The sequence below is a fragment of the Hermetia illucens genome, chromosome 3, assembly GCF_905115235.1.
Source record: "Hermetia illucens chromosome 3, iHerIll2.2.curated.20191125, whole genome shotgun sequence".
NCBI classification, from domain to species: Eukaryota; Metazoa; Arthropoda; class Insecta; order Diptera; family Stratiomyidae; genus Hermetia; species Hermetia illucens.
This window is the reverse complement of record NC_051851.1, coordinates 108,906,921-108,973,595: the sequence shown is the minus strand read 5'-3', so window position 1 is coordinate 108,973,595 and position 66,675 is coordinate 108,906,921. Positions and strand designations below refer to the sequence as shown.

Below are 66,675 nucleotides of genomic sequence, written 5' to 3'. Positions count from 1 at the left end.
TTTCGCGACGTTCCATACACAGAAAGATCACTGGGGTGGCGCCCACCGAGAGTTTGTGTCCACCAGTGACACCAGTGATTCCGACGCGAAGGTTACGTCTGGAATGCTTCCTTCGCAGCCCGGGCGCCGGAACGTTGGGGTGGATCCGGTGTTTAGAACTACTAGTCCTGTTCTCGCCGCCATTTCCAGAATTCGTTTCCCTCTGGAATCTGTGTGAGGCATGCCCCATTCAAGTGCCCTAGCATTGAAGTCACCCCCGACCAGGATCCGCCCATCCGTGCTTAAGATAGCGTCCTCCAAAGCATCAAGCCTCCGACGAAAGTCCGGCATCGTCTCATTCGGCGTAAGATAGACACTAAAAAACGTTATCCCTGAACACCGAATCCATACAAAGCCGTCCCCTCGGCCTTGGGCAAGAACCCCCAAGAGGGTGTCGTCCCGAACCCAGATGGCAGCAGTACCTGATATGTCTGAGTGCCATGAAACTGGGCCCTTGTTTCGGTACTGCTCACTGATGAGTACTAAATCAGCTTTGGTCTCCGCAGCGAACTGCGTTAACAGCTCGTGAGCGGCTGCACTCCGGTGCATATTGATTTGTAGGATGCGAATCATGTTGACCGTATCCTAGTTCTGCTCTGAAAACTGGACACCGCCCCGATCCCGCAGTGTGCGCAATGCTCTCATCAGTCGCGCCACGGTCCCTGCATAGGACGCAGCTTTCCTTTTCATTGCAGCCATTCGCTTTATGGCCTGCCTGACCGCATTTACGGCATGTTGCCCTTCTGTTAGGGCCCCGACAGTTTGCAGATGTGTGTCTCGGATTTCTAAAGCACACGTGGGTTCCAGACTAGAAACCAAAGCTTTTTCTCCTAGAAGCCCCTTGACTGCTTCACAGAACGTGACTTTATTTGTAGTCTTCGGGCCTAGTTCGACTAAGACTCCACCACCCTTCGTTTTACGTATGGAAGACACCTCCGCTCCGTTGTCTTCGGGTTTGATTTTGTAACGGATTTCGCTGAGGACTTCCGCAAAAGTCTTGCCTTCCGTCGGCTTAATAAGCAAAGCTGGCGGTCTAGTCTTCCTTCGTCTCCCCACCTTTCCTTTTGGCACTTCGTCCTTCGTGTCCGCCTTAGTTTTAGGCAGAGGTTTTTCTGATGGCGCGACGTGTTGTTGTCTTTTGAACCTCTTCGGCTTCTTCTTTTCAGCCCTGGAGAATACCTGAGTGAAGTCTCCTTCAGATGTCCCTTCCTCCTTTCGTTTTTTACCAAGCTCGCTCTGCAATGGGCTATCAGGAATCCGTTTAGTACTCGTGGTGTTCTCCTCGGGGAGCGCGGTTGTTTCTGCTTCCTGCGGATTTTGTCTTACTTTCCATGTTCGCCTATAGTATGAAATCCTGTCCAGGAGCTCTTCCAGTTCCATTAGCCCGTTTTTCACCCCCTTACCGACGTTTTTCTGGAGGAACGTCGAAGATCGCATGTGCTTCACAACTGCCGTGCATTTTTTAATAAGCCTTTCCTCTTCAGCTTGCGCCAGAGTAATCGACAGCCCTCCCACTCGGCTTATATTCGAAACCACTTTTTTAGTTTCGGCAGTTTCCACTGTGCCTCTTTCCCCAATTACAGCACTGTGCGGTATGGTCTGGGCTCCTATCTGTGTTGCAGGTGCCGCATCATTTTCCCAGTCTTTCTCTCCGTCTGCGCGTCCCGATGTCTCGTCGGGTATTTCAGCCCTTGTTGCGTCCTTCGCTGGGCGCTGGGGCGAACGGTGCATTTTTGTGCTGCGAATAAACGCAGCCAGCTCACTCTCCATTTCCACTATCTCCTCGTTTCGTTCGTTTTTATTCTCCATTTGAGTTGTTTACCAGCGCATCGTGTGCAAGAGAGCGGAACGCAATAGTCAGAAATGGGTATACCCTCGGGGACGCAGCCCCTACCCCAGTTCCCTGAGGCTTGACCTACGCTTAGCTGATCCCGGAATTCACGGACGGATCAGCGCTCGCTCGGGGCAACGCGATCTACTAACACCGGTTCAATGCACACTTCCCGACCATGCCCCCGAAGGGGCTGGCTCCTGATACACGTCGCAACTACCACCTTGGCAGAGCTAGGCTCACATCACCCCATCGACGTCGACAGGGAGTTGTCGACGGCTTCGGGGACTCCCAGTGTGTCCCGGCGTGTATCGGTCATTAGCAGTTCGCTCTTTACCGAGAAACTTTCTCGAGGCTACTACCTAGGACGCAAGTATTATGCCAGCTAGGGGGTCAGAACTACTTACTCGGGCACCTCGGGGACGCCACTCCCCCTATCGTAAACGACCCATGAAGGATCGTTGACGATCCCTGAGGGAAGCGGTATTCAATATACGTACTTTATATGTACATATGCATACTTTTATGCGCGAAGTTAATCGAAAATAGGTGTACGATCAATTTATATACATGCATATAGAATACAGTATTCGATAATAGGATGTTTGTTTGTTTAAGGTGAGCCTAATATCTATGTCTGCAATATGTACGAATATCTTGTAGTTTGCAAAAAATATGAAGGAATATTTTGGGATTTTAGTCATATACGAATATGTACGAAAGTTTCTCACATAAGATAAACCCAAAACCTTTATATCCGAAATGCCAGCTTCCGGTATTCCGATTTTCTCTATCTTGTAGGTGAGCTTCTTTACATTTGCTAACAATGTTGAACTCTTAGCGTATGTAGTTAACTATTATCAATATAGTGCTTTCTAGGTCAAAGTATTTATGCACATGGCACTTTAAAACAAGCCGGGAAACCGGAAGCTAGACGCTTCAGGTATGAAAGGTTTTGTGTATTTCTTTTATAAAGAGATTTGGGTGTGCATTTGTCCCATTAGCATGTAGCACGTAAAATATGCATATATTATGTGAAAATAGCCACTTTCAAGTGATATTGATATTCATAGTCTTGAATTTGCAGAGGACCGCAGATTTGACCTAGTATAACTTTGTTGATAATAGTGCGATTTTCACCAAATTTGGCAGGATCATGATCTATACTATATCCTACATTGTTGCAAAATAATTCCTGTCAATTACTGAAAATTATAGTAATATACTATTATTAACTTTATTTGAACAGGTATCGATATGGAGGGTATTTCGGAGCCTAGGCACCATATAGTAGCAGCCCTCTGATTTTTTCCAGATTTTTCGGTTGAGTAGTTCCTGAGAATGGGTTCGTTAAAAAAATGACCACTTTCAACCCCCCGCACTCCCCACCCTTTCAGCAAAAGTCAAAACTAACACCGGCTTCGGAAAGTACTAACCGATACCTTTAATTTGATACCCCACATGACTATATTTGATGAAAAGAAAATTTACACCCCCCTTTTGCATGTATGGGGACCCCCCTTAAATTCGTCGTAAGAGGATGTAACTCACTATATGCGTGAGCGTTCACAGTTCCCACCTTTTCACCAAATTTGGTGTCACTCGCTGCAACCGTCGCCGAGAAAAATGCGTGTGACGGACAGAAAGACAGACAGACAGACGGACAGACGGACGGACAGACGGACAGACGGACAGACGGACAGACGGACCTGTGAGGAGTGGCCAGATCTCCCATCAGGCGCGACCCCAGCTGGCGGATAGGGGCATACCTATTGATGTGTAAATATGTGTTCATGCACTTTTCTTTTTTGACTGTGCATGGGCTAGTGTTTGCTCATCTCTGGTGCGCGGACCAAAATGGCTATGGGAAGGATACCCAGAACATAAAACCACCATGGAAGACGAGAGAAGGAGGAAACTTACGGTGCAGGGGCTCGGAACCCCAGTACCGGCGGCTTTTGGGAGTGAGCAAGCGGGCTCCCGGTCGTCGATATCCCTCGACCGCAGTGCCTCGGTGGTGGACAACTTGGCCACCTTGGCATATAATGCTACAAGTGATTTGGATCTGGAGAAGGAAGTATTCAAGCGAAGTACGACTTTACCGAGAACACCAATAACAAGACCAAACAAAGATGAACTAAAAGCAGCTTTTTGGACAACAAAAACCGTGACAACACCCACCGCACATGTTCAAGATGCTCGACAGCAGGAGGTGCTCCAGGAACAAGGAAGAGATCCATTCAAAAGAAGCTCATCAACTTTGAGATCTCCACCAATGCCAAAGACGATGAAGGATAAAGTACAGGCCAAAAGTGAAGGACCATGTAAAAGGAGTAACCCTGCCGGGACTTATAGGGAGCAGAGTCCCGATCCGGAGGAATTACCCTTCACCCAGCTTGGGGCAAAAATAGTTGAGTTGTCCGAGTTTATCAAGGACAAGCACAACGTGCACCAAGCCATAAAGAATATGGTGAGGGCTATTAGAGTCCTCTATAATAGATCACAGATGGAGAAGAAGAATAATAACAACACGCCGAACCCCGCTGTGCCAACAGTATCACAAGCGACCCAAGTGACGCCTAACCGTTCTACCATCGAATCCCAGCGAAATAAGCGAGTACGTGAAAAAGAGGGGGATCCTTTAAGTAATCAGCAGGCGCCTAAGAGAAAAAAAGGCAGACAGGACATCCGGAAAACCAACACCAACAGGTCAGAAGGAGGAAACCCTACAGCGAATCTAGGAAACTCGACCAGCGTTGCGAAGCCTAAGACCAGCGAAAACGATGGATGGACTAAAGTTACCAATAAAAAAGCGGAACGAAAGGCAAAAGTGCGAACTCGTCCAGATGTAATTGTTATCTCCAGTAAGGGCAATCTGTCCTACGCGGAGATACTCAAAAAGGTCAAAGCGGATCCCGACCTAAAAGATCTGAGCGGAAATGTAAACCGAATCCGAAGAACCCAGAAAGGGGATCTCATGTTCGAGCTGAAAAGATCCAGCGTGGGCAAAACTGATGACTTTCGCACTCAAGTGAAAAACTCACTTGGGGAGAATGCCGCAGTGCGTGCCCAAAAACATGAGATCTACCTTCAATGTAAGGATCTCGATGAAGTAACATCGAAAGAAGAAATTTGTATTGCTCTGAAGGAGCAATTCAAGTTGAATGAACTCACCGAGGAGTCTATTGTGGGCTTACGAAAAGCCTATGGTGGTACTCAAACAGCCACAATACGAGTACCAGCGGAGGCAGCGCAGATGTTATTGGCTGCCGGAAGGGTTCGGATTGGATGGGTTGTCTGCCGTTTAAGGGAACAAATTTCACTGAAGAGGTGCTTTAAATGCCTCATGTTTGGACACTTCGCGAAGGCATGCACCAGCAGCATTGATCGATCCGATCGATGCAGAAGGTATGGGGAGAAAGGCCATATTGCCAGAGAGTGCAATAGGGACCCCAAGTGCCTATTGTGCGAAGTAAAAGAGGGACAGGATAACCGGCATATTGCCGGGAGTGGTAAATGTCCAGAATTTAGGAAGGCGCTCACTGCAATGAGAAAATGAGGTTTATTCAAATAAACCTGAATCATTGCAGGGTCGCTCAGGATTTACTTGAGCAGGCCACGTTCGAATCTGAGATGGAAATCGCCATCATAAGCGAACCGTATAGACACCGTCATGGTGGCATATGGGTCAAAGATTCGACTGGTGGAGCGGCGATATGGGCTTGCGGTCGACAGGCCATACAATGTACTGCAAGTCAGGCAGGCAGTGGCTTCGTGTGGGCGAAAATAAGTGGTGTATATGTATACAGCTGCTACGCCCCGCCAAGTTTGACACTGTCTGAATTCGAGCAAATGCTTGATAATCTTGTTCTCGACGCGAAGGGACGAAGTCCAAAGGTGATTGCTGGTGATTTCAATGCTTGAGCCCTAGAGTGGGGTAGTAGGGAATCAAATGCTAGGGGGCGCAGTTTATTAGAAGCTTTTGCGCAGATGGACATAGTTTTGGCTAACGAAGGTGCTGTAAACACCTTCCAGAAAGGGAGATCAGGCTCGGTTGTAGACCTGACCTTTGTCAGCCCTTCGCTGGCGCGTGGTATGTCCTGGTGCGTCAGCGAACGCTACACCCACAGCGATCACCAGGCAGTTTTCTTTGAGACATGTGTCGAACCTCAGGGCAAAGAGCTATCATGCCCGAAACCGAAAAAGATTTCAGGCTGGTCTGCAAAATCTTTGGATGAGCAGAGCTTCTTAGAGGTGTGGTTGGATCAACCTGATATAGCAGGCGCCTCTACGGAAAGAGCTGTCCATCTGGCTCAATGCATCGCCAAAGCATGTGACGCGTCCATGCCTAGGAGGTGCGCATTCCCCCGTAGAAGACCAAACTACTGGTGGAATGATGAACTGACCGACCTTCGATCAGCCTGCCACCGAGCGAGAAGAGCGGCTCAGAGGGCGGTAGGTAGAGTCGATCAAGGGCAGAAAGAGTGCGCCTACAAGGCAGCCCGCAAAACCCTCAAGCTGGCCATCCAGCGAAGCAAGAGGAAATGCTTTAGGGAGCTCTGCTCAGAAGCGGACGTAAATCCGTGGGGGAGAGCTTATGGAATCGTGATGGGACGATTTAGAGGCCGTTCGTCTCCGCAGATCACGTGCCCCGCCCTCTTGTTGAAAATCATCCAGGGGTTATTCCCCCAGCAAGAGGGGAACACGGACACATTCCTACCACCTCTGAATGTGACAGCAATCCCGCCAGTCACCAGAGACGAGCTCCTGGAAATCTGCGGCAGAATAGGAGACAATAAAGCACCGGGTCTGGACGGAGTACCGAATAAGGCCCTTAAGCTTGCCGTGAAATCCAGGCCGGACATGTTCGCTGAGTTGTTCGAAGCGTGCATGTCCGAGGGAATATTTCCAGCGGTATGGAAGCGGCAGAAGTTGGTGCTTCTGCCTAAGCCTGGTAAACCACCAGGTGAACTATCCTCATACCGACCCATATGTCTTTTGGACACGGTGGGGAAAATGCTAGAGCGGGTACTCTATAATAGATTACTCCCAGTAGTTGAGAGCCAAGGCGGCCTTTCAGATCGGCAGTATGGATTCCGTAAAGCCAGATCAACGATTGATGCCATCAAATTGGTTACTGGCTTGGCCGAAGATGCAATCCACGGAAAGGGTAGTACCAGCAAATATTGCGTGGTAGTAACCCTGGACGTGAAAAATGCATTCAATTCGGCCAATTGGAATCTAATCCGGAAATCCCTAGCGAAGGTTGGTATTCCCGCCTACCTCGCCGCAATTGTCGATAGTTATTTAACTGAAATGAGGCTCTGGTACGACACTGATGACGGACCGCAGGAGTACGTCGTTTCCGCGGGTGTCCCGCAGGGCTGCGTATTGGGCCCACTACTGTGGAACATCATGTACAACGATGTTCTTAATCTTCCCCTTCCGGAGGAAGCCACAGTGGTGGGTTACGCTGACGACATTGCACTGGTTGTTGTCGCAAAGCATCTCGAAGATGCTGAGTTATACTCAAGCGAGGCAATCAGTGCTGTCAAATGCTGGTTGGAGAGCTCTGGTCTGACGCTTGCGGAGGAAAAAACGGAAGCGGTCCTCATCACGAAGCGCCGGAAGAGAAATTACGCCTGTGTTAGAGTCGGGAATCATATCATCACTTCTAAGCCGGCCATCAAATACTTGGGGGTGGTGATAGACAGGAAGCTCAGCTATAAGCAACACGTACAGTATGTTTGTGATAAATCATCCACTGCCAGTATGGCCCTGGCCAGGATGATGCCGAACGTGGGAGGGCCACGGCATACCTCTAGGTTGCTTATAGCCAGGGTGGTGACCTCAATCATGCTCTATGCGACCCCAGTTTGGAGCGAGGCGTTGCGGATGTCAGTTAACACTAGCAAACTGAATGCAGTCTACAGGAGGACAGCTCTGAGGGTATGCTCTGCCTTCAGGACTGTCTCAGATGATGCAGCATTCGTCATCTCTGGAATGATGCCCATTGACGTCTTGGCAGATGAGATGGCGAATATATACCATGCGAAGCCAACCTCTCCCTTATTGCAGACGAAGAAGGCTGAGAGGGAGAGATCCATAAATAGATGGCAAGAGCGGTGGGAACGCTCGGGAAAGGGTCGGTGGACTCACAGGCTCATTCCTGCCATCAAGGAGTGGTTGGAGAGACGACACGGTGAGGTTAATTATAATCTCACCCAGTTTCTCACGGGACATGGAGGATATCTCCAATACCTTCACAGGTTTAAATTGGAGACCTCACCCGACTGTCCAAATTGCGATGGAGTCCCAGAGGACCCAGAGCATGTATTCTTCCACTGTCCGAGATTTGTGGAAGAAAGGAGGAACCTAGAGGAGACTCTAGGAGAGGTGCTGGTGCCAGAAAATCTGGTGCCGAAAATGCTAGCACATCAAGAGAATTGGGATGCGGTCAACTCCATGATCGCATCAATTCAAGATAAATTGCGAAAGGCAGAGGAAAGGAGAAAAACGCGGTCGCGTGCGCCGCGTGTAGAAGAAAGGGGATTAAGCTAGAGTGAGGTGACTCCGCCCCGTGATGTAATACTTTATGGTGGTTCCGCGGGGCAGGGAGGGAGTCGGGGGTGGTTTTAGTGGGTGAAAATCCCACACGCTGGTGTGTCCAGACCAGTGTCTTTTGAAGATTTCCACCTCCTCAAAAAAAAAAAAAAAAAAAAAAAAAAGACGGACAGACAGACAGACAGTAAACCGATTTTAATAAGGTTTTGTTTTACAAACAAAACCTTAAAAAGAGGGCAATTGAATTCTTAACTATGTACACACGGAGTTGTCATACACTCATCGTTCCTCACATAGGGAAACACAAAACCTTTTATAACTGAAGTGTCCAGCTTCTTGTTTATTTTCTTCGCCCCGCTCACTTGCTGATTTTTCAACTAGATTCGGTTCGACTTCTAATTAAACAAATCTTATGCGAAAAACAATCCTTAATTATTGGGCACCATGGTCGGTTCCGCCAGTTAAAAGCAACGGGTCGCTGCCGTGTTTTGTTTAGGTAAGAGAAGAAACCGCTTTGAATTGTTTAACTTTGTTATGAAAATCGACTTTTTCAGCTTTTCATTTTTTTTTACATGGATACATATTTTCTTGCACTATTGCCATCTTTTATTACACTGAAATTTTGCCCAAAATAATACATGTCTGGCTTAACCCTTTTATTAACATATATTATGACATACAGACAACCCATACGCTTGTGGAAGGAATTTCTGAGTAATTCTATTTTGCCTGGTATCTATGCTTAGCAGAGTTGCATAAAATATATTAGGAGTGACAAAGGTCAGAAAGGTCATTAACCATGTTTACATTTAGTTTTAATGTTTACTGTTGCCAAAGTCAATTAAATCTAGTATTTCATGCTCATCCGCTTTGCTGTATTTTGGAGGTTGTTAATACACGGAATTGGGAAGCTACTGTCAAATGGCTTTTTTATACAGGAGCCCCAGTGAGGTGATTTTATTCCGAGCTAATCTTCATTTTAGTGAACAAGAGGTTGCAGAAAAATATATTAGTTTCTCTTTAACATACATATATTGCACCACTGTAAATTAACATCGGTTAATTTGATACATAGAAATGGAAAATATTTAATTATACTGTTTAATTGTATTTGGGTGAGTTGTTTTAGATGTGCAGATTTGTTATGTCAACAACAGTTATTATAATCGCTGCTGCAACATAGGTTAATTGAATCTTCCTGCTGTTTCAACTATATTATTTGTATTCTATATAACATGATACACTGACTGGGTACTGCCGATAATCTAGGGGTGATTCTCATTATTCGCCGCATCCTCTTCATGTAGTTCTTCTTTTTCTTCAGCCTTTGTCCCGTTCACAAGCGGGGTCGGCTCGATCCTCTTCATTTAGTATATAATAGTATCTAGATTGCGGTACTTATAGCAGTTCTAGACTGCAAAGTAACATATTTCTCCTAAAGTAACTTCTTTGTTTACAAGGTTCTGGAGAGATACATACGTATAGTAGATAATTTTACGTGGAACGAGTCACGTGAGTACTTTACGAAAGTGAAAATTGGATCGCTCTACTATACGGGTATGGACTCAAAAGTGTGAAATGGGATGAAGCACAATGAGACTGATGAAACAATTCAAAAATCATTAACCAAAATAATGATAATCAACCCATTTTGGTGAAGAATACTAATTTGACTTCTCTCCATCGAAAACCTGCCTGATTATGAAGGTATTTACATCTTCAGAGAGCGTTAGTCTGTCCGTTATCTGTTTTGGTTTCTAATCCTAAACCCAGACTTATATGCAATTTGCTCATACATCGAATCTTGCCGCGATCCTTGTCCTAAAAATTGCCATTAATATCCTTGTTTAAGTATGCATAACCGCTACCGTATATGCAATATTTAGCAGCTTTCATTGATAATACAAGGAGTAATCATCTGTAACGTCATGTGCAATGTTACCATTTCGATTTTCGCCTTCGCGACGCTAACCTTCATCTTGTAATGTGTCAATGCTATAATTCCGCCTCATTTGCATGAAATAAATGTATATGGGCATGTAGCCACTTGCAAAAACTTAACTTGTCTCTGATGTCACATTAAACGAACCATAAGAAATAAACTCGTATCATTTTTGCAGAGTCAAACTCATGTCGGAAATAACGTGGACATGTAAGTCATTTGGGAGATGTCCTATGATAAAATTTCAGATGTAACCGAACCAAATCTCCAAAGGTGGGCTCAAGAGGCGGTAGAAATTTGGTATTTCACAATGATGTACATATAAATTGTTTCAGTACAAGAAATTGCCATGGTTTCCACGCCTTCCTGAAAGAATTCTATTAAAATATTCATTGAATTGGTGTCGTTTTCCAATTCGTGGTTTATTCTTAACTCAAAATCGCATAATCGAAACCCCATCCCTGCAATTTTAACGATAATTGGAGTAGCTTCACGACAATCCTCTGGTTCTTTTACATATTCTCAACTTTGTATGTCACTCTCTCCCATCTTTATCCACTTAAGACAAAGATTTAATATCCGATTCAAATGTAGCGGCAACTTGTTTGCCACATTTCTGCAAAAAATCACTAACATGTGTGATTGGAGTAGACCATTGCGGCTGAAGTACCTTTTGGTCGTTTACCATCGACTTCGATGTTCAGACCAATCTTGGCAAGTGAATTCTCGTTTGCACGAATTACGTGACCATACCATCGAACACGCCTCTCCCGCAACTTTTCCACGATCGGTGCAACCACATAACGATCGCGGATATCCTCATTTCGGATGTGGTCTAAACGTGTCACGCCACTAGTCCAACGTAACATCTTCGTCTCCATTACCGCAAGACGCCGTTCATTATCTTTTATGGTCGGCCAACACTCAAGACCATAGAGAGCGACTGGACGGACGACATTGCGGTAAATTTTAGATTTGAGACGTTCGTTGATACGTCGATCACAAAGAACACCAGTTGTGGAACGCCATTTCATCCAGGTGGCGTTAATGCGTGAAGCAATTTCTTAACGCAGTTCTCCATTCGCTGATAGCGTTGACCCGAGGTATTTAAATCGCTCAGTTCTGGGCAGATCACTGCCGCTGACAGTGATTGTGTCTGTTTCATGGGGATCGGTCGTCAAAAATTCAGTTTTGTTTGAATTCAATCTGAGGCCATTTTGCATAACGCGATCATTCCATTTTTGAACAAGTTGCTCGAGATCATTTTTGTTATCAGATGCCAGAAAAACATCATCTGCATAAAGCATTGTAGAAAGCACTGGACGTTGGATGTCCCGTGTCACGGTGGCTATAACAAGAACAAAGGGAAGTGGAGAGAGGGCGCTTTGTTGATTAACGCCAACAGACACGAAGCGGATTTGATACACCCGCCATACTTAGAAATTTACTTTTCGGATCGTGGTATTTTGAACCTAGCGCACGAGTTCTTCTGGCACGAAGTGTTGTGGTAAGGCATACCAGATGAGTTCGTGTGGTACACGGTCAAACGCTTTCTCTAGATCCAGAAAGGCAATTTAAAGAGGGCGATGCTTCTCACGGGGTTTCTCCATGAGTAACCGCGCAGAGTGTATTGCGTCAGCAGTTCCGCAGTTCTTGACAAATCCAGTTTGATTCACGGTTATTTCAACGATTTCGCGAATACGGTTGTCAAGAATGCGTTCAAAAATCTTCATGGTATGGGAAAGTAACCGGATCGGACGGTAATTTGAACATTCTGCTGGACTACCTTTCTTTTTCCATATTGGAACAGTGGTACTTTCTTGCCAGTCAGATGGTGTTCTTCCTTCCTGAATAACCCGGTTAAAGAATTCACTGAGCCACAGTGTTTGGTCCGAGCTCTTCGCTTTCCAGAGCTCAGATGCGATGTCATCAGGTCCTGTTCCTTTCCCCGATTTCATTTGTTTTATTGCCTCCTCGACTTCAGATGCGCTGACTGGTGGAACTGGTCCAAATGTCGGCAATGATTGTGGAAGTGGAGGATGAGCAAATTCTTCAGTTGAAATCTGCTCGAAGTATTCTCGCCATCTATCCGTTGCGGCTCGACGGTTGGTAATCAAAGTACCGTTTTTGTCCTTAACGCAGCGGAAGTGTTCGATATCCTGTGTGCGTTCATTACGGCTTTTATCAAGTCGTTACAGATCTCTCTCGCCATCCCGAGTGTCCAGTTTATCGTAAAGGTTTTTTAAATGGTTCGCTTGGGTGATAACGACCGCTTTCTTTGCTTCCCGGTTGACATTCTTATAAATTTGCCAATTAGCAGGCGTTTTATCGTCGAGAAATTTGTGGAAGAGGCGTTTCTTTTCACGGAGCTTCATTTCAACATCATTATTCCAAAGTCAAGTATGTCGGTTGATGTACCGCTTACCCGGCCTGGAGACCCCGAGGGTTGCAGAGGCCGCTTTGTGGATCGTGTCTTTCATTTGGTTCCATGATTCTTCCACATTCGTAATGGTCGGCAATCGTATGAGTGAGACCGTTTCTTCTTTCTTCTCACCAAATCGCCACCATTTAATGCGCAACGGGCCAGTGCGTTCCTCACGCTGTTTTATCGGTGGCTTAATTCGCAGCACGGAAATCAACGCAGATGTTGAGGTACGATGGTCTCATTGGGAACGACTTTGCAATCAGTGATAGTGGTAAAATGTTGGCGTCTTATGAGAATATAGTCGATTTGCGTTTTACTGTTGCCACTATAAAATGTGGGAAGATGGGACAATCGTTTGATGAACCATGTATTCATAAGTACAAGGTTATGGGTGTCCGCAAAATCGATTACGCGCTCGCCACCCCTTTCCTCCATGGCGCCTGTTACTGTCTGCGTTTTCACCCACATGACCATTAAGGTCGCCGGCAGTGATTATATAATCGTCAGCAGGCACGCGATAAGTCATTTTATCGAGAAATTGCCAGAAGGCATCTTTCTCGGCATTAGGTCGACCTATCTGTAGTGCATACACGGTGAAGAAGTGAATAGTGCGATCAGCTGATATAATGGTGAGCTTCATCAGCCGATCATCAAATCGTTCGACTTCTTTAATGGCATCACGGAAACCCTCTGAGATGGCAATGCCAACACCATATTGAGTGTGTCGGTTACCAAAATAGAGAAGTTTGTAGCCATTTTTACCGCGGTCGTGTTCAATGTCGCAGCTTTTGGCACCAAGCCATCGGGTTTCTTGCAGAGCGCAGATATCAATGCGCCTTTTCTGAAGGGCTCTTGCGAGTTCATCGTTCTTTCCAGTTAGGGTACCAACATTCAGCGTGCAGACACGTATTTGTTTTGTTCGTTGTGTTCGGACTAACTTGCTTACGTCCTGACGCCGTCCATGCGTCAAGAACCCTTGCCCATTTCTCGACCGGAACGGGGGGCCGCCCTGCCGCGTCGCCTGAGGTGGACGCCCTAGAATTTCTCCGAGGCTTGTGACTCAATCCAATCATCATGTTTGTAACGACATTGTATGCATTTTCTTGCTCGACCTGTCACGGAGCCTGTCACCAAGAGAGATCAGGTAGGATTTAGCATAGTAGAATAACTCCAACTATACTCTACTTATCTCTTTCCCTGAGCTCAGCATTTTATTTTTGTTTTACTGAGGATAGTACAGAGTACGTTGCCTCAAACCCTCCTCCTTTACCTGGGCTTGGGACCAGCATACTATGTTAATAGCATGGCGGAGTTTGATCTGGATGCAATCACGAAGGATATCTAGATGTATAATTATTATCAAACCATTATCAATGATAATATATGTATATATACGTACAAAGCCATATTTTCATCATGTCATCGCATTTTTATAAAGCTAAAAAATATATCTAATATTTTTAGTTTCTGGTAGTCACTTTAACAGTCAAAATGCTTCATAACTGACTCATAATTTGTGATGTGTGATGAATGTTAATGAATGTTCATTTTTAATAATGAATGTTGTGGAAACCTACTTACTCCATTCCGTTTAAATATGACAAATATTAGATAAGTATCTCTAACAAAAGCATAATAAAGTTGTTAGTAAATAACTGACTTTTGCGTGAATATATTCAAAAACAATACGATATGTCTTCTCCCCATTACGTAGAATTCAGTCAGCTTCGGGAGCAATTATTCGAATGTTCTAGCAGTATGCCCATACGCTACAAATACGGAAAGTTGTAAACAAGCACTAACAGCGTCTTCCTACGCGACTGAAAACACTCATAATCGACCCGATCTCGCCGGAAGGAAGCAGAATCGCTGCTTCCAATCCAAATGCTTTAACGTCTTCCCTTGACGTCGTGGGTAAGATCCCGTTGCTCGCTGCCACGGACTTCTCGTCCATTCTCATCACACAATTCCTGGATGCAAGGGTAATGCACAATCGAACGAGTTTTAGTGCGTGAATTGTGCAAATTTTATGGATCTCATTTGAGGAGTTGTTTGGCAACAAACACATTACACAAATTACTTGAAAATTACACCGCCATTGACATGGAAAACACACCACAGTTCCTCTTTGGTTTCTTCCCCAAAACAGAAAAGGGCAGCCACAACGACAAATTCTCCTTCTAGGACCGAAACTTGACGACTAAAATTTTAAATTTCAAATTTGTTTAAACCTCGAAAGCGGTCAAGGAAATTATATCAATGTAACAGATTGTTCACCATTCATTGTCCAATTTGTTTGAATCATTCTCGTTTTATTTTTCAGATCTGTCTTCAAAAGTCTACATTTAAACTTAACAAGTTTTTACATTCCGAAACATCGGTCAGAAACATTTTCACGAGAACACATTTTTCAAAACTTCTGATTTTTGTCAGGAATTGCTAGATAGATTTTAACAATTTTTGTTAACAAAGCGATCGCAACACTTATCATTATGACCCCAACTAGAATTTCCAAGATTCGTTCACATTAAGTCTTTTTCTGATATTTAAGTTTAAAAAAAGAATTAATTCCGTTATTTATAGTTGGGACCATAATCACATGTGTTCTAAACAAAATTACGCTTATACTTTCTTTTTCGGATTCACGATTTGGTAAAAAAAAGGATAATTTTGAAATTTAATTTTTTGGAAGCTTCCAAAGTTCAACTTTTTAATTAATTCCGTTAGTTCTAGTTGGGACCATAATCACATATGTTCTAAACAAAACTACGCTTAAACTTTCTTCTTCGGATTTACGATTTGATGAAAAGTACAGGAGAAGTTGCAGCAGGTCTCAAAACAGGCCAATTTCAACATCAAATACAACCCTGTGTATAACAACCACAACAATCGCATGATCGGTGCTATGATTTCGTCTCTCCCCTAACTACATAGTAGCGAACTTTTAATTAAATATTTATTTTCACTGACAAGAGAAGGGTTAGATTCAGACTTCGACCACGAAAAAATGATATTATGGCTGCCTCGCAAAGCTCACGGCGAGGAGCGCGGTGAATATGGCTTCATTCGCTTTAAGCATTTGACTGTCAAGATACTTTAGGTAATTGTAGGTAATACGATTTAATGGAAAACTTCCTTTGCCAGCTGATTTGACATTTCATTTTAATATTTTGAAGCAACACCGTTCGAAAACCGACCTGACGAACAATAATCGCGGTTAGACGCAAACGTGAACGGACACTTCGCGAGCCTGGTGAACTCCAAACAACACGCAACTCATGACGACCGCGGCCAAATGCGTGCATATCAAAGAATGCTCGGGAATGCCAAACGCCACTCAGGTAAGGACGTCATGAATCATGACCGCCGTTTGATAACATAATATCTTTCATTGTTGAAATTAGGCTGCATTGATCATTTATATATTTCGTATTTATTCGCCGAGTTTCAAAATCCACCCTTGTAGTCTCTGGTTCAAATCTTTACCTTTGTATTTCTTATATGGCCACCCTATTGGTTTTTGATCAGTATATAAATCTGGCTCTTCCATATAAATATAGTCGTAATAATTGTAAAATACTGTAAAACTTACCCACATTATCATTGCTTACTACTTACTTATTGTCATTTCCAATTGCATATTTTCTCCCATACACTGTACATTCACATGTACCTAGAAGTACAGGCCTATTAAGCGTATGTAAATTTTGTATAAATTAGGAAATATGAATTGAGAAATATGTAGTTCGTGAGAATTATTAAAGCTAAACAGGACGTGTTTGAATTTTATGGAGTTTAGGCAATTGCTGCTCCCAAAATTGGTTGGCCTGGAGTTCGGCACTTTAGCTGCTCAGACTTTCCGTAAACCCGTATAGAGAGAAGGCAAGATAAAGAGGCTACGATAGGAGGAGGCACGACCGTTGGGAACTATTATTCGACTGGTAACATCACATGGCGACCGTGACAGCGTAGAGACCTATTACACTGCTGCCTACTGCCGGATTTTAAGATCGAGGTCGTGCCTCCATAGCTGCTAAAACAGACTGCTAATGAACGATATTGGCAGAAATTTCGACCAGCTTCAAAAAAGCTTGGCGACTGCTCAAAAACCAGAGCAAAACACCGGAAGCGTAACGCTATATCGATTTGGAGCGCAACCACCGCACTAGAAGCCGTCAGAGTCAACCCCGGCAACCGCGGTTGATGACAAACTTGCGGGACCTCGACGCCTAATACTAGAGGAGTAAAGGAAACGGACCAAACGACAAGAAGGCCAACAATCAATAAACATACCTGTCAGCGCTAAAGGAGGACAAAGAAGAGAACTCCAGCGACAGTTTGTAAACTACAAACGTCTACAGCAAATTGCAGCCACACCAGAGAAGAAGACTAAATACAAACATCTGATGACCATTGTTAAAAAACAGATTAATTACTTAAAAAAAATGTACATAAAGAAAATATAATATAATAACGTAAATAAGTAAAATTATGTAAAAAAAAAAAAAAAATATTTTTTTCCCAATTAGTATTAGTATAATAAATAAACGCAGTTAGTAGTGTGTATTGGTACCACACAATCAAAGAACGTAGAAAATACTGGTCAAGTAGCCAACAATATAAAAATCATCAGTAGGGCAACCAACTTAAATGTCTGAAAATGTTATTCTTTGCTTTTTCTAAATGGACAAATTTGAATCTCTAAAAGAGAAACTACAAATTGCACTAGTTAATCTACGGAAAAGTGTAAATCGTCCTTATAGTGAAAAAACTTTACGTGAAAAACGCGAATTAATTGAACAACCACTAATAGACGCAAATTCGACTGAACAAAATATACAAACAGACGTTAAAACAGCAACTCTAATAAAGAGAGTTTACAAGGAAATATAGCAACTATCTGCTGAAATACTATCACTATTAGACAAACAACAATTAAGGAACATGGCTTTCGACATTAAAACAGCCACAGCCTTAGTCAAATACTTTGATGGAAACCCGGAAGAAACTGAATCCTTCATTGAGTCAGTTTCACTACTCAACGAACTCACACCAACAGAACACAGAGATATTCTACTTAAATTTGTGAAAACCCGGGTAACCGGCAGAGCCAAATACGCGGTATCCGAGGAATTAAATACAATAACCAAACTAACCGACAAACTTAGAGTAAAATTCTCTATAAAAATATCATCTGATGCCGTTCTGGCACAACTTAAAAGTTGTAAACATGGAAATACCAAATTAACTGATTTTGGAAATAAAATAGAGGACTTGTCAAGACAATTGACAAGAGCCTTTATATCAGAAAAAGTCGCAGAGGGCGAAACTGCAGAGAAATTAGTCGAAAAATTTGCAATACAAACAATAGCAGAAAATGTTTCAAACAGGGAAACCTCTTTAATTTTGCATCCCGGCAATCTTACAAATCTATCCGACACAATTGCAAGGGCAATTGCAGTCGATAAAGCAATTCCCAAAAATGTCTATCATTACAAAACAAACAGAAGAGGTAACAATCGCAATAATAACTTCAATAGCCAAAATCAAAATTCTAACAGAAGCAGTACTCCAAATAGAAACCAACATTATAACCGCAACCAAAATAACAGGTCCAGAAATAATAAGAACAATTACCGGAAACCCTTCTGGAACAACAGTAACAACCGGCAAAATACAAACCATTTCAGGTCGGGGGAATCCCAACCCCCTCAGTCGGTCAAAACCGGTTGAGGGGAAATCGATAAAAAAAAATCACATTCCAAACTATAAATCCATTTTCACAAGCTTTGTAGGAGCTTTCGTTGACATGTGCAACACAACATGTATCATAATAATAATAATAATCGTTGGCGCAACAATCCATGTTGGATCAGGGCCATACCTTTATATATATCATACCTTTATAATAGACACAGGGGCTGATGTTTCCATATTTAAACCGGAAAAAATTGCAATAATCAAATATACTATCCAGATAACACATGCACAATACAGGACATTACTGGGGTAAAGAAAGAATCAATTAGTGCAACAAAAACCCACATAAAATTCGATACTACTCTCTCAATTGAGCACACATTCCAAATAGTTGCTAACGACTTTCCACTAGACGCAGATGCGATTCTAGGTTCAGACTTCCTTACTAAACATAGGGCGATAATCGAGTACGACATCTGGATATTGACAATTAGTATCAATAATAGAAATTCCAATTTTAGATGGCCCAACACGGAACACAATCTTAATCCCGCCCAGATGCGCAGTAATACGCAAACTAAACAGTCAATTCTCAAACGACATAATTATTTAACTAAGTCGGCGGAGCTACTAGTTTTGGGGCCAGGCTCGTTCAGCTCGAACGTTATTATGCAAAAGGAATATCACTAATTAGTATTCGTTCGCTGGCCGTTCGGCAGCTCATACAAAAATCAAATTCCAAGTTGCTTTGTGTCACCTCACTGTAACAATTCCACTTTCGCATCGAGCGCAGCCGGTAATTTCACCACTTTGGTCGTAATTTCCAAAATATCTTTCCTGAACCTTTACGATTTATGCGTTGTCTGCTTAGTTATAGTTGGGATCAATTGCTACACAATTTCAATTTAGTTCAAAGTCTGTTTATTTTCTCGGTTTAAATAAAACCATACACCGAATTTAGCTAGTCACTAATTTTAATTGAACTTGATTTTATAAAACTACTATACATTAAAAGAATACTTCAATTTGGATAATCGATGAATTTTTGTTTAACAAAGAAGGCGTGCTGTGTGCACATGCCGCTGGTCAAGACAGGAGAGACAGGCTTATCTCCATGCGGTCTTTTCCTGTCGCAACCAACGGCACCTTCCCACCGCTAGTCCTCCACTCCCGTGGCGAGTTCTAAATAGTGAAGAGTTCGGCGCGCCATCTATCTGCTCGCATTCGCAATATTCGAAATAAATTTCGAATGCTGCGAATCCTGCCGCGCCACATCACTCCGCCCCCAGATGAAACCTAGGGGGTTTCGGCGACCGATCCCGGAACTTCGTTCACCGTCAATCCGCGAAACGGACACGACGCTGCTTCGGGGCGCACACGGGTTTCAGCCTGGACAGAGAGACCGCCTTTTTGCATCCCTCGATCTCGAGCTGGAAGAAATGTTCTCCCCGCTCGAGGACGCGGTACGGGCCTTCATATGGAGGCTGCAGCGGCTTCCGGACGGCATCCGTCCTGACCAGAATGTGCGTGCACGTGTTCAGCTCCTTGGCGCACAGACAGGTATGGACGAGTGTTGGGTGGGAGGAGTGGCTTTGATGCGTCGGACATTGTCTCTCAACAGACGCTCGAACCCGGACTCTGTGAGACCCGATCTCTTGTCGAAGACCAGATCACTTGGGAGTCTCGGGTTGTTCCCGTATACCAGCTCCGCGGGGCTGGCAGCAAACTCCTCTCGGCGGGTTGGACGTAGGCCGAGTGGGACGAGAGGCAAGACTTGGGTCCAGGGCGGATCGTCGCGTGCCATAATGGTGGCTTTCAGCGTCCGGTGCCAAAGTTCTAGCATCCCATTCGATTGCGGGTGGTATGCAGTATTCCGCTGGCGTTTAAAACCCAGGAGTTTGCCTAACTCCGAGAAAAGGGTGGATTCAAATTGCATTCCCTGGTCAGTGATGACCACTGCAGGGACGCCCAAGCCAGGTATCCACTCTCGACAGAGGGCTTCGGCACAAGATTGCGCCCTAATATCTTTCAGAGCTATTGCCTCAGGCCACCGCGTGAACCTGTCGATGATTGTGAGGCAATACTTGTAACCGTGCGAGTCTCGCAAAGGCCCTACTATGTAGAGGTGTATGGTGTGGAACCGCTTGGTAGTGCAGGTGAATGAGCCCACTTCTGGCATGCGATGCACTCTCTGGTACAGGAATTGACATTCTTGTTCATGGAGGGCCAGAAGTATTTTCCGGTGACTAGCCGATTTGTTGTCCTGATGCCTGGATGCGCCAAGTCGTGAACTGCGTGGAACACTTCCTTGCGAAAGGCGGCCGGAATGTATGGCCGAGGTCCCTTTTCCGAGTCTTCGCAGCAGAGAGAGAGGTTTGAGCCGAAGATGGGCAACTCCCGAAATTTGCATTTGGGGTTGGATTTGAGGCTCTGAAGTGCTGCCTTGGCAGCTCCTGTGCATTGGCAATAGCCGAGAAATCGAGTGTGGCGGGGATATTAACCTCGCAGACACGTGACGAAGTGTCAGCAACTATGTTGTCCTTGCCGGACACGTGCTGGATGTCTGTGAACGGCCTGCCTTCTAGGGAGAAACGGAAGTATTTGATGCTCAAGTACGCGGCGAGCAGTTCGCGATCGTAGGTACTGTAGTTCCGTTGAGCGGGATTCATCTGCTTCAAGAAGAAGCTCAACGGCTGGCAGACTTGATCCACCTTTTGGTGAAGGGCAGCACCTACTGCGATGTCAGAGGCATCAACAAAAATGGCTAGGGGTGCTTCTTGCAGAGGAAATGCCAGGAGTGTAGGGCCGACCAGTTGTTGACGGGATTTGTCAAATGCGCGGATAGCCTCTTCAGACCACACGATCTCTCGTGTGTCCTTAGTTTTGGGGCCAGACAAGTACGCGTTCAACACGGACTGGTGTTGGGCGGCCTTGGGCAGGAAACGACGGTAGAAGTTTAGTATGCACAAGAACCTCCTCAACTCCTTCATTGTCTTTGGACGCGGGAAGCTTGTTATCACATGCACCTTGTCTGGGTCGGGCTGTATTCCTTCAGGGGAAATGGAGTGGTCGAGGAATCCCACCTGTTTTTGAAGGAGCTTGCATTTCTCAACGTTTAGGACTAAACCGGCCTGAAGGAGATGTTGAAAAATGCACTCGAGATGGGCTAAGTGCTCAGACTCCGTGGAAGAAGCGACCAAAACATCATCCAAATATACGAAACAGAAATCGAGGTTTCGTAGGACTGAGTGACTGAACCTTAGAAAGGTAAATTACTAATAAACGGAATTGATGAAGTTCAAGTTTTCGTTCTAACACAAATTATTAAATTGATTTTTCTTTGCTAATACAAATAAAAATAAGTTAAGCAGGTGTTGTCTTGATTGCTGTTGCGCTCGCTGCTGCTGCTGCTGTGTTGCGCTCGGTTGAGTTCCGGCTCGGGCTGGCGTGAATGCGAGTGGCCGTCGCGGGTGATGGTGGCGATGACTGCGGCGGCGGCGCTGGCGTTGGCGGCTGCTACGGTGGGATGGTGGCTGGGGCTGCGGTGATGGCTTCTAGGGCGTGTACTGCGGCGGTAGCGATGGTTACCGTGTTTTCTCCGGGGTCACCACTTTAACTAAGTCGGCGGAGCTACTAGTTTTGGGGCCAGGCTCGTTCAGCTCGAACGTTATTATGCAAAAGGAATATCACTAATTAGTATTCATTCGCTGGCTGTTCGGCAGCTCATACAAAAATCAAATTCCAAGTTGCTTTGTGTCACCACACTGTAATAATTCCACTTTCGCATCGAGCGCAGCCGGTAATTTCACCACTTTGGTCGTAATTTCCAAAATATCTTTCCTGAACCTTTACGATTTATGCGTTGTCTGCTTAGTTATAGTTGGGATCAATTGCTACACAATTTCAATTTAGTTCAAAGTCTGTTTATTTTCTCGGTTTAAATAAAACCATACACCGAATTTAGCTAGTCGCTAATTTTAATTGAACTTGATTTTATAAAACTACTATACATTAAAAGAATACTTCAATTTGGATAATCGATGAATTTTTGTTTAACAAAGAAAGCGTGCTATGTGCACATGCCGCTGGTCAAGATAGGAGAGACCGGCTTATCTCCATGCGGTCTTTTCCTGTCACAACCAACGGCACCTTCCCACCGCTAGTCCTCCCCACCCGTGGCGAGTTCTAAATAGTGGAGAGTTCGGCGCGCCATCTATATGCTCGCATTCGCAACATTCGAAATAAATTGCTGCGAATCCTGCCGCGGCACAGTTATACCCGGACAAGAAATACAACTCGGAATACTCTTAGCAGGATCAACTATTTTTCCTCAGAACCCACTAGTTAAAATCCTAAACACCACTTCAAGTACAGTAAAAATCAAAAACCTCAACCCTCAATGGGAACACCTTTCAGATTATTCTGTATACAACAATACCAATAAATTGCATATACACACAAGCGGTATACACAAAATATTACCGTATACCTGAAGTCCACAAAACAGAAATAAATCGTCAAGTCAAACAAATGTTGAACGACGGTATCATTAAGCACTCAACATCGCATTTCACCTAAACTATTAAACCCTAAAAAGTCATCAACATAAGAAATGGCGTGTTGTAGTTGATTTTCGTAATCTTAACAAAAAAGTAGTAGCAGACAAATTCCCACTTCCCAGAATAGATGAAATTCTTGACCAAATGGGTCGAGCCAAATATTTTTCCACTTTAGATTTACTATCTGTATTTCATCAAATACGTCTAAAACAATTATGGCGAAAATACACAGCTTTTTCTATAAACCAGGGACATTAGTTCCAATAGCTTTCAGAGAATGATGACCATAGCATTATCAGGTTTATCACCCGACACAGCATTCGTCTACATTGACGACATAATAGTTCGAAAAACCATCACTTAAAAAATCTAGCTTCAGTATTTCAGTGCTTACGAGCCAAAAACTTAAAATTGAACCCTGTTAAGCGTCAATTCTGTCAATCAGAAGTAACATATCTCGAACGTCAGATCTCTGCCGAAGGAATACAACCTGATCCTTCAAAATTCGAAGTCATTAAACAGTTTCCAGTGCCAAAAACCCAGACGAAGTAAGACAATTCGTCGCGTTCTGTAATTATTACAGGCGTTTTGTCCCAAATTTTGCTGAAATAGCCCTACCTTTAAATCAATTGTTGCGTAAAAATGTTAAATTCGAATGGACACTACTGTGTAGCACTGCATTCGACATCCTTAAAACAATATTAATGTCCCCGCCCATACTTCAGTACCTGATTTTGAACAACAGTTAACAACATCCACAGATACATCCGAAAATGCATGTGGAGCAATACTATCGCAGACAATAGATGGAACTGAATTGCCAATAGCTTTCGCTAGCAAAACATTCACTAAAGGTAAAAAAAATAAATCTACCATAGAAAAAGAACTAACAGCAATTCATTGGGCAAAAATGTATTTCAAACCATATGTCTATGGAAGACATTTTATAGTAAGAACAGATCACAGGCCCCTTTTTAAGGTTTTGTAGGTTTTGTGTGAAACAAAACCTTATTAGAATCGAGACGGTGTTTGTCTGTTTTTTTTTTTTGAGGAGGTGGAAATCTTCAAAAGACTCTGGCCTGGGCACGCCAGAGTGTGGGATTTTTACCCACTAAAACCACCCCCGACTCCCCTCCTACTCCGTGGAACCACCTTTAGGTGTTACGACACGGGGCGGAGTTAGCTTGCTTTAGCTAGGTCTCCTTTCGTCTACCCGCGGAGTTCGTAACCGCGTCTTCCTCACTTCTTCTGCTTTTCGCCATTTATCCTGGATTACAGCGATCATGGAATTGATCGCATTCCAGTCTTCCTGACAGGCTATCATTCTCCGGACAAAATTTTCTGGTGATAGCACTTCACCTAGAGTTTCCCCTAGGTTCCTCCTTTCTTCCACGAACCTACTGGAAGAAAACGTGCGCTGGGTCCTCTGGGACCTCGCAGTTTGGACAATTAGGCGAGGTGTCCAATTTAAACCTGAACAGGTATTGACGGTATCCTCCATGGCCGGTGAGAAACTGGGTGAGATTATAATTGATCTCCCCATGCTTTCTCTCCAGCCACTCCCCGATGGAAGGGATCAACCTGTAAGTCCAACGACCCTTTTCTGACTAGTCCCATCGCTGTTGCCATCTGCTTATGGATCTCTCCCTTTCGGCTTTTTTCACCTGAGATAAGGGGGAGATGGACCTGGTGTTATAAATGTTCATCATTTCGGTTGCCAGGATGTCAATCGGCATCATTCCCGAGATGACGAACGCTCCATCATCTGAGACGGTCCTGAAGGCAGAACACACCCTGAGGGATGTTCTTCTGTAAACCGTACTCAATTTATGTGTATTGCCTAAAACCTGCAGTGCTTTTCCCCAAACTGGGACTGCATACAGCATGACAGAGCTCCCCACCCTGGCTATGAGCAGCCTGCAAGTGTCCCGCGGGTTTCCTACGTTCGGCATCATTCTTGCCAGAGCAATACTTGTGGTGGATCCTCGTTTACAAGTATGCTCTACCTTCTGCTTAAAATTTAGTCCTCTCCCAAGTATTTGAAGGCGGCTTGGAAGTGATGATCCGATTCCCGATTCTAATGCAGGCGTAATTTCTTTTGCAGCGCTTAGTGATGAGGACCGCTTCCGTCTTTTCCTCAGCGAGTGTCAGTCCAGCACTCTCTAACCAAGCTTTAACAACACTGATTGCTTCGCTTGAGTACAACTCAGCATCCTCGAGATGCTTTGCGACCACAACCAGTGCTATATCATCGGCGTGACCCACCACCGTGGCCTCCTCCGGAACCGGAAAGTTGAGTACATCATTATACATGATGTTCCATAGTAGTGGGTCTAGTACAGAGCCCTGTGGGACACCCGCGGAGACAACGTACTCCTTAGGTCCATCATCGGTATCATACGAGAGTGTCCGCTCTTTCAAGTAGCTATCGATAATAGCGGCGAGGTAGGTGGGAACACCAATCGTCGCCGGAGACTTTCGTATAAGGTTCCAATTGGCCGAGTTAAATGCATTCCTCACATCCAGGGTCACCACCACCCAATATTTGCTGGTACAACCCCTTCTGTGAATTGCATTTTCGGCCAAGCCACTAACGATTTTGATGGCATCAATGGTTGATCTGGCTTTACGGAACCCATACTGCCTATCTGAAAGGCCCCCTTGGCTCTCGACGACTGGAAGTAATCTATTATAAATGACCCGCTCCAACATTTTCCCCATAGTGTCTAGAAGACATATGGGTCTATAGGAGGACGGTTCACCAGCCTTAGGCAACAGTACCAGCTTCTGCCGCTTCCATGGTGCAGGAAAAATACCCTCCGACATGCACGTTTCAAACAGCTCCGCGAACATATCCGGTCTGCTTTTGACGGCAAGTTTGAGAGCCTTATTCGGTATGCCGTCAAGACCCGGGGCTTTACTGTCGCCTATTCGACTGCAGATCTCTAGCAGCTCGTCCCTGGTGACTGGTGGAATCGGCGTCACATTCAGGGGGCGCTGGAAGGTGTCAGCACCCCCCTCTTGCTGGGGAAATAACCCCTGGATTATTTTCAACAAGAGCATAGGGCACGTGATTTGCGGAGACGATCGGCCTCTGAATCGTCCTGTCACGATTTTGTAGGCGCTACCCCACGGATTTATGTCCGCTTCCGAACAGAGCCTCTTAAAACATTCCCTCTTACTCCGCTGAATGGCGAGCTTGAGGTTCTTGCGAGCTTCCCTATAGGCATGCTCCTTTTACCCCTGATCGATCCTACCTATTGCCCTCTGAGCCGTTCGTCTGGCTTTGTGGCAAATCGATCGAAGATTGGCAAGTTCACTATTCCACCAATAATTGGGTCTTCTAGTGGGGAATGAACATCTCCTAGGCATCGACGCGTCAGATGCTTTAGAGATGCTCTGTGTGACATGGAGAGCTCTATCCGTGGAGGTGCCTGCTTTGCTAGGTAAGTCTAGCCACACTTCCATGAATGTCTGCTCATCCATCGCTTTGGCAGACCATCCTGGTGTTCCTCTGGATTTCGGCTTCCGGGGTGCGGGTCTCCTGCCTTGTGGCTCGATCCTTAGTTCAAAGGTGATTGCCTGGTGGTCGCTGTACGTGAAGTCCTCACTAACTTGCCAGGACATGTCACGTGCTAACGCAGGGCTGATAAAAGTCAGATCTACAATTGACCCAGTTCCCCCTTTCCGATAAGTGTTTATATCGCCTTCGTTGGCCAGAACCACATCCAACTGGGCGAATGCTTCTAATAAGCACCGCCCCCTTGCGTTAGTCTCTTTGCTGCCCCACTCGATAGCCCACGCATTAAAGTCACCGGCTATCACCTTTGGACTCCGTCCCTTTGCATCGTAGACAAGATCGTCTAACAGCTCTTCAAACTCGGGCAGTGTGAGGCTCGGTGGGGCGTAACAGCTATATATGAATATACCGCTTATTTTTGCTCACACAAAGCCTCTAGCCGCCTGACCCATGCTATATTGTATGGCTTGACGACCGCACGCCCATATCGCCGCTCCACCAGTCGAATCTGTGACCCATACAGCACCGTCAAGATTTCTGTACGGTTCACTAATGATAGCAATCTCCATTGCGGATTCGTAAGTGGTCTGCGCAAGCAAATCTTGTGCGACCCTGCAATGATTAAGGTTTATTTGTATTAACCTCATTTTTTCACTGCAGTTAACGCCTTCCTAAATTCTGGGCATTTCCCACTTCCGGCAATATGCCGGTTATCCCTTCCCTCCTTTTCTTCGCACAAAATGCATTTGGGGTCTCTATTGCACTCCTTGGCAATATGTCCTTTTTCCCCACATCTTCGACATCGATCGGACCGATCGATGCCGCTAGTGCATGCCTTCGCGAAGTGTCCAAACATTAAGCATTTGAAGCACATTTTTAAAGAGATCTGTTTCCTTAGTCGGCAAACAACCCATCCAATTCGAACCTTCCTCACGGCCAACAACTTCTGCGCTGACTTCACTGGCAGCCGCATTGAGCCCGTTTGAGTACCGTCATAAGCTTTTCTTAGGCTCACGATAGATTCTTCCCTGAATTCCCTGAATTCCTCCAACTTGAATTGTTGCTTCAGGGCAGTGCAGATTTCTTCTCTGGTTGTTACCTCATCGAGATCCTTGCACTGTATATAGACCTCATGTTTTTAGGAACGAACCGCGACATTCTCCCCAAGTGAGTTTATAACTTGGTTACGAAAGCCGTCGGTTTTTCCCACGCTGGATTTTTTCAGCTCAAACATGAGATCCCCTTTCTGGGTCCTCCGGATTTTACTGACACTTTCGCCTAGGTCTTTTAGGTCGGGGTCGGATTTCACCTTCTTCAGTATCTCCGCATCTGTAAGATGTCCTTTGCTGGAGATTACAATTGCCTCCGGGCGAATTCGCATCTTTGGTTTCTTATTTCTTTTTTTATTCACGACCTTAGTCCAACCATCGTTCTTATTTTCTTTCAGTTTCGGCTCACTAGCCGACTTTACTACTTTTGGTACTTTGGGCCCTTCTGAACTTTTAGTTCCGTTTGTTGGACTAGTCAAGACCTCTTTTTTCCTTTTTGGGGCCTGTTGATTCCCCAAAGCTTCCCCCTCCTGGTCTCGCAGTCTTTTACTTGAGCGAAGGTCGGCGACTTTGTGCTTGGGTGTCACTTGGGTCGCCTGTGACACTGTTGAGGCTGGGATGTCCGGCTTTTCCTTAGGCTTTCTTATTTCTTCCTGTGACTCATTGTAAACCACCCTGATGGCCCTCATTATGTCCTTAATGGCTTGGTGCACGTTGTGCTTGTCCTTGATGAATTCGGACAGCTCAACTATTTAATTCCCAAGCTGCATAAAAGGTAGTTTTTCTGGGTCAGGCTCTGTTCTCGGTCACCTTTTTCGGTTGCTGAGCTCCCATGAGCTTTCTCTTTTGCCGGCTTTGATATTGGAGGAGATCGTAAAATTGATGAGCCTCTCCTAAATGGATCTATTTGCTGCTGCTGGAGTACCTCTTGATCAGATACGATGGGTGTCGAAATCGCCTTTTTTGGCCAGCTATCTCCTTTTAGCCCATCATTCTTTGCCTTTGCAATTGGTGTTCTTGGCAGAGTTGTGCTTCGTTTGAACACCTCCTTCTCCAAATCTAAAACACTTGTAGTATTATATGCAACGGTGGCCAAGTTGTCCACCACCGAGGCACTGCGGTCGAGGGATATCGACGGCCGGGAGCCCGCTTGCTCACTCCCAAAAACCGCATGTACTAAGGTTCCGAGCCTCTGCACTGTAACTTTACTCCTTCTCAATTCCCGTACCCATATTGGTCCACGCACCAAAGATGAGCAAACACTAGCCCAGGCACAGTCAGAAAAGAAAAGTGCATGAAAACATATTTACACATCAATAGGTATGCCCCAATCCGCCAGCTGGGGTTGCGCCTGATGGGAGATCTGACCACTCCTCACAGGGGTGTCTGTCTGTCCGTCTGTCAGTCTGTCTGTCTGTCACACCTGATTTATTCGGAAACGGCTAGACGGATTGTCATGAAACTTGGTGAGAGTATGTAAACTGATGTTCCCTTTACATGCAGTAAGTGGCGCCAGTTTGTGTTAAGTTGAAGGGGGGCTCCCCATACATGTGAATGGAGAGTGCCTATTTTTTATTTTTCGGAGAATGTAACGATGTGGGGTATCAAATGAAAGGTCTCAATTAGTACTTTTCGAAGGGCTGAAAATATGACCCACAAAAGGTGTAACAGGTCTCGTTCTCAGAACCTATCCAAACGAAAAATCTGAAAAAAGTCACAGTGGTTCATCTCTACGAAATCTAAGCCTCAAAATATATCCGGTTGCGATATCTATACAAATAAAGTTAGTAATAGTATATTTCAACACTTTAGAAATTTACCCGGCACCCCCCCCCCCATATGTTGATCCCAAAAGCACAAAATTTGGCATGCGGATAATGAAGATAATAATGCATAATTTGGTCAAGTTTGAAGAAAATCAAACTATTGTTAACAAAGTTATAGGGGGTAAAACTTTCCCATGTTTTGTGAATTTCGTGCACTCTACAACCTGTATGACGTCATCATCACATATCAATTCGTCAATACCACAACGAAATGAGTTCTTATGAATGGGGTCGCAAAGAATTGTTTTGATTTAGTTTTTTAGTCATTTGTATATGGATATAAATTACTCCAACTAGACATGTATGTAGATAAATAGTATATGCGTGCTAATGAACTTTGCGGGTAGTGCCTAATTCAGATAGATATAAGAAGTAAGTAAAGAAATATGAGTACCATCAATTTATATACGTGCATATATGTGTACAGTATTGGGAAATAGGCAGTTTGTTTGTTTACATAATAATAATAATCGTTGGCACAACAATCCATATTGGATCAAGGCCTTGAAGTGTGTTAGAACACTTCATTCAAGACCGTAACGGTACACCACAGTACACTGTGGGAAGCAATGTGATCAGCATTGCGCCCGCCCGAGATTATTACCCTGATTTGACTCAGGTACTCATTCACAGCTGAGTCGACTGGTGTCCGACATCCAATCACGATAACAAATTCCTCTGCCCCCAGCGAGATTTGAACCGCGACCTTCCGCTACGACAGCCCAGCGCTCTAACTACTTGAGCCATCCGGACACCGGTGTTTACGGTGAGCGTAATATCTATGGCTGTAATATGTGGGTATGACTCGCAATTTGGGAAAATATGAAGGAATATGTTGGATTTGTAGCTATATATGGATAGAAAAATGTGCATTCAAATTTCTTACATGAGATGAACACAAAACCTTTATACCCGAAGCGCGAGCTTCCGGTATTCCGACTTGTTTTCTTATTTGGGATGAAAAACCTATCATCCAAATTAACACGGATCAGGCTTGATCTATAAGAATAACATTTTGACATACAGTATTGCATAACAATCACTCTACTCCAACCGCAGGACACATTGGACAGAGTAGAATGTACGAAACACTTCGTGAAATATACAAATGGAAAAACATGAAAAAAATAATCGCAAATTATATTCAAAACTGTAGTTCATGTGCAAAAAATAAACATCAAAAACGAAATAGGGAATTACTGAAGATAACAACAACACCAACCAAATTATTCGATATCATGTCAATAGACACAATTGGACCGTTTACCAAAACCGACCAAGGTAATGAATACGCTGTAATTATGCAGTGTGATCTGAGTAAATATGTAATAATAACACCTATTCCAAACAAGGAAGCGAACACTGTTGTAAGAGCAATTGTTCTTGGATTCATAATAAACTACGGACCTATGAACAAAATAAAAACAGATCTCGGTACTGAGTATAAAAGTCAAGTATTCTCAGAGATATGTAAATTTCTAAGAATAGAATAAATATTTGCAACACCAGCTCACCCTGAAACCATAGGATCTCTAGAATAGAACCATAAATGCCTAAACGAATATCTACGAAGTTTCGTTAACGAAAAAAGAGACGATTGGGATGATTGAGTATAAAACTACTCTTTCTATTACAACACGTCTTCCAATTCCATACATGTTTGGAAAAAAAATAAATATACCGTCAGAACTCTGTAAAACAAAACCAGACCCAATATATAATTAGGACTTGTACAATAATGAACTAAAATAAAGATTACAAAATTCCATTAGAAAAGCCAAACAACTTCTAGAAAAAGCAAAAACAAGACAAAAAACCAAAATGACTCAAAATGTAACCCATTATCATTGCAAATAGGAGATCAAGTTTTGCTATCTGTCGAAAACAGACGAAAACTAGACCCATTGTATGTGTCCTTATAGCACAATATTAATTGACAATGTAAATTGCCTGATAAAAGACCAGGACAATAAAATAATTAAAATTCACAAAAATAGGATAAGACGAATAAATTAATAAATAAAATTTTACTAGACTTATAACAAATAAACAAAATTGTTTTGAAATAGATAGAATTAACTATACAGTTAAAAATACTGTTAGAAATTTAAATATGCCACCTAATTAAAAACAGAATTAATCAATACTACATACAATAAGCATATTTTAAAAATATAACTCATTATTCTTTAAAATAACCTCATAACTGTATACAATATAAACACAAAAAAAAAACGAATTGCCTACCGTTCCTAAAGACAATTCATTTTTTTCTAAAGGGTATAGGTGTAAAATACTGAACTCCGCCATGCTATTAACATAGTATGCTGGTCCCAAGCCCAGGTAAAGGAGGAGGGTTTGAGGCTCTGTACTACTTTGTACTACTCTGTACTATTCTCAGTAAAACAAAAATAAAATGCTGAGATCAGGGAAAGAGATAAGTAGAGTATAGTTGGAGTTGTTCTACTATGCTAAATCCTACCTGATCTCTCTTGGTGACAGGCCCCGTGACAGGTCGACCAAGAAAATGCATACAATGTCGTTACAGACATGATGATCGGATTAAGTCGCAAGCCTCGGAGAAATTCTAGGGCGTCCACCTCAGGCGACGCGACAGGGCGGCCCCCCGTTCCGGTCGAGAAATGGGCAAGGGTTCTTGACGCATGGACGGCGTCAGGACGTAAGCAAGTTAGTCCGAACACAACGAACAAAACAAATACGTGTCTGCACGCTGAATGTTGGTACCCTAACTGGAAAGAACGATGAACTCGCAAGAGCCCTTCAGAAAAGGCGCATTGATATCTGCGCTCTGCAAGAAACCCGATGGTCTGGTGCCAAAAGCTGCGACATTGAACACGACCGCGGTAAAAATGGCTGCAAACTTCTCTATTTTGGTAACCGACACACTCAATATGGTGTTGGCATTGCCATCTCAGAGGGTTTCCGTGATGCCATTAAAGAAGTCGAACGATTTGATGATCGGCTGATGAAGCTCACCATTATATCAGCTGATCGCACTATTCACCACAGATAGGTCGACCTAATGCCGATAAAGATGCCTTCTGGCAATTTCTCGATAAAATGACTTATCGCGTGCCTGCTAACGATTATATAATCATTGCCGGCGACCTTGATGGTCATGTGGGTGAAAACACAGACAGTAACAGATGCCATGGGGGAAAGGGGTGGCGAGCGCATAATCGATTTTGCGGACACCCATAACCTTGTACTTATGAATACATGGTTCATCAAACGATTGTCCCATCTTCCCACATTTTATAGTGGCAACAGTAAAACGCAAATCGACTATATTCTCATAAGACGCCAACATTTTACCACTATCACTGATTGCAAAGTCGTTCCCAATGAGACCATCGTACCTCAACATCTGCGTTGATTTCCGTGCTGCGAATTAAGCCACCGATAAAACAGCGTGAGGAACGCACTGGCCCGTTGCGCATTAAATGGTGGCGATTTGGTGAGAAGAAAGAAGAAACGGTCTCACTCATACGATTGCCGACCATTACGAATGTGGAAGAATCATGGAACCAAATGAAAGACACGATCCACAAAGCGGCCTCTGCAACCCTCGGGGTCACCAAGCCGGGTAAGCGGTACATCAACCGACATACTTGACTTTGGAATAATGATGTTGAAATGAAGCTCCGTGAAAAGAAACATCTCTACCACAAATTTCACGACGATAAAACGCCTGCTAATTGGCAAATTTATAAGAATGTCAACCGGGAAGCAAAGAAAGCGGTCGTTGTCACCCAAGCGAACCATTTAAACAACCTTTACGATAAACTGGACACTCGGGATGGCGAGAGAGATCTGTATCGACTTGATAAATGCCGTAATGAACGCACACAGGATATCGAACACTTCCGTTGCGTTAAGGACAAAAACGGTACTTTGATTACCAACCGTCGAGCCGCAACGGATAGATGGCGAGAATACTTCGAGCAGATATCAACTGAAGAATTTGCTCATCCTCCACTTCCACAATCATTGCCGACATTTGGACCAGTTCCACCAGTCAGCGCAACTGAAGTCGAGGAGGCAATAAAACAAATGAAATCGGGGAAAGGAACAGGACCTGATGACATCGCATCTGAGCTCTGGAAAGTGAAGAGCTGGGACCAAACACTGTGGCTCAGTGAATTCTTTAACCGGGTTATTCAGGAAGGAAGAACACCGTCTGACTGGCAAGAAAGTACCACTGTTCCAATATGGAAAAAGAAAGGTAGTCCAGCAGAATGTTCAAATTACCGTCCGATCCGGTTACTTTCCCATACAATGAAGATTTTTGAACGCATTCTTGACAACCGTATTCGCGAAATCGTTGAAATAACCGTGAATCAAGCCGGATTTGTCAAGAACTGCGGAACTACTGACGCAATACACGCTGCGCGGTTACTCATGGAGAAACACCGTGAGAAGCATCGCCCTCTTTACATTGCCTTTCTGGATCTAGAGAAAGCGTTTGACCGTGTACCACACGAACTCATCTGGTATGCTTTACGACAACACTTCGTGCCAGAAGAACTCGTGCGCTGGGTTCAATTGCTCTACCACGATCCGAAAAGTAAAGTTCGAAGTATGGCGGGTGTATCAAAACCGCTTCGTGTCTCTGTTGGAGTTCATCAAGGAAGTGCCCTCTCACCACTCCTCTTTGTCCTTGTTATGGACACCGTCACACGGGATATCCAACGTCCAGCGCCCTACACACTGCTTTATGCAGATGATGTTTTCCTAGCATCTGATAGCAAAAATGATCTCGAGCAACTTCTCCAAAAATGGAATGATCGCCTCATGCAACACGGTCTCAGATTGAATTTAAACAAAACTGAATTTTTGACGACCGATCCCCATGAAACAGACACAATCACTGTCAGCGGCAGTGATCTGCCCAGAACTGAGCGATTTAAATACCTCGGGTCAACGCTATCAGCGAATGGAGAACTGCGTTAAGAAATTGCTTCACGCATTAACGCCACCTGGATGAAATGGCGTTCCACAACTGGTGTTCTTTGTGATCGACGTATCAACGAACATCTCAAATCTAAAATTTACCGCAATGTCGTCCGTCCAGTCGCTCTCTATGGTTCTGAGTGTTGGCCGACCATAAAAGATAATGAACGGCGTCTTGCGGTAATGGAGACGAAGATGTTACGTTGGACTAGTGGCGTGACACGTTTAGATCACATCCGAAATGAGGATATCCGCGATCGTTATGTGGTTGCACCGATCGTGGAAAAGTTGCGGGAGAGGCGTGTTCGATGGTATGGTCACGTAATTCGTGCGAACGAGAATTCATTTGCCAAGATTGGTCTGAACATCGAAGTCGATGGTAAACTACGAAAAGGCAGACCTAAAGAACGGTGGCTTGATATGCTAGATGGGGATTTGAAAGCCTCGAGATTGCACCCAGATCAGGCATTCGATAGAGCCAAATGGCGAAGCCGGTCACGACGTGCCGACCCCGCTTGTGAACGGGACAAAGGATGAAGAAAAAGAAGATGATGTAAAATACTGTAAAACTTACCCACATTATCATTGCTTACTACTTACTTATTGTCATTTCCAATTGCATAATATTTTGTCCCATACCCTGGACATTCATATGTACCTAAAAGTACAGGCCTACTAAGCATATGGAAATTTTGTATAAATTAGGAAACATGAATTGAGAAATATATAGTTCGTGAGAATTATTAAAACTAAACAGGACGTGTTTGAATCTTATGGAGTTTAGGCGATTGCTGCTCCCAAAATTGGCTGGCCTGGAGTTCGGCACTCTAGCTGCTCCGACTTTCCCTAAGCCCGTATAGGGAGAAGGCAAGATAAAGAGGCTAGGATCATAGTGGGCAAATACGACCCTTGGGAACTATCATTCGACTGGTAACATCACATAATTTACTATCCAGATTATTCCAAGCATCTTTGTCGATTGTAACATATTTCCTCTCATGTTCATAGAGAGTTCTTGAAATATAGGCTGGGTGTCCCTTTTGACCTAAGACTGCTCCTAGTTCAAAGTTGGAATATTTCAATACTGGTCCCGTTGTTAATATATCTTTAAATTTCTTAAACCTATCTATATATTCTAGATCCATCTATCCTTTTTTTCAAATATTTAGTTATACGAATTGCTGTTTTGCTATAATGCCTGATTAATTTTCTGTAATAGCCAGTCATGCCCAAAATAACTTGAACTCTTTGTTCATCTTCGGAATTGGGATTGATAATATTTTGTCAATTTTGGTTTTGTTTAGCTTGATTCCTTCACTGTTGATCGTATGTCTTAAATTTGTAGTCTCTTTGAATAGGAATTACTTTGCCGATTTAGGTTTTTAGCTGTACCCTTTCTAACAATTGAAATATTTTTTGATGTGCTGCAAATGTTCTTGTTGACCCAAAGGAATATATCGTCCAAATATACTAAGAAGCTTTTATTGACCACGTCTTTTAATACATGATTTATCATCCTTTGAAATGTGGCTCGCACATCGTTCAGTTATTCTCATGGCATTCTCAAGAATTCGAATTTGATTCGTTGAAAAGGCTGTTTTCCTATATCAGTAGGATTTATCATCTGGCAAATCTAATATTGTAAAATACTGACTTCTTCCTAGTTTATCTAATATACCGTCCATTTTTGTTTGCTACCATTACTACTGTTGAATTATTAGGTGATTTACTTTCAGGTGTAGTTCCACCCTTTCGCATTTGTTTGATCTGCTTTTCGATCTCCTCATCATTAATTTGAAGGTTTCAATACATCGTTCTATTTATTGCCGCATCTACAGTCGTTTTGATTGCGCATTTTACAGTACCTGCTGCGTCATAAATGCGGCCACTAAAATTCGTTACTTGCGACACCATGTATCTCGTCCGGAGATAGCGTTGCAACCTCGTATTGTATTTGGCTTCTCCCTCCAAATGTGTTAATTTCTATTGGCATTCTATTAGTTGTGTTATTTCCCACAAGTTTTTCATCTAACAAAGCTAGGGTTCATGCGGTATCAGTCAACGCTACGAATCCTATATCGCAAATGTGTATTTTTACTAGTGGTAAATATTTTCTTCTGAGACTCTTAATCGAAAATTTCCGGCACTATTTATTTTGCCTTGTTCACTTCGTCCGCTATTTCTGTAGGTCTAGTCGACGGGTATTGATTCCTGTTGATGTTTAGAGGTTTACTTGTGTACTAATACTCTAAATGCCCCTCTTCTCCTAACGAGTCGTAAACGTCTGTCAGGCGAAAAATTTTATAAGCGCTTATTATAGAGGCACTGGGGGGAGTCTTAAAATAAAGCGTACATTATTTTCATACTGCTGCAAACTGGATGATTGTTCCTTCGGTGTCGAACTGCAAGCTGATCTGCGCGTCGAAGACGGTTATGAACTCACTAATCCTTACGCCAGTTTGTCATGCTGCAAATCGATTTATGGTTCATTTTAAGACACTATTTTCGATTTTCCTCGTCGAAAAGATTTAGCGGTGGTGTTTACGAAGTGCATTATACACACATCTTTTCAAACTGCTTTGTATTCAGTGGTATTACATTTGTGATGACGTGATCACAGCTTTCTTAGACTTTTTGTATAAATATGGTCGTGGGTAGTGACGTAACTCCAGTTCGCTCCGAGCTCTCGAAGCGAACGGTCATTGAGAGCAGAGCTGAACAAGAATCCAAAAGGAAGTATACGTTCTGGACAGTGGTGTCATTCACGTCCGAAAAAGGGTAACTATTATAAGAACATTAAATTAAAAAAAAATATTGTTACATTCCAGAGCTGCTGCGCACAACAGCAAATACGGGCTTGGGGACAGGATGTCCGCCAAGAGGTATAAGATGATACACCCCGAAGAGATGTCATCGGAAGAAGAAGGCAGCTCCCCAGAGCTGTAAGCAATTAACGCGACCCTCCTCGAAAAAATCGAGGGGCTAAAGCAAGAAAAGACTGCGATGGTCCAGCAGCTGGACTGTCAGCTAAAAATTATAAAGCGGCTAGAGGATCGCTTGGCATCCCTCGAAGGGAGGATGCCAATCGCAACGTCGGAGCAGCAGCAACGACAACATCATCGTGAACAACGGCAACATCAACATGAACAACAACAACACGAGCAACAACAGAAGGATCAACAACATTATCAAGATGGAGAGATGTGCGTCGTCATCCAAGAAGAGGAAGACGACGAATTCAACTTCGTCCAGCGGAGGAAAAAGAGAAACAAAGAAAAGGTGAGTGTAAGTAGAGTTAATGCCCCTCCGGCAAACCCTCAGGCACCCTCCCCCCAGGCTACCCGCTCAAAAAAGGCAAAAATTCCGCCCATCACTGGGTATAAAATTAATGTTCCTCAATTCTTGAGGATATTAAAAGAGAATGGGTTAAAAGCAACCCTAAAAAATCGAGGGCCGCTTAGCTTAGTTAAAACTAACGACAATAGACGGATCTTAATAGCTGCAGTCTACATAAAATGTAACTCTCCCTCTGATCAACTGGGCCAAGACTTACAAATCTTGAGCGACCTCCAGTCTAAATCTAAATACCTAATTTTTGGTGGGGACTTTAACTCACGGCACACTTCTTGGGGCGATTTGGCAAAAAAACCGAAATGGGGTTGCCCTCGAAAAATGGATCCATAATCAAAGTCCATTAAACCAGCTTGAGACGATCTTGCCAGACACACCCACAAGGTCTGCAAGTCAGTCAATAGTTGACTATTTTCTAATGTCCGCAGACGCCACTCTCACACTGCAGATGTTAACGTGCAAAACTTTACCAGGGATGTCCGATCACTTCGCAGTTGAACTTATACTTTCGCTAAACTCTCAACTGCAAAAGCGAGTACCCAGTGCAATAAGATCATTCTCCCATACTAACTGGGATAAATTCAGGGCAGAATTAGCACCACAGCTAAAAATCACTGTCTCGCAAAACCTAACTGACAAAGAAATCGATGAGGCCATCATCTTGGCTACTGATGCCATTAACTCTGCTACACGCAGAAACACAAAGCTCCTCAAAATCGATAAGATTCAGTTCAATAAACAGCCGCACGAGATAATGAAACACCTGAAAGTCAGAAAAATCTGGCGCAGAAATCTCAAATGAAACTTCCACAAAAATGGCAACAGAACTAACACGGAATATAGAGTGTTAATTTCGCGGATTAACTGCCTTAGTACATTAATCCGTCAAATGGTGGAACAATTAATATGTTTGTACATATGAATAGGCTGACAGGCCGCAACAGACCCAAAAACTTCGTTCTTACCAAGAACAATGAAAATATCGGCAGTGACGCTAGGAAAGCTCAAATATTCGCGGAGTCTTTCCTAAATCAACTAAACTCTCCTTCACCTAGTAACAACCGAGCCGTCAGTTCGATTGTAGACACGACAATCAAAGACTTTCTTCATGAACATTCACTCAAACTAACTACCTTCTCCACTTTTAACCCATTCTGCAAACCAAATGACGCAAAAACCTTTTTGACCTTATCACAGCTCGCAGCCATCACTAAAAGCCTTAACGGCAAAAAATCAACTGGACCAGATGACATTGCAAATATTGTCATCAAAAACCTCCCTAGGGCATCAATGAAGTTCCTTCTTGCAGTCTTCAACAACTGCATCAATAATGGTTACTTTCCCACTACTTGGAAAGTAGCAAAGATAATCACCATTAAAAAAAAAGGCGGCTCCCACGAACCACAAAACTTCAGGCCCGTCCCTCTCCTCTCCAACTTGGGCAAGCTCTTCGAAAAAGTATGGACAGTGGGATTAGTCCAACATTGCGATCGGAAAAACATTATTCCGAACCATCAATTCGGGTTCCGGACACAACACGCACTAAGCTACCTTCACGATTCAGTGAGTAGCAGACTTAACGTCAAAAACAAGCCCACAGTGTGCATTAGACCTCGAAAAGGCATTTGATTCCGTGTGGGTCAACGGACTTATCTTCAAATTAATCAGCCTTGATTTCCCTATCCCGGTGATCAGACTTATAATAAGTTTCTTCGAAGATAGGACCTGCACTCTACATTTTCACGGCCGACGCTCCAATCCCAGAGAGCGGCACAGAACTATTACAGTTCGCTGACGATACGCTTATCTTCTCGTCGAGCCTTCGACCCGGTAAGGCAGCTAATGCTATAGGGAAATACTTAACAGATCTCTGCAAGTACTACCAGACCTGGGGGATAAAAATCAACGAGGCTAAAACACAGGTAATTACTCTTCGGAGAAAATCCAGATACTTGGGATCTAGATCTATCCACAGAAAAGCTAAACGCTTAAAGCTACGTATCGGGAATACCGTAGTAAACAGTTCACAACAAATGAAATACCTGGGAATGCTATTTCATGAACACCTACGATTCGACCCCCACCTTAATCTTGTTCTCAGCAGAGCACGCGGTGCACTAAGTAAAATCTACTCTATTCTTCGTAAAAGAGTAAGACTTTGCACTAAATCTAAACTGACCCTATACAAAGTCCTCATAAGACCAATTCTTTGCTACGGAGCCCCTACATGGATCTCTTGGTCGACCAAAGCTATGAAGAAGTGCGAGTCCTTCGAGCGCAAAATTTTGAAACACTGCGTCGGCTTGTCGTACAATTGGAAAACCAAGAAGTGCGGCCGCAACGCCGAAGTCACAGTTAGATACTAGACAGCTACCTCACTCCCCCTTGCCCCTCAAGGGGGGAAATCAGTGCGAGTACACACGATTTCAAATTGTTTTGCCCTTGAGCATGAGCGAGATGTACCGGAAACCCGATCAGCTGTGTTTGACATACCGCCCGGACTTACCAATGTATTGGTGAAATTGGCAAGTTTTTGCTTATGTATAAGTGAATACGTGAAACAACTTTTTGCTATATGGGTGAGCACGCCGGAGTACCAGATTAGCAAAAGCTCACCGATCTTCTTACCAATACGATTTGACGAAGATTATGCCTTTTCCTTGTTTAGCGTCTCTGATGTGTACAGATAAGCTTCTGCAAGCACATTTGCAAGTGGGGTCATTTTTGTAAGGGTACTGCCTATAGTAGATCTACTGTGGCCGAAGTGTACAGGCGAGCAAAAGTCAAACCTCTTTGAGAATTCGCTCCCAACCTGTTAGAAAGATTCTTCGAAAGGACGGAGAATCACCCCAATCCACTCATGAGGCAACTTTATCTGGAGGGTAACTCCACCCCATTGGCCACATTCTTAAGGCCTTGCCAAATTGTGAGCTTTACATTAAAACCCGCCATTGTCTCTCTCTTCGACACTCTTTGCCTGGTAGGGGTGCACAGAGGTTAAGCGCGAAATTGTGAGCGCTATAAAAACATTAGTTATAAAAATTAGATTTAAATATTATTTATTAGATTAGATTAAGTTAGAATAAGTAAGTAAATAAGCCTTCTCGCGCTCTAGGTACAGGCGCAGTTTTTTTTCAAATATATGTCCAGTTTTTTTAATCATGAATTGTCAAGATCTATGTGTAAAGTAAATACACCGTAAAAAGTAATGTCAGATAAGGTTGGGCAGGCCAAACATTGTAATAGCCACCCGTTTTTTTTAATATTATGACACATAAGCTACATTTAGGCTAGTAATAAGAAACAAACGCTATGTATTTAATGTAAGTCACTGGTTTTTAAATAAATGATTTTAAAATGAAAAAAAAAATGATGTAACTCGCACTCACCTAATGGCACACTTCGGAGGCTTTGCGAGCCTAACGAGCGTTTAAGGATGCATAACTCAAATCAAGAATAATTTAGAATCAACCCCAGAAAGTGAATGGGGAATTTTTCTGGAATTTTAGATTCGGCCTTCTGTATTTGGCCGTGTCCGTTCGAAGCGGTGAAGGGCTACGTTGGTGGACATGGTAGCCCATGCTGCGTAACCATAGGTCGAATTAGAAATTTATATAGGGGAGTTTTGATGTCAGGGAACAGGGCCCGAGAAATAAGGAGGCTTTTTAAGGCAGCTGAAGCCCTAGAAGCTTTGTAGACGATCTGACATGAAGGTTACATTTAAGTTTTTTTATTGAGAAGGATTTCCAAATATTTCATGTTTGTTTTTAGTGTGAGAATGTAACTGAAAATGCGCAGTTGTAGTTTTTACTTTCTGCCGCTGTGCGTCTATGACACTTCTCGCTGGGATTTCTGATAGAAATAACTTCAAACTTCTGGGAATTTACGTTGAAGACCCACGGGTTGAAATATGTTATAACCTTATTGGTAAAATATTTGAGAGCGAAAGAGGGGCTAAGAAGGGCCTGAGCCCACTCGCGTACGGGATGGTATTGATATTGGTGGCAGTGGGATTTGTATCAGGATAATAATCTCGGACGAGTGCAATGCTGACCACATTGCTTCCTACAATGTACTGAAGTGTACCGTTACGGTCTTGAATAAAATGCTCTAACACAAGTCAGGGCCTTGATCCGATATGGATTGTCACGCCAACGATTATTATTATTATTTTTAAAAAATTTTAGGTTAGACTTTGTATTCAAAGGATGTGCTTATCAACGACACTTTTTACTGAGATTTCTATTAACGTTTGTTAAAACTATTATAGCATTAGATATACCGAAAACTATTAATAATAACTAATAATTTGAAATATATTGCTGTAAGAAAAGGGCAGGTAATATATGCACTGATGGCTCTGTCCGAAAGACTTTCAAAACAGCGAATCGGTCTAACCACAGTGAGGGTTTCATAGCAACAGGGTCGAAAACTCACATAACGAATAACAATCATGGTAGGAAGTACGCTTCAAATTGGAACATTTCACGAGGCTCCCAAGCCCCGCGAACGCCAAATTAATCGCACCTACTGTACATTGAACTTTGTTTCGTGCGCGTGCTGGCATGTAATGCACTTTGGCTACATTTCGTGTGGGTAAGCCGTGTTCCTAAAAATAACACACGTGTGAGATGCGAACATTAATCGCTGCTAGGTTCGCAAAGCCCACGACGACGACAGTGGCGAAAAGATTCCGAGCGTTTCTTTTGCACTCCCAAATGGATCGGGTCTGTCATACTAATACTGCGACCACGACAGCCCAGACCGAAAACAAGGTTTGACAAATCAGGACCGCGGTTCGACATACTCGCCTAATGGAACGGTTCGCGGGCTTTTAGAGAACCGAAAGGCCCGCAGCTGTGATATATCCCACCATCCGCCACACTTGACAATCCACCGTCACACTCTGGCTCTGTGTGAAAACAATTGTAATCGGAGTGGACGTTTCGAATATGGATCGAAATTATAAGGATGATCAAATAAATGAGGTTGAAGCACTTGAATCGATTTATTGTGACGATATAGAAGGTATTCATATTTACAATTTTTTAAATTCGATTTATCATATTTCCTTCCAGTTCTCCAAACTGAACCGTTCCACAAATTTAAGATAACGATAGCCACTGAAGAATACAATTCCGAAGAAGAAAGTGGCCTGGTTTGTGGGTTAATATTCACATATACGGCAAAGTATCCAGATGAGGCACCAATAGTAGAAATCGAAGCTGCAGCTAATTTTGAAGAAGATTATGAACACAGGTTGTTGGAACACATAAAGTCAACAATTCAAGAGAATATTGGAATGGAAATGATATTTTCCCTGGTGAGTAGCGCACAAGAATGGCTCAACGTCAGATGGGATGAACACAAGTCTGCAGAAGAAAGTGAACGGGCAGAACAACTGAAGGAACAAGAAGAAGCTGAGAGGAAGAAGTTTGAAGGAACGCGTGTCAACGTAGAAACGTTTATGAATTGGAAAATAAAGTTTGACGAGGAGATGTGCATCACAGCGAAAAAAGAAAAGGCATTGAGTGACGGAAAGAAATTAACTGGTAAAGAGTTGTTCTTACGTGACAACACGCTTAATGAATCAGATATTAAATTTTTGCTTGAGGCTGGTGATTCAGTGGAAAATGTTAAAATTGACGAATCGTTGTTCCAAAATTTAGAAGATCTAGAGCTTGAATCAGAAGACGAAGATGAAGACTATGTGCCGGGGAAAGATTCAGACTGAACGTTTTTGTAGTGAAGACAGATTAATAAATATTCAATATACATTCTAGAGTGTTTACATACATAAAGTAGTTTGTAAAATTAGGTGACTGGATGTAGCCGGCTCCCTGATAGTGAAGTCAACTTAAATGCACCACGCCTAAACGCAAAATCTCTTTAATTACTCGCACTCTTTGAGCCACATGCACTTTTCAAATTTGTTCTAGAATTTGGTAGATAATAGCAACAAATATAAATACAAAATATAGTACTTATAAGTGCAACAGAACTGTTAGGCGGATTAGGGCCACGTCTTGTGTTTAGATGTGGTTAAATTTAAATTCAAGTTACTTTTTTAAACGAATGACAGCAGTAACATATGTGCATACCTTTTTTTTATTTATTTACTGATTTTTCGTTGGTTTTCTGTTCTATTTTGAAGACAATTTTGAAACCCAATTACTTACTCAAGTCTGCGAATTAACTTGTTGGTAAACGGTTGCACATTGTGATCAGTATTTTTAAATGCCCGATGTTAAAAGAAAATCGCTTAAAATTCACTCAAATATTTAACGTTGATCGTTTTGTGCCCACGATCAGTCTGATAAGTTACCTCCAAACTGGAAGAAACCATCGGTCAACTTTTTGAAATATTTGGGTATTTAACTCACTGGGAGGTCTGTTGATCACAAGGTCAGTCATCAGGCGGCTGCGCATTCAGAGCTCCCTGCATTCTCAACAAAAAAATCTTATCAGACCTATTGAAATCGTACGAAAAGGAACGGTAGTCTCCGCGTACCCATTTTTTCGGTATGTTAATGTACCTCGAGGAAGTGCTTTATAGAATAGAGCTGATTTATCCGTGTTGTAGTTGAAGCTAGTTTCGTTCTCTAAAGTGAGGCAGCATCTGATGAATCGCCTGTTTTGGACAAAACCGTTAATTAAATTTTCTGGTAAGCTTATTTTTATTATCGGAAGTGCAAAACAAGGTCAGCGCTTTAGAGGTAGACAGTTCTGCACCATATTATATTTGAATTGCTTATAGTGGTCAATGTAAATGCCAAAAAGTCGGCAGAACATTTTTCAATTTTAGAATAGATTTTTGCCTTCAAATACAACCAGCTTGATTCAACAACTCGGTCAAGGAATAATAAAGTATTTCAAGTGTGTTTTTTTACGAAAACAGCTTTTAGCGTTAGAAGCTGCAAAACGTACTAAAAGATTTTGGTGCTTAGTCGCTCCCACCACAATACAAAACTGTTTGCAAATGGCAGGGTTCGTCAATGTGAAATGTAGAAGCATTCCAAAACTTGAAGAAGTCTTTAATTTGCCAATTTCGGAAGGTGAATTTAGAGATTACCTTCTGTGCGATACAAACGTTGAGTGCTAAGGAGAGATTACAAATGAGGAAATTGTAGCAGAAGTTATGCAATGCAACACCAAAATAACTGAAGGCGAAAACGAAAAATCTCCAGAAATTGAAAGCATAAAACCAACTTCTACATATGGTCAAGCGTTATCTAGACTTTCTGAACCCCAGAAGTATTTTCATAATAATGAAAATATTCATCTTGAATTACTAGATACACAGCATATTTAAATGCAAAAGATTTTGAAGTCGCAATTGGTTGCATTTAAGTGGGCTCCACTGTAATTGAGGTGCTTTCCATCGATATATGTGGTTCAAGATGGGTAATCCAAACAGAATGAGCAACTATAGCGATATTCACATTATAAAACTAACTTAGTGACCGAACCCAAGTTTTGGTCTATATCACACAGGTATGTTCCACAAAGTTCGTTCTTGCAACAAACTCAATTATGTGGTTAAGCTATAAAATCTTATTATAAATGAAACAAGTCGGAATACCGGAAGCTTGCCGCTTCGGATATAAAGATTTTGTGCTCATCTTATTTGAGGAACTCTCTATGCACGCTTTTCCACTCCCCCATAGCTAAGAATGCAAATATTTTGCGTTCATACTTTCTAGAATTATGTCTTATATTATCGCATATACTGCTACCAAATTCTGTACTTCTATTATGACGAACCTAAGGGGGGTTTTTGGGTAAATTTCTAAAATACGGTAGTATACTATTATCAAGTTTATTTGAGCAGATATCGGAACGGGATGCATTTTCACTGTGATTTCTTTTCAGTCTTTCCGTTTAGATAGGTTCTGAGAACGAAACCTGTTTCACATTCCGGGGCATATATTTTGAGTCCTCCTTTCACTCAATATCAAAAATGATATCATTTTCGACTCACCGAAGCCTCCCAAATGGCAATATTTTTTGGGAAAATGTACCCCCCTCATCGCATATATGGGGAGCCCCCTTAAACTCTTGCAAATTGATGCCACTCACTGCATGTAAAGGGACACACAGACCACATGTTCTCACCAAAATCGGGTATGACCGGGGATGTTTCTGTCCATTATGAGCGATATCATGGAAGGAGTGTTGCGAAAGGTGTGTCTGTGGGCCACAAGATGCGGACTCAGCATAAACCCAACCAAAACGCAACTGATGCTATTCACCACCAAGAGAAGGATACCTGAATTCCATCCACCACGGCTGAATGAAGAAAGATTGGTTCTTTCCTCTAATATAAAGTATCTGGGTGTAATCCTGGATCTAAAGCTAAATTGGAGATTGAACATAGAACTGAGGGTTAAAAAGGTATAGCCTTCTATGCCTGCAAGAGAACCTTCGCAAAGAAATGGGGTCTCCGGCCGAGGATTGTTCTCTGGATGTACACCGCTGTAGTGCGTCCGATCCTAACGTACGGTTCTATTGAATGGTGGCAGGCTTTGAATACTACAATAAAACGAAGCTTAATAGGATTCAAAGAACCACGTGTGCAGGTGCTACTGGGGCTCTGCAGCCCTGCCCGGCGGATGCCCTCAATGTACTCCTGCATCTCTTCTCCCTAGACCTACACATTAAATATGTTGCAGCGTGCAGTGCCGTCAGACTACGTGAGTCCGGATGCTGGGCAGCGAAGTCCTACGGCCACAGCAACATCCTAGATGAATCACCTTGGGAAATCTGGGCATCCCCCACGGATTATGCCACACGCAAGCAGAACTGCACGAGAAACTATGTTGTGGACCTTCCAACCAGGGCAAAGTGGAAGACCGGCGGCGTGTTGCAAGACTATGGCACAGTATTCTTTTCGGACGGATCAAAGATGGCCTATGGAGTCGGCGCGGGGGTTTTCTCGAATACACACGGTGTATCCAAGTCGTATGGTCTCCCAGGTTTCGCCAGTGTATTCCAGGCGGAAGTACTGGCGATATTGGCAGTCTGTCGATGGCTGGAGCGAGATTCGAGCCCCAAGCGTAACATAGCCATTCTGACCTCAGCGACGACATCTTCCCGGCTGGTGGGGCAGTGCAGAGACGCGCTGAATCGTCTGGGCGATACGCTCAAGGTCACTCTCCTCTGGGTTCCCGGGCATAGGAACATGGAGGGGAATGAGCGGACTGACGGATTGGCTAGGCAAGGCTCTGCTCTTGGCAGTCCCTCGGCGAATACTCGCACTACCTAGCAGCCGCGGGCCTGAGATGGCGAAACCTTACAAGCTGTGCCAAGTCAAGGAGAATTTGGCCTGTTTATAACATAGCCCGATCAAGAGAGCTCCTGTGTCAGATGCGTGCAAATGCATTCAAGATTACAGCGGTCTGCACGGGGCACTGGCCCATAGGGGACCATGCCGCTAGGCTCGGCATACCCTGCAACTCGCATTGCCGAAGCTGCGGAGAAGGAAGAGAAACCCTCATGTACTTTCTCTGCGATTGACCAGGTCTGGCTAGAGTCAGGCTGCGGACATTGGGTAAACCATTCTTTGGGGACCTCAGAGAGATTTCTACCTGCTGGGTCGGAAAGTTGCTTTCCTCCGTGAATGCTACGGACTGGCTCTGAAGATCCGAGCCGGCCGGACTCTGCTTTCCTGCTCTCATAACAACAGTCACGGTCTTAGGAGTTTGTGGCATCAAAACGACACACCAAATCGCTAATAACCTCGGATGCCATGGATGCCAAAAACGAAATAGCGGTTAAATGGAGGGCGGAACAGAAAAAGCTAGAAAAATGCGAAACTGGCAGATTAAATAATTAGGCATGACACGTTTTTGAGATTAAAGCAGCCGAAACACCCCGAAAACTCATGTCATGTGCGGAAACGTTTGCACACAAAGTGAGTCTATAATAAAGTGCCAATATGTGACTTCGTTACGAGCAAGACCAAATAGTTGCCTCCCCCAGCGTCAAATTTTATTGAATTACTCACCACCCTCGTGATGGAAATTTTTGTAGGACTGCACTGTGAAGCAACTTAACCCAATTCTACATAAAACACTCGCATCATCCAAATTTGGCATTTGCCGCTCTTTTTAAGATTTTGTGTCAAACAAAACTCTTGTTAAAATCGATTCAATGTCTGCCTGTCCCGGTCATACCCGGGAAAGTGCGTTTGAACCAGCAGCTCCAGGGTTTCGCTAGAAAATTCCGTCCAAGAGCCTTCCGAATTTTTAAGAAAGGACGGGCTCTTATGATCCTTGGATAGAATCGTACTGAGCCTCACGGATTCACTGGTGCTTTCGATGTTCTGACAATAGTCCAGCCAAGACCGCCTCTTGGCGGTCCTGATGGCCGACTTGCACTTCTTCAGACAGTCCTTGTATGGCTGCCAGTATTTTTGCCTATAGCAGATGTTGAAGATTTCTCTGGTCAGCTTCCTGAGACTAGAGATTTCTTCATTCCACCACGGTGGCAGGGTCTTTTTGCTGTACTTAGTAGGGCACGAGACTTCAAAGGCAGTATCAAATGCCATCTCCAGAGCCCCGACCTTTGACTCCAGATCGTCTGTCGTGCCAATCTTACCAATTTGCGCACCGGACAGTTTGTTCTTAATTACTTGACCAAACTTTCTCCAGTCGATCCTCCTGGGGTCTCTAAAGGGCTTAGAGACCTCTGCGGCGAGATCCAACTGTGGTCAGAGGAGGATCTCTGGTCAGACACTCTGCAGTCCTCCACCCTAAGAATCCCATTGTCGGTTATTAGGGTGATATCAAGGACCTCCTCCCAACCGTCACAGTTCTCCGAGCAGGGGAAATGGAAGGTTGGTGTACTTCCCCTGTTACACACCGATAGATTTGAAGTAATAATAAAATCAAAGAATGACTCACCTCTTTCGTTGATTTCGGAGCTGCCCTAAAGCGTATGCCTTGCATTCGCGCCGCAGCCAATCAGCAAGTTGGCTTTCTTTGTTGTTATGATGTTTGTCAGATGTTGTAGTTCTTCTGATGGAGTTGATCGGTCATGAGCCATGTGAGCCGAGGGAATATACACGTTCTTTGCCCCCGCCTGCTCCAGCTTGACCAGAACTAGGTCACTGGAACTCAGGTCCGGGCATAGGAAAGCGTGGAGACTCTTCCTCGCAAGAATACATGCTCTAGGTCTACCCTGGTCAGCGTTTCCTGTGCTGTGGAATAAATTAAAATATTTGCTTTGGAGCCCTTTGATGATTCGGTCGCTTTCGACCCAGGGCTCCTGTACTAATGCGATGTCGATGTCTTCCTCTAAGAGGAAGACAAGCAGATTAGCCGAGGCACACTTTGAGTGCTGCTGATTTATCTGCGTTACCCTTAGCATGATCTGCTTGCGTGGGGGGTTCGTCAGCCCCCGTTTGACCGTCGATCGTCATCTCCTCCAACAGCTCGTTGACGGCGTCGATTGGGTCTAGGTCGCCGTCCCTTGGCATTCCTGATTCCGAACCACACTTTATAATCGGCCTTTTTTAGTGCCTCCAGGACTCCTCGTTTATGCGGAGTAGTATAGGCTGGCTGTTTGTCTGAGGTTCCTCCTCCTTGATAACAACCCAGTCGTCCTTGGGAATCCCACGGTTGTGAAGGCGCAGGAGTTGGACGAGCTTGTCCTTATCCATGCGGATCTTCGGAAACCAGATGCGAGCGACCGGTCTCCTAGGAATTTGGTCGTAAGGGATGATCTTGAGCTTAACGCCCTCCTAGGCGTCGCTGATTTTAGCGACATACGAACCGAGAAAGTCCTTAGAGAACTGGTCCATGCAAACTATTACGTGGCACCCATGGACCACCTGAGATGAATCAAAGTGGGCGATGAGTCCCGGGTGTTTGCCTCCGGTGTCCAGGAGATGCTCATAGACCATGTCCGACAGCCTAGCCTCAACACTGGTCCACACTTCCGGCGTTAGTTTGCCACTAGCAGAATTGTCATCCGCCAGCGCCACACGTAAGTGACTCCTGGCCACGTCGCTGAAAGGCTTCGCAGTACGTGGCCCGCCGGCTGACGGTTGCTGTACAATTTCCTTCGAATGTTGCTTAACGTCTGCGCTGCCCACTCTGCTCCGCTTCTTAACTTGCTCGACTTCCTCTTGAGATCGATTGCGTTTTAGAGCGATGGGCTTCGCCTTCTGCTCGTCAGCCAGGCGTTTGCTATTGTATTCATCAGCAATCGCCTGGTATTTAGCGAGGTCTTTTTCATCCCGCTCGTGGACAGTGCCGGCCTCCTTAGCAAATCTTGCTGAGAATATGCATGGCCTTCTGGTACTGGCTCTTGAGCAGGACACCTGTGGACCTTCGCTTCTTAATCGGTTTCCGGCGACTGACATTCTTGTCGGTTTTCGCTTTCGAGGAATCCCTTGACGCTGAGGGCTTCGGGTCAGGAGTAATATGTCTGGTACTCGCTACACCCAGCTTGACGCAGTGGGTTTCAGGCTGGAAGCCACTAGTCCGTCTGACGCCTCGCTCCGGGAGGTTCCTGCGGTTGGTTTCAGCACAACGGTGCTATGGCTGGCACCGAGTGTACTATTCTCGACGGCTACTGTCTCCTGGCTGGAGGCCAGCAACTCGTCATCGGAGGACGGAATTTGATTTTTCTAGCGTGAATGTAATATTATGGGCGTATACATAACTTCGCTACCTTTAAAGAAAGAGTTCTCCTGAATTCTATTTTCTACTTTCACTTCTGTTTGCTCTCTCCTTTTGATTAAAAAAAATATGCCAGTACAAGTCGAACTATCAAATATTATAGAAAAGGTACTGATTGCGTAGGATATGTTTTTGTGATAATTTAACTCTTCCATTTTGTTAGTGTTATTTGTATTTTTTATTATTATTACTTCTAATATAATTTTATATGTAAAATTTTGAACCTTTCCGCTTTATAATAGAATCTTTCACGTATTTTTTCTTTTAAGTTTGTGAAATACAAATCTAATATTTTTATATCGCAATTGGTGAGATTAATCAATACATTTTTATTCAATGGTTGTGTTACATTTGCACTTTTTATAAGAATAATTTCGTCATATATTTTTATGATCTCAGTGTTTGAATTCTTTACCAGTTTACAATTTTGATTGTAAATACAATGTTTATTAGTTACTAATTCATTTAAATGTTTATTTGGTTCATCATGATAGGTTACAATTACACAATTATCCTTAATTGAACTTTGGGAAATTCTTTTGGAATTTTGATTGTAAATATCAATAAATTTTCTTTAGATATTGTAATTCCAATCTTTATTTTTTCCAATTTATTTAAATCGATATTGTACTCATAGATTTCTTGATTTATCAAAATATTTCGGTGTAACATTTCATATTTAGCTGATACTATATTTTCTTGAATACGCTCTATTCAATTTGTCAATTATTAGATAAATTAGATAGAAATTATATTGATTTTGCTATGGAATGAATTTCTTTCAATTTCTATTTCATGCTTTAATATTTGTAGTATTTCGTTATTAATTTTATATTGTTAATTTAGACCAGAAAGTACATTATGCTTGTTTGTGCCAGTTGTTTTAAGGTTGTTCTGTACGTCCAGTGTGTCCGTTCGTTCATGATTTCGAACAACCATTTTTATACATCTCCTGTTATGTTTATTAGTCCCCTTTTTCTACGATTAATTTGCCTGTTTTGTTTGCTACTTGATTTGTTAGATGTCAAAGTTCCATTTCAAATTCAATTCATTTCAAATGTCGCAATATTTGTTGAAAATCGCCTGATTAGATTTAACATGGTATCCGTGTCAATTACAATTTCTGCTTCATTCCAGTTAATTTCCACAAAACCTATCTGCTGAGTTATTTCATGTACATTCAGTAAAATGTTAATCAAAGTTCAGCAAAGTGCTAGTAGAAGAATTGGTTTAACATTGTTTTCTATTAGTATAATTGTGTATGTTGTATCTAATGTTGTAAAGTGTTCTTTCTTTATGATTAGTTTGGTTTAGTTTTGTGGGAGAGCCGCAGCTCCAATCTCTCAGACCTTTGCTAGGTCCATTTTAATATCTGGGAAGATCGCCTACTCATCGGACTCTCGCCGAAGGCGTTCACAGCCTTTCGCAAATCTGAAAACATTTTCCTGCTGCATAGGAAATGCTGGGCCGAGACCTTCACACCGATTTTCTGCCATGTTGTAATTTAAAGATCAGTGTCCTGTTGAAAGCCCGACTAGAATTTTCATGCCCCACTTCTTAAAGGACAACAAAAATGCCACTCTAGCGGCGCTTTCCATCTGCTGGCAGAAGTTCAGATTCCTCCATTTCGCCATTTTGGATTCAGAACGTTGGCGAGCTAGTCTGCCAGCTTCCTCATTACCAACGATGTTTGAGTGGTCTTCACCCATATCAGGAATGTTTTGTTCAGTCGGCTAAGTTTCAGCAGCACCTGATGATAACTCCGCACCAACTGGCTCGTTATATCATTGCCATTTAGTGCTGATAATGCTGCCCGACTGTTGGAACAGATTTGAATGGTTCATTTTTGCCGCAAACATTTTTTTGCTGCCAATAAAATGGCATATATCTCCGCGTGCTATATGGTCGTCATTTTTCCGAGAAGTCGAGCCAGTTCCATAATCGGATTTCCCGAAAACACCCTCGCGCCCGATTCGTTTTCTATGACTGACCCGTCGGTGAAGATTATTAAGTCTGCAATCCCAAAAGACTCATGGCCATTAATTGACCATTCATCTCTTTAGGTAATTACGACGGAGTATACCTTTTCGAAGACGAATCTGGAAACCATATGATTGGCGGGAATCAGAGCCACCTTATGTTTGCCAAGGAATTTACGAATGGATCTTTAAAATAAATACTCTTTTCTGGGTAAATTCTCTACCTTTGCTATAGGTCGATAACGACATAAATAAGTAAATTGGGACTTGGAGTTCCACAGAGTTTCCCTGGACCGGTACAATATTTTTGGGTCAGCGATTCTTATTTTTCTTGCATGGAAACAAAATGTATGAAATTCCTTTATGGTCAGAATTGCTTGAAGGTTTTCCTTTTGAAAAGGTGGTTTCAGTGTGCACATCCTTCCTATATATTTATTTATAAAGATAACAAAAATCAAGAAGAGTAAAATACAGTTTGTTTATTCGTTATTATTTACAATATTTTTCAACATCAGTATAGTAAAAAATTGAAAATTCTTGATTCATAAAGCAGAGGCGACTGCATTCGCGAGAGTGCGTGTGATTACGCCGGCGGTTAGAGCAGAAGAGAGATGCGGTCCCTCTATCTTCAAACAACGGGACTCCCTCACCGTAGGCTCTCCACTCTCGCGGCGAGTTGCGGAAAACGACGGGGGTGTCATCAATCCGCTCGTATCAACAACACTCGAAATAAATTTACGCTTCTTTGGCATCATAAGTCTTCTTTCTTCTTTTTCTTCAGCCTTTGTCCCGTTCACAAGCGGGGTCGGCTCGTCGTGATCGGCTTCGCCATTTGGCTCTATCGAATGCCTGATCTGGGTGCAATCTCGAGGCTTTCAGATCCCCATCCAGCGTATCAAGCCACCGTTGCTTAGGTCTGCCTTTTGGTCGTTTACCATCGACTTCGATGTTCAGACCAATCTTTGCAAGTGAATTCTCGTTTGCACGAATTGCGTGACCATACCATCGAAGACGCCTCTCTCGCAACTTTTCCACGATCGGTGCAACCCCATAACGATCGCGGATATCCTCATTTCGGATGTGATCTAAACGTGTGACGCCACTAGTCCAACGTAGCATCTTCGTCTCCATTACCGCGAGACGCCGTTCATTGTCTTTTATGGTCGGCCAACACTCAGAACCATAGAGAGCGACTGGACGGACAACATTGCGGTAAATTTTAGATTTGAGACGTTCGTTGATACGTCGATCACAAAGGACACCAGTTGTGGAACGCCACTTCATCCAGGTTGCGTTAATGCGTGAAGCAATTTCATAACGCAGTTCTCCATTGGCTGATAGCGTTGACCCGAGGTATTTAAATCGCTCAGATCTGGGCAGATCACTGCCGCTGACAGTGATTGTGCCTGTTTCATGGGGATCGGTCGTCAAAAATTCAGTTTTGTTTAAATTCAATCTGAGACCGTGTTGCATGAGGCGATCAGTCCATTTTTGAACAAGTTGCTCGAGATCATTTTTGCTATCAGACGCTAGGAAAACATCATCTGCATAAAGCAGTGTCTAGGGCGCTGGACGTTGAATATCCCGTGTGACGGTGTCCATAACAAGGACAAAGAGGAGTGGTGAGAGGGCACTTCCTTGATGAACTCCAACAGAGACACAAAGCGGTTTTGATACACCCGCCATACTTCGAACTTTACTTTTCGGATCGTGGTAGAGCAATTGAACCCAGCGCACGAGTTCTTCTGGCACGAAGTGTTGTCGTAAAGCATACCAGATGAGTTCGTGTGGTACACGGTCAAACGCTTTCTCTAGATCCAGAAAGGCAATGTAAAGAGGGCGATGCTTCTCACGGTGTTTCTCCATGAGTAACCGCGCAGCGTGTATTGCGTCAGTAGTTCCGCAGTTCTTGACAAATCCGGCTTGATTCACGGTTATTTCAACGATTTCGCGAATACGGTTGTCAAGAATGCGTTCAAAAATCTTCATGGTATGGGAAAGTAACCGGATCGGACGGTAATTTGAACATTCTGCTGGGCTACCTTTCTTTTTCCATATTGGAACAGTGGTACTTTTTTGCCAGTCAGATGGTGTTCTTCCTTCCTGAATAACCCGGTTAAAGAATTCACTCAGCCACGGTGTTGGGTCCCAGCTCTTTGCTTTCCAGAGCTCAGATGCGATGTCGTCAGGTCCTGTTGCTTTCCCCGATTTCATTTGTTTTATTGCCTCCTCGACTTCAGTTGCGCTGACTGGTGGAACTGCTCCAAATGTCGGCAATGATTGTGGAAGTGGAGGATGAGCAAATTCTTCAGTTGAAATCTGCTCGAAGTATTCTCGCCATCTATCCGTGGCGGCTCGACGATCAGTAAGCAAAGTACCGTTCTTGTCATTAACACAACAGAAGTGTTCGATATCCTGTGTGCGTTCATCACGGCTTTTAGCAAGTCGGTACAGATCTCTCTCGCGATCCCGAGTGTCCAGTTTATCGTAAAGATTTTTGAAATGGTTCGCTCGGGTGACAGCGACCGCTTTCTTTGCTTCCCGGTTGGCATTCTTATAAATTTGCCAATTAGCAGGCGTTTTATCGTCGAGAAATTTGTGGTAGAGGCGTTTCTTTTCACGGACCTTCATTTCAACATCATCATTCCAAAGCCAAGTATCTCGGTTGATGTACCGCTTACCCGGCTTGGTGACCCCGAGGGTTGCAGAGGCCGCTTTGTGGATCGTGTCTTTCATTTGGTTCCATGATTCTTCCACATTCGTAATGGTTGGCAATCGTATGAGTGAGACCGTTTCTTCTTTCTTCTCACCAAATCGCCACCATTTAATGCGCGGCGGGCCAGTGCGTTCCTCACGCCGTTTTATCGGTGGCTTAATTCGCAGGACAGCAATCAACGGCCGATGTTGAGGTGCGATGGTCTCATAGGGAACGACTTTGCAATCAGTGACAGTGGTAAAATGTTGACGTCTTATGAGAATATAGTCGATTTGCGTTTTATTGTTCCCACTATAAAATGTGGGAAGATGAGACAATCGTTTGATGAACCATGTATTCATAAGTACAAGGTCATGGGTGTCCGCAAAATCGATTATACGCTCGCCACCTTCGTTGCGCGCTCCGAACCCCTTTCCTCCATGGCACCTGTTACCGTCTGCCTTTTCACCCACATGACCATTAAGGTCGCCGGCAATGATTATGTAATCGTCAGCAGGCACGTGACAAGTCTTTTCATCGAGAAGTTGCCAAAAGGCATCTTTCTCGGCATCAGGTCGGCCTGTCTGTGGTGCATACGCGGTGAAGAAGTGAATAGTGCGATCAGCTGATATAATGGTGAGCTTCATCAGCCGATCATCAAATCGTTCGACTTCTTTAATGGCATCACGGAAATCCTCTGAGATGGCAATGCCAACACCATATTGAGTGTGTGGGTTACCAAAATAGAGAAGTTTGTAGCCATTTTTACCGCGTTCGCGTTCAATGTCGCAGCTTTTGGAACCAGACCATCGGGTTTCTTGCAGAGCGCAGATGTCAATGCATCTTTTCCGAAGGGCTCTTGCGAGTTCCTCGGTCTTTCCAGTTAGGGTACCAACATTTAGCGTGCAGACACGTATTTGTTTTGTTGGTTGTGTGCGGACTAACTTGCTTACGTCCTGACGCCGTCCATGCGTCAAGAACCCTTGCCCATTTCTCGACAGGACCGGGGCCCGTCCTGCCGCGTCGACTGAGGTGGACGCCCTAGCATTTCTCCGAGGCCTGTGACTTAATCCGATCATCATGTTTGTAACGACATTCTATGCATTTTCTTGGTCGACCTGTCGCGGGGCCTGTCACCAAGAGAGATCAGGTAGGATTTAGCATAGTAGAATAACTCCAACTATACTCTATTTATCTCTTTCCCTGATCTCAGCATTTTATTTTTGTTTTACTGAGGATAGTACAGAGTACGTTGCCTCAAACCCTCCTCCTTTACCTGGGCTTGGGACCAGCATACTATGTTAATAGCATGGCGGAGTTTTCTTTGGCATCATAAGTGGATAGGTCAATCTATTTCACGTGGATTCAGAAATGGACTGGGTGGAGGTGGATTCATGTCCACTCTCAGACAAGAGCCGCAATATCAGGGGATGCCACCGTGATGTCGATAACTGCTTGCCTAACTATGTTGAAAAAGTGGATTCATATTGAGGATCTGCAATTCGGTTCCTACCAGATACTCCAGCAGTCTCGATCCTCTCACGTTGATGTTGGAACTTCCAGAGCATATATGCTTTACTTTTGGCATATTGGTTAGCTTTAATGAATGTTCCACTGGGAACTTCGTCTACGTCATAGGAGAAATAATGTTTTTTAATGGCCAATTTGACCGTTGTAGTGTCACCATTACATAGGTCGTTAGTCAAAATAGCCTGGAGCTCTTTCGAAACCACCATGGAGCCTACCACTTCCATTGGTATACAACAAATCAGCATGCCGGAACTTTAAGCCCCTAATTTCCCCAGCAACAACCCACGGTTCTTCTGTGCCACTTGGCACTATTTACGACTGATAAGTGCAATCACCGCTTTACAATGCTGCAAATTTATCTAAGAGGTATGGCGCCTCATCTGCGCTCCAGATGAAGATTCCGTGGATTGCTCCGTCCCCTTCGATGGTTTTAGGAGCCGACACTTGTAAGGTGATGGTCCCAAGCCCGTAGTAGAGCCGGTAGCCAGTTTGTTCCCGAACCTTCTTAATATCGGGTTCAGAAACGCCGATAGTCAGGAAAGTTCCCGTCCTATCCACTCTTCCCTCTGTTTTGCTATCTAATAGTATCCAGGGGAAGGTGTTGAGGTTATTCTGGACTCCAAGTTGTTCTAGGACCTCAGCATCCTTACGCGACCCTTCCATTTTTAGGCGTTTCTCCAAGGTTTTGAGAAGCTTTCGGTTAGGTGTTCCCAACGAATCATAGTGTTTAATTGCCTTCTCTTTAAAATGGATAATAGACATACTCCAGTATGATTCATTTACATGCACAGGTACAATCATAATGTCATACCCAAAGATGAAAATTGTTCGAGTCCATCTACTCACTCCATTGTGATAATAATTATAATCGCAGCCGTAGCCGGTCTCAAGCCCCGTTGTGAAACGAGGAGCGATGGATAGCTTCAGTTTGAATGGCTTTACGCCACCGCAGCATCTCAGGGGGTAGGTGAGGAAAATGCAGGAACTTTACAATCCTGCAGACTACCCACTCCGGAAGCTATCCCCACACCTGGCAGTTAAGTATAAAATGCAAATCCATCTAATGAGAAGAAGGAGTAATTTGAGGTCCGGTACGGATAACCGGCGGGACTCGTCTGACTTGGTGACTGGGTCGGGCTCTCGTAATGGACAGCACGGCGTCGAAACCGCTAGTCGTGGGGCGGTTCGACGTCTAGGCGCCACGACGACCAGGAGCATAGCACCGCCTGCTGTAGCTGTTCCGCCACAGTCTGTGGCGACCACTTTAGCAGGTTGACATTGGAAGCGGATGAAATGGACTGAAGAAATGAACCTCTTCATCATCTGCTCCTACTGCGAAATAACGACGGGGGCGGGTACAACATCTTACCTTCCCTTGTTGCACCAGAGATTCGTCGAGTGTGTGCAGCGAGTCGCAGCCCAGTACCGCTTTATTACTCGCAGCGACACAATCCCGGCCACCATCAGGAAGCGTGTTCGACTTGAGGTTATCGGGGAAACTGTTGACCAAAAGTCGATGGGGACAGAGGTGGCGGCTTCAAAAACCACGCCGCACTGAAGCAACAGTTTCAGTACTCGCCGAAGCACCCTTCTCCAGCGTCCAGCTGAGGTTTCCGCTGAGGTTCGGGAGGAATTTCAAAGAGCTGGTATAGAATTCTCGGATATAGATCCTTTGCATAGACCAGGTATTCTCAGGCTCTATGCATTCGAGCAAATCGGGGAATTCTATCTCAAATCAATGATGAGATTGCATCTCGACTGTGTGCTGATATGTGGCTACTGCAACTACAATCACTTGTGTATTGTGGTGCAGTTGCTACTATCAGATTGCACGGCCAGAAGATTCAGGAGCGAAAGAGTATTGGGGTGACTTTAGGGGTTAACCGCCCAGCATGCTGAGCATGCTGAGTGGATCACCGCCGAAGGCATCCACCATACTAATACGCCTGGCATGAATTTTGCGGATGTTATCCAAGAGAAAGTTCGACGAGCCGTAAACAGTTCGAAGAACTGGAGGGGCCCAAATCTGGATCCGGTGCAGAATTTCTGGTATAAGAAATTTACCAGCGTACCCAGTCGGTTGGCACACAATATAAATAAGGTCATGAGTCGGCCGGAGGAATTTGCACCCTTCCTCATTGCGGGGATTACCTACCTTATCCCTAAGAACGACACGGTGCAGGACCTCGTAGACACAAGACCGATTACTTGCTTACTAAGCCTCTACAAATTCTTAACGTCCATTATTAGTGGAAGGGTCAATGCGTACCTCGAGACCAACAACATTCTGTCCGAGGAGCAGAAGGGTTGCCGAGTTGGGTCAAGGGGTTGCAAAGAGCAACTCATAATCGACTTGGTAGTTGTAGGACAAGGTCTAGAGGCCGAAGAAACCACTTTAGTTACTATATCGATTATGCCAAGGCTTTTGATAGCGTGCTGTTAATCAATATCTTACATCTAAAATAAATTTTTTGGGGACAATCATGGAAGAGTGGCATACCACCTTATCAGTGCGTACATCTGAGAGCCCATCCGTGTCCGTAGAGGTATCTTCCAGGGGGATTCATTGAGTCCCCTTTGGTTTTGTATGGCATTGAACCCCCTTCCATGGCTACAGAATGAATCTAGAGGGCACGGTTTTGCAATAAAGTATGACCTAGGTGCTAAGTGCGAACTGACACACTTGATGTACTTAGATGACATTGTGGCGCGACAGGATTCGCAGCATTCGAAATTTATTTAAATAGATGGCGCGGAACTCTCCACTTTTTATAACTCGCCACGGGAGTGGAGGACTAGCCGTGAGACAGTGCCGTTGGTTGGGACAGGAAAAGACCGCATGGAAATAAGCCGGTCTCTTCTGTCTCCAACCTCGCCTGTGGACAGCCGTGTTTTTGTTGGTGATCACGGTGAACTAAACCAATTTAACCGTTTGGGATCATTGTCTGGAATTCGATCTTCGGAGTGAGGTGTTTTGTGGCTGCTGGTTGGACCGTGATCGCATCCTCAGGATTGATTCGGATTTCACGTTAACTGTAGTACTGTGGAGAGTTCCACGCCATCTATTTTTTCGCATTCGCAACATTCGAAATAAATTTCGAATGCTGCAAATCCTGCCGCGCCACACGTTTTTTTTGTTTTTTGTAACCGGCACAACGGCCCGCCCGAAAAACAGCCGCAGCACGAACAGCACTCAACCAATCGTAAAGTTCCGGCTGAAAAGCACCAGCAGCAACAACAATACTAAATTGATTACATTATAAACAACAATTACAAATATTTTTTATTTTTTAACGCGTCACTAATTACCGTGTACGGGTATTAGTTTCAAGCTTAACGAAAAAGTGAAATGAGAAAACGTATGCAACAGCTAATTTTATAAGCATTACTCACATTAATTGAATTCGTTTCCGAGGAGAAATACTTGAAAGAAAATATTGTAAAATTGTATACTAGCGGTTAAATGTATAGTAGTTTTTAAGAATAAATACTATACCCGCTGCAAGTGACGGCGTTCAGGCGTTTTAGGTGCGGATCATCGTTGGTTGTCCGCTCTCTGGGCGAAGTTCTGGAAGGTGATTTCGGTCTGCGCTTAAAAGCGTCCGCTTCGGTTGTGATGCGTGCGTGCATTTGTGGGTTCGGCCTGCCGTGTCGACTAGAACAGTTTCACCGGGTCTTCGCTTTAACACTCGTGTCGTAATTAGTTTTCTTTTTGATTAGTCAAGATGTCGATCGACAACAAAGACGCGGCAGCCCCATCGGACCCGCAAGTGACCGCCCTCGGCGTGCGTGTTCCTCCATTTTGGCGGCGAAACCCGGAGCTGTGGCGACGACCACCCAGAACGCAGCGCCACGTCGCCTAATTATTTTTGACCCCCTCAGCAGGCGCAACTACCTCATCGATACTGAGGCGGAAGTTTCGGTTCTTCCCGTACCTCGGCAACATCAACTTTATCCACAACCGCTCAAACTTGGGGCAACAAATTCCTCCCGCATAAACACATACGGGTATAGGCAAGTAGACGTGAGTCTTGGCTTGCGTAGGACGTTTTCGTGGCGTTTCAACCTGGCGGATGTCAGCTTCCCCATATTAGGGGCAGACTTCTTGTGTCACTATGGTTTGCTGGTGGACTTGCAAAATAAGTCCCTTATAGACCCCACGACCAACCTTAATTCGTCGGGCCAAATGATATCTCACGCTGACAATAACCTTTCCGTTTTTTTTGGAAGACATGACAGACTCTCGTGTTCGGACACTCCTCCAAAAGTTCAGCCAGATTACTACCGAGTGTAGTCTCTCAAAACCAGTGCAGCACTGTGGCGTGGCAGGATTCGCACCATTCGAAATTTATTTCGAATGTTGCGAATGCGAACAAATAGATGGCGCGGAACTCTCCACTTTTTAGAACTTGCCACGGGAGTGGAGTACTAGCGGTGAAACAGTGCCGTTGGTTGGGACAGGAAAAGACTGCATGGAAATAAGCCGGTCTCTTCTGTCTCCAACCTCCATGCGGACAACATCAAGCTGTATGCTGGTACTGACGACCACCTTAGAAATCAGTTGCGAATAATAGACATGTTCAGCCGTGATATTTGGATGGAGTTTGGATTAGACATCTGTCGAATCCAAGCCATCCGCCAAAGTCATCACGAGCCGCATTCTGGACATAGCATTGGTGACCTCCACATCGAAGCTATGACCGAGATTGACTTCTACAAGTACCTAGAAATTCTGCAAGGACCCCATGCTCGAATTAGTAATCTGAGGGATCCTCTGCTGTCCGAATTTCTGCAACGTGTAAAGCTGGTGCTGAAATCGCATCTCTCGGGGAAGAATAAACGAAGCGCATTGAATGTGTTCGCTATCCCTTTACTGGCTTATGCATTCGGAATATTGCCATAGATGAAGACTGATCTGGAAAACGTCCAGCGGCGGATACGGACAACTATGTCCAAATTCCGAATGCATCATCTAAACTCTGCCGTGGAGAGGATGAACCTGCCCCGTCACATCGGACATAGGGGCGTGGTTAACGTAGCGGCACAACATCATTGCCAAATCGATTCGATGCCCGTTTATTTTTACAGCAAAGAACAGGCGCGTCCCTTGCATGCGGCTGTCTGTAAGGCAGACTGTGGGCTGTCTCCACTTAACTTGAAGGATCGATCTTTCAATCCTCTGAGTGGGGTGAAGTCGGACCAAGAGCGGATCGGTGAATGGAAGTCGAAAGCAATGTACGATAAACACATGAATTGTCTTTGGGAGCCATTTGTCGATTTGCATTTGTCGAACAGATGGCTATATGCTGGGGAGCTCTTTGCTGAGAAGGAGGGGTTCATGTGTGCCATTCAGGACGGCATGGTTGCCACCCGAGCTTATAAAAAGCTCATCATGAAAGAATGGGAGTAGAACGACCAGTGCAGAATGTGTGATTCGGCGATAGAGACGTTGGACCATCTCATTTCTGGCTGTACTGTTATGGCACCGGTGCAATACATCACCAGGCGTTATGCTGTATATAAGGTTATCAATCAAAACGTTGCATACAAGCATGGGCTGACCACGGGAACATGTCCGGTTTACCGATATGAGCCGCAAGCAGTACTTGATAGTTCTGCTTACGGCATGTATTGGGACCGGCAAGTTCTGACTGATCGCCATACTGCGCATCACAAGCCTGACGTACTGTTAGTTGATAAGACGGGTCGCTCCGCGTATATTATTAAGGTTGCTGTCCCCCATAAGAGCAACATTGAATGGAAATATGTGAAGAAGAAGTTGAAATATGATCTGTTGGGCCGGAAAATTAAAGAAATTTGGCGTCTCGAGCGGGGGGTTGTAGTTCCCATAATATTGTCAACTACAGGTATTGTACCTAAATCCCTCACGGCTTCCCTTGATGTCCTGGGACTTTCGCACAGTCTGGTTCAAACCTTGCAGAAGTAGACCATTCTGCATACGTGCTCGATGTTGCGGGGAGTACTCGACGGATTCTCACATTGAGCTACCAACGGCCAATACCAGCGACCCTTTAGTTTTTAAGTAGGTAGAATCGTCCAAGCCTAAATGCTTGGCACTTAGTGCTAGTATAAGGTAAAATCCGGCACCTGCCGAGATTGTGATAACTCGAAAATAATAATCGTCGGCACAACAATTGGATCAGGGCCTTGAAGTGTGTTAGAGAACTTCATCCAAGACCGTAATAGTACACTACAGGATTTTAGTACCCTATAGGAGGCAATGCGGTCAGCATTGCGTTCGCCCGAGATTATTACCCTCATTTAACTCAGGTACTCATTCACAGCTAAATTGACTGAATCCACTGCCACCAGTGCGATTTAAACCACGACCTTCCGTATGACAGCCTTGTGATCTAACCACTCAGCTCTCTGGACACCGGACAACCTACGTTAAATAATCCAGTGGCAAAGAAAGTATACATTGCTTACACTTTTTCCTGGCTTAATAATAATAATCGTTGGCGCAACAATCCATATTGGATCAGGGCCTTGAAGTGTGTTAGAGCACTTCATTAAAGACCGTAACGGTACACTACAGTAGACTGTAGGAGGCAATGTGGTCAGCATTGCGCTCGCCCGAGATTATTACCCTGATTTGACTCAGGTACTCATTCACAGCTGAGTCGACTGGTATCCGACGTCAAATCACGACACAAATTCCACTGCCACCAGTTTATGGCTTGTTGGCCTTTTTTGCCTCGTTCTATTAACTATTTTATGTAGAAATTAATTTGTTGCCGTTGAGTCACGCCAGTTATGTATACGCCGGAAAACGATAATATTACATTCGGGCTGGAAAAAGTAAATTCTTTCCCAAATTTTGAAAACAGACACTTGTGTCAGCCAGTCACAGCCCCAGCAAATCTTTCATCATAATCATCATCATCAACGGCGCAACAACGAGTATCCGGTCCGTCCGTCCTGGCCTACGCTATCGCTCCATCTTAGGCAGGGTCTGCCTCCTCTTCTTTTTCTACCATAGATATTGCCTTTATAGACTTTGCAGGTGGGATCATCTTCATCCATACGGATTAAGTGACCCGCCCACCGTAACCTATTGAGCCGGATTTTATCCATAACCGGACGGTCATGGTATCGCTCAGAGATTTCGTCATTGTGTAGGCTACGGAATCGTCCATCCTCATGTAGGGAGCCAAAAGTTCCTCGGAGGATTCTTCTCTCGAACGCGGCCAAGAGTTCGCAATTTTTCTTGCTAACAACCCAACTTTCCGAGGAATATATGATGACTGGCAAGATCATAGTCTTGTACAGTAAGAGCTTTAACCCTATGGTGAGACGTTTCGAGCGGAACAGTTTTTGTAAGTTGAAATAGGCTCTGTTGGCTGACAATAACCGTACGCAGATTTCATCATCGTAGCTGTTATCGGTTGTGATTTTCGACCCTTGATAGGAGAAATTGTCAACGGTCTCAAAGTTGTATTCTCCTATCTTTATTTTTCCCGTTTGACCAGTGTGGTTTGATGTTGTTGGTTGGTTGGTTTTCGGTGCTGACGTTGTCACCATATATTTTGTCTTGCTTTCATTTGAGTGAAATTATGCGGTGTTTCTAACGATTAATTATCTGAAATAACAAAAACTTGTTTTTTTCGTTGGCGTGAATATTTATTCTTGCAAATACCGATATTTCGGGAACCACTTGTTCCCTTCATCAGTGCTAACAAGTTTTTTTTCTCTACTCTCCACTCTCTCTAAAAAAAATGAACAAAACTTGTTAGCTTTGACGATGGGAACAAGTGGTTCCCGAAATATCGGTTTTTGCAAGAATAAATATTCACGCCAACGAAAAAGAAACAACAAGTTTTTATTATTTCAGATTGCCTTCATTGATGTGCAGCCCAAGATCTCATGCCGCCTGCTCGATCTGGATGAAGGCAGTTTGCACGTCTCGGGTGGTTCTTCCCATGATGTCGATATCGTATCTCTTGCATTTACCTCAGCATCACGGATCACTTTCCCGAGGGCCAGGTTAAAGAGAACGCATGATTGGGCATCCCCTTGTCATAGACCGTTGTTGATGTCGACTGGACTTGAGAGTGATCCTGCTGCTTTTATCTGGCCTCGCACATTGGTCAGGGTCAGCCTAGTCAGTCTTATCAATTTCGTCGGGATACCGAATTCTCTCATGGCCGTCTACAGTTTTACCCTGGCTATGCTATCATAGGCGGCTTTAAAGTCGATGAACAGATGGTCCGATTGTTGTCCATATACCAACAGTTTTTCCATCACTTGCCGCACATGAGCCAATGATGTTCTGGGCGTATGGGGTTATCCGGCCTAGGAAGATAGCGGAGAATATCTTATATATGGTACTCAGTAACGTGATACCTCTGTAATGACTGCACTGTGTGATATCTTCCTTTTTATGTATGAGACAGATGCCACGTTGCCAATCGTCAGGCATTGATTCGTTGTCCCATACCTTAAGCACAAGTTGATGAACCACTTGGTGTAGTTGGTCGCCTCCATATTTAACCAATTCGGCTGTAATTCCATCGGCCCCAGGCGGCTTATGATTTTTTAACCGATGAATTGCACGGACTGTTTATCTTAAACTTGGTGGTGGCAGTATTTGTCCATCGTCTTCAATTGGCGGGACCTCCAACTCGCCGATATTCTGGTTGTTCAGTAGCTCATTAAAGTACTCAACCCATCGCTCCAATATGCCCATTCTGTCGGAAATCAGATTTTCCTCTTTGTCTCGGCAGGACTGTTGACTGCTGACTTGTTGGTAAAACTTCCGCCTCTGGTGCGGTTGCTCCCTGTACTTTTCTAGTTCACTGACTTGTCGGTTCTCCCAGGCTTCCTTTTTCCGTCTGTGAAGTCGCTTCTCCGCTCGACAGAGTTCATGATAAGTCTCTGCCGGCGTTCTTTGAGAATGCAACATTACTCGGTATGCGGCATTCTTCCGTTCCGTTGCCAGCTTACATTCACCGTCAAACCAGCCGTTCCGACTCCTTTTGCGGCTGGGGTCAAGTATGTTGTGGCCGTATTTATTATAACGTTTTTCAGGTGATTGTGAACATCATTTGTTGATGCTTCATCTCCAGGTCCTCTGTTGACTGCAGTTACTGCTGCATCCATTAACCTCTTATAGGTGCCGCGGAGGGTTGTGTTGTAGATGGCTTCAGTGTTAACTCTCACCTGATTGTCAGAGGGGATTCTAGGCAGTGTTGTTATTCGAGCTCGGAGCACCATGCCAACGAGATAATGATCCGAGCCAATATGTTCTGACATTCATCAAGGCTGAGGGGTGACGGCGTTCGATCAACACGTGATCAATTTGTTTGAAAGTGGTTCCGTCTGGAGAGGCCCATCTATATTTGTGGACCGCTTTTCGCGCAAACCATTTCGTGTGACCCTGCTAATTGAATAATCCGCAGTCCATTATCATTTGTATTTTCGTGTAAACTATGAGAGCCACCGTATCGCCTGAATACGGGCTCCTTCCCTACTTGGCTGTTAAAATCCCCAAGTATGATTTTAATATCATAACTGGGACAGGCTTCGAGAGTTCGTTCTATTGCCTCGTAGAAGGTATACTTTTCCGACCCTGTAGGGGCGTGAACGTTAATGAAACTTATATTTCTAAATTTGCCTCATAAGCGCAGAGTCATAGCCGTTCGCTTATGTCGATAACAGCAGGTTTCATTTTTTGGCTGACTAAGAAACCTACTCCGAGCACATGGTTTACTGGATGGCCACTATAATATATGGTGTAGCGGGCTCTTCTCCAGGAAACCGGTCCCTGTCCAACGCATTTCCTGTAACGCTGTTACATCAGCCCTATATTGGTACAGGGTATCGGCTAGCTGCTCATCAGCTTCATCTCTGTACAGGGAGCGCACATTCCATGAGAAAATGCGCAAATCGTTATTCCGTTGTCGTTGCCGGGTTCGTCGTTGTGTAATCCGTCCAATCCGAGGCTCCTGTTGTGGCTTGGTAACAAGTTGATTTCCATGTAGG

At 44.0% G+C, this 66,675-nt stretch overlaps 1 protein-coding gene across 1 annotated transcript; it reads left to right on the top strand.

Annotated features, from left to right (window-relative positions):
* Positions 1-42,336: 42,336 nt before the first annotated feature.
* On the top strand, positions 42,337-43,562 carry LOC119651373 (RWD domain-containing protein 1). Its single transcript, XM_038054948.1, has 2 exons — positions 42,337-42,808; positions 42,859-43,562. The coding sequence occupies exons 1-2, from the start codon at positions 42,733-42,735 to the stop codon at positions 43,512-43,514; spliced, it is 732 nt and encodes a 243-aa protein (XP_037910876.1). The 5' UTR covers positions 42,337-42,732; the 3' UTR covers positions 43,515-43,562.
* The last annotated feature ends 23,113 nt before the right edge of the window (positions 43,563-66,675 follow it).

Excerpts from the sequence above, each read along its gene's own strand:
- LOC119651373 (XM_038054948.1), top strand. The coding sequence starts at position 42,733 with ATGGATCGAAATTATAAGGATGATCAAATAAATGAGGTTGAAGCACTT. Across the intron at positions 42,809-42,858 it reads TTATTGTGACGATATAGAAG|TTCTCCAAACTGAACCGTTC; the intron begins GTATTCATATTT and ends ATTTCCTTCCAG.